General features: G+C 30.7%; 4 protein-coding genes, 1 long non-coding RNA gene and 1 pseudogene across 6 annotated transcripts; 1 reads left to right on the top strand and 5 right to left on the bottom strand.

Moving 5' to 3' along the window:
- Window positions 1-9,524: 9,524 nt before the first annotated feature.
- LOC114389090 lies at window positions 9,525-12,165 on the bottom strand (annotated as a pseudogene).
- A 3,121-nt stretch (window positions 12,166-15,286) lies between these two features.
- Window positions 15,287-17,371, top strand: LOC114390870 (protein YLS3-like). Its single transcript, XM_028351781.1, has 3 exons — window positions 15,287-15,539; window positions 16,690-16,791; window positions 16,914-17,371. The coding sequence occupies exons 1-3, from the start codon at window positions 15,401-15,403 to the stop codon at window positions 17,051-17,053; spliced, it is 381 nt and encodes a 126-aa protein (XP_028207582.1). The 5' UTR covers window positions 15,287-15,400; the 3' UTR covers window positions 17,054-17,371.
- LOC114390871 lies at window positions 17,050-18,121 on the bottom strand. The gene is made up of 3 exons (XM_028351782.1): window positions 17,918-18,121; window positions 17,455-17,519; window positions 17,050-17,328 (listed from the first exon to the last, which is right to left on the bottom strand). The coding sequence occupies exons 1-3, from the start codon at window positions 17,959-17,961 to the stop codon at window positions 17,072-17,074; spliced, it is 366 nt and encodes a 121-aa protein (XP_028207583.1). The 5' UTR covers window positions 17,962-18,121; the 3' UTR covers window positions 17,050-17,071.
- A 2,005-nt stretch (window positions 18,122-20,126) lies between these two features.
- LOC114390868 (receptor-like protein EIX2) lies at window positions 20,127-45,001 on the bottom strand. Of its 2 annotated transcripts, XM_028351780.1 has the most exons (3): window positions 44,573-45,001; window positions 40,797-43,503; window positions 20,127-20,242 (listed from the first exon to the last, which is right to left on the bottom strand). In XM_028351780.1, exons 1-3 carry the CDS (start codon window positions 44,946-44,948, stop codon window positions 20,200-20,202), a joined length of 3,126 nt encoding a protein of 1,041 aa, XP_028207581.1. In that variant the 5' UTR covers window positions 44,949-45,001; the 3' UTR covers window positions 20,127-20,199. The 2 variants fall into 2 exon arrangements, with proteins under 2 accessions (XP_028207581.1, XP_028207580.1); XM_028351779.1 differs by lacking the exon at window positions 20,127-20,242 and having other exon boundaries at window positions 40,561-43,503; window positions 44,573-45,000.
- On the bottom strand, window positions 32,941-36,425 carry LOC114390867 (receptor-like protein EIX2). Its single transcript, XM_028351778.1, has one exon. The coding sequence runs from the start codon at window positions 36,329-36,331 to the stop codon at window positions 33,050-33,052; it is 3,282 nt and encodes a 1,093-aa protein (XP_028207579.1). The 5' UTR covers window positions 36,332-36,425; the 3' UTR covers window positions 32,941-33,049.
- A 5,810-nt stretch (window positions 45,002-50,811) lies between the features above and the next one.
- Window positions 50,812-52,046, bottom strand: LOC114390308. The gene is made up of 2 exons (XR_003661870.1): window positions 51,534-52,046; window positions 50,812-51,194 (listed from the first exon to the last, which is right to left on the bottom strand). It is a non-coding gene; the product is annotated as an uncharacterized LOC114390308 (long non-coding RNA).
- Between the last annotated feature and the right edge of the window lie 1,530 nt (window positions 52,047-53,576).

Raw genomic sequence — 53,576 nt, forward strand, 5'->3', positions numbered from 1 at the left:
AAATCTATGCCAAAGTTTCTTATCATTGACAACAAATGTTGAGAGTTAAGTGAAGCATGAAAAAAAATAGGGTAAAATATATCATTTCTATCCCTATAAAATTTTAATGTGCTACTTTTTTTTTATCCTGAGTTAAGTTTGGATGATAGATAATTATCATGCATTCTTAGATTTTGGTGTCATTTTAGGATATTTATGTGATATATGTCTTTTATGCTTTTTTATTGTCATGAACTAATCTTCTCTTTTGTTGGAGTTGAATATAATTGGTTCATTTTTCATGTAATGACTATTTTTTTTTTATTGAACAAAATGGTTGCTTTGTAAATTTACATCCACCAGAAGTGTCCAATTCATCCAGCAATCAGGTATCTCTCCTGACAAATTATTTGATGCAAGATTCAGAAATTCTAATCGCATTGGCTTGTCCTGATCGTTACATAAAAAGTCATTCATGGATTCAGAGAATGAATTGCTTGAAAGATCTAACTGAAACACATCACTTGAAAGATAGGGTAATTTACCACACAAGTGATTTGAGCTTAGATCAATAGTTGGGATAGATATTGGATTCTTTAATGTAGTCCCAATCTCACCATGGATATGATTACGAGAGAGGTTTAAATACAAAACCTGAGAAAGTGCTTCCCACATCTGTGTGGGAATAGAATCGAAAATCCCCGTGTTAGATAGTCCAACATATTGAAGTTGGTTTTGTGACTGAATCCACAATGGAAAGCTGGGACCTAACTGCCATGATGTCACTTCCAAATAGTTAAGTTGAAAATTAGGAATCCAATTGGGACCCACTGTTAAAGTGAAATTGTTTCCTGATGCATGAATCTCCGTCAAGCTTGTAAGATTTGCAAGATCATCTTCCTTGACAACTCCGTGAAAAAGATTGCCGTCAATATGAAGAGATAACAATTTAGAGAGTGATCGAAGACTTTCAAATGGATTTCCACTGAATTTATTCATAGAGAGATCGAGATATCTTAATGATGAAAGTTTTCCAAATGATCTAGGAAGAGCACCACCAATTGAGTTGTTGGAAAAATCTAGCATCTCAATATTTTTAAATGCCCCAATATGATCTGTCAGATTGCCTGAAAGTCGTGAACTCTGAACTGCAAGTCTTGTGAGTCCATGGGAAATACAAGGAGCAAGAATTTCTAAAAGTTCATTAACCTGTTGGTTGAGTTTGAGATATGATAAATCTATCACCCTTAAGTTGCAGAGATTACCCAAAGAAGTTGGAATGTTTCCTTCAAGTTGACTATATGACAAATCAATTTCAACAAGAGAAGTCAAATTACCCAAAGAAGTTGGAATGTTTCCTTCAAGTTGATTACCTGATAAATCAAGTTCAACAAGAGAAGTCAAATTTCCCAAGGCATCAGGTATAGAAGATGAGAATGAATTGGAAGACAAGTCAAGATTTTGAAGATGTGTGAGGTTTCGAATACCACAAGGAATCGGACCTTGGATTTCATTACCCCTTAATTGAAGAGAAACAAGTTTCTTCAATTTGAATATCCACTTGGGGACAAAAGAAATGGCAGGGGAATAACTAGTGAAGGAAATATGGAGAGTTTGCAGAGATGAGAAGTTAAGCATCCTGACAAATATAGGTGGGTCAAAGAAGGAAGAGATTGGAGAGTGTGTAGCCAATGAAATGCTTGGGATAGGTCTGCATAACTCAAATCAAGATATTCAAGCTTCCACATACTTGATACCCATTCTACATTTTCGACAACAGAATGACCTCCAAGGCCAAGATAGAGCAAATTGGAGAGATTCCCAATCTGAGATGGAATCTTCCCCATGAATGGAGTATAAGAGAGGTCGAGGTGAGTCAAGGAGGTCATTGCACAAAGGAAAGAAGGAATTGCCATACCTTCAAAATCATTGTAGCTCAAGTCAAGATATCGAAGCTTACAGAGATTCCCGATCTGAGAGGGTACTGTTCCGTTGGCAAGAGCATCACTCAGGTCAAGATACACCAAATTTGAGAGATTCCCAATCTGAGGAGGAATCTTCCCATAGAATCCAGTATGAGAGAGGTTGAGGTGAGTCAAGGAGGTCATTGTCCCAAGGAAAGAAGGAATTGACATTGCTCCAAGGAAATAATTGCCGCTCAAGTCCAAGTAATTCAAATGCTTTAAATCAGCCAAACAAGGACTTATCTCTCCACCAAAGCTCCATCTCCGATAAGTTTCTAAGCTCCATCTCCGATATGGTCATGATAGAAAGCAGAATCTGAAGAGTTGAGGTGAAGCTGAAGAACGTGGGAAGTGACGCTGTGGCAGAGGACTCCATACCAGTGGCAACAGTTGGTATGATTATGATTCCAAGACCAAAGCCTATTGGAAGGATCTATGAGATTATTCTTAAACTTGAAAAGTGTCTCACGCTCACTTGGGATGCACACACTCTCTCTGCATGGTAAGCTCAACAACCAAAGCTGGACAAAGACAAGAATATAAATGGAGGAGGAATTCATGATCATGCAACGCAAATATAGAAAACGAGTGTTTTTTTTTTAGAGCTGATCGAAACAAGTGTTTTTTTTTTAGAGCTGAAACAAGTCTACTTCTTGCTTCTGCATATTAATAATCAAACTTCTATTATTTATACTGCTGCCCTGCCTGTTTTTTTCTTCACTTTCATTGTTTTTTTTACCTTTTTTTGTTATTGTGCCTAATTCTAAATTATCGACTTAATTATCCAATTCTCCCGAATTAATTCTTAGAATACGAAATTTTTTGTATTTACTGTATCAATCTCCCTTTTTAAAATTCCTATATACACTAAATTCATAAAAAAAATCAAAATTAATAACAAAGAAATATGATTTATTCTTGTGCTGAATACTAACATAAGAAACATTCTTTTAGGTACAGTTTTTTTTTACAAAAATAAATAAGAATTATTTTATTTTAATTTACTCTGTAATACTGCTTAAATGAAAATTTGGTGTCATTAAACTTCAAATTTTAACTATTATTTAATCAATCCTTCCTTTAAACTTTTGTTACGTACAAAAGTCCAACATTTTTTTAAGAAAAAAATCAAGTCTTTTATTTCATCAAATTTAATATTAAATTATCAAATTTTTAATATTCAAACTAAAAATAATGTAAAAGAAAATTGTCTTCTAAATCATAGCTTACACCATCAAGTCAATATCAAGGTTTTCCATTTTTTCATCTTGAACCTTTGGACACTCCACAAAGTCCAGCCATGATGTTAAGGTCTGACTTCTTCAACTTGAACCATAGGTCACTGCATTACCTTCATATCAAGTTCCCTGTCATTGACAACAAATATTGCGAGTTAAGTCAAGCAAGGAAAAAAAAATATTATTGATGAATAAATCAATTATAGGAAAAGAGTTTACTTTAAAGACTATTTTGGTTAAAAAAATCTATAAAAAAAAAATATTTCATTCCAAGCTAGCTATTTAATTTTGATTAATTTTTCAATTCACAAAATAATATTCTTCATATATGTGAAAAAGACTAATTAATCTTCATTGTCATTAATGATTGTTGTGTTGTCTATTTCTAATTGTTTTTTTAATCATAATATTATTTTTTTTTATTAAAAATTAATTAGTGAGATACAAAGAAGTTTAACTTGATCTATCATAATTATTGAGATCATAGTTTTTAAAGTAATTTTGAATTTACTTTATCTATCTCCCTTTTTAAAATTCCTATATACACTAAATTTTATATTGAATTTAACTATTATTTAATCTATCCTTTCGTTAAACTTTTGTTAATTAAACAATAAAAGTCCAACATTTTATTAAAAAAAATCAAGTCTTCTATTTCATGGACTCCATCAAGTCTTTTATTAAAAGTCCAACTTTTGTTAATTCAAGTCTTTTACAAAATTTTTGTTAATTCAACTTTTGTTAATTATTACAAAATTTGGTATTGAATTTAACTATTATTTAATTCAAGCCTTTTATTAAAAGTTCAACTTTTGTTAATTTAAATATTATTTTTTTAATTAAACCATAGCCAACTCCATCAAGTCCATCTCAAGGTCCTGTATTTTTTCATCTTGAACCTTTGGACACTCTACAATTACAAAAATAAGTAAGAATCATTTTATTTTAATTTACCCTATAATACTGCATAAATGAAAATTTAGTGTCATTAAACTTCAAATTTTAACTATTATTTAATCAATCCTTTCGTTAAACTTTTGTTACATACAAAAGTCCAATATTTTTTTAAGAAAAAAATCAAGTCTTCTATTTCATCAAATCCCAACCCATGATTAATATTAAATTATCAAATTTTCAATATTCAAACTAAAAATAATGTAAAAGAAAATTGTCTTCTAAATCATAGCTTACACCATCAAGTCAATCTCAAGGTTTTCCATTTTTTCATCTTGAACCTTTGGACACTCCACAAAGTCCAGCCATGATGTTAAGGTCTGACTTCTTCAACTTGAACCATAGGTCACTGCATTACCTTCATATCAAACAAATGTTGCGAGTTAAGTCAAGCAAGGAAAAAAATATATAATTGATGAATAAATCAATTATAGGAAAAGAGTTTATTTTAAAGACTATTTTGGATAAAAAAATCTATAAAAAAATTATTTCGTTCCAAGCTAGCTATTTAATTTTGATCAATTTTTCAATTCACAAAATAATATTCTTCTTATATGTGAAAAAGACTAATTAATCTTCATTGTCATTAATGATTGTTGTGTTGTCTATTTCTAATTATTTTTTTAATCATAATATTATTTTCTTTTTTATTAAAAATTAATTAGTGAGATACAAAGAAGTTTAAATCGCTTGTTTAGCTTGGTCTATCATAATTATTGAGATCATAGTTTTTCCTTTTATAAGTCTTGTTCCAAATTTTTCCATGTATTGTAGATCATATTTAACTTAAAAAGTAAATTAGAAGATCTACAAAGAAGTGTGGCATGTTTTTAAAATTATAAAATTATGGTCCTAGCTATTTATTGTTAGACCACAAGTCTTCATATATTAAAGTTTTTGTCTAAATTTCATTTATGGTGATAGTTTAAGAATAGTGATAGAAAACAAAAATAAATATACAATTTATTGAAATATCTAACTCAATTAATTGATGAATACATCAATTATAGGAAAAGGGTGTACTTTAAAGACTATTTCTATTAAAAAATCAATAAAAAATTATTTCGTTCCAATATAATTATTTGATTTTAATCAATTTTTCAGTTCACAATATAAAATTCTCTTATATAGGAAAAAAAGACTAAATTTAATTATCATCAATTGGAAAAGTTATTATGTCATGTATTTCTAATTGTATTCGAATTTGAATATTATTTTATTTATCATATAAAAACTAATTAGTTATATAAAAGAAGTAAAAAGAATATTAACTTTTTTTCACAAAAAAAAAATCAGTATCATATTTTATGCTTTTTACAAGTTATCAACTTAAATAAGAGGAGAAACATAATTTTAATTTCCATTTTACTTTTTAAATAATTGCAAATGCCAAATTTAAATACTCATGAGAATACTCATGTTTCATATAATATTCTAAAAAAAAATCCATACGATAACTTAAACAATCTACAAAGAAATATAATTTATTCTTGTGTCAAATACTAAAACAAGAAACATTTTTTTTATTTTAGTTTACCGTACAGAATTGTTTAAATCAATGAAATTTTTATTTTAAGAAAATATTAATGATTTTTTTAAAACTTTAAGTAGTTTACATCAAAGGTAATTAAATTTGGCTTAATTAGTCTTCACATTTTAACTATTATTCAAATCAATCCTTTCGTTAAATATGTATGTGTTAAGTAAACAACAAATAGTCTTGCCTTATAAAATTCAAATATTCTATTACATGCGGTTTGAACCCATAATTAATTTTAAACTATCAAATTTTAATTATTCAAAATAAAAGAAATGAAAAAGAAAATTGTCTCCTATACAAACCGCGGGCCACTCCACCAAATCTATATCAAGGTCCCCACTTTTCCAACTTGAACCATAGACTATTCCATCAAGTCCATGTCAAGCTCCTCCATTTTTTCATCTTGAACCTTAGGACACTCCACAAAGTCCAGCCATATTAAGGTCTTTGACTTCTTCAACTTCTGCAACGCATATATGGAAAACAACTTAATTGTATAAGTGCTTCTTGCTTCTGCATATAAATCATAAAACTTCTATTATTTATACTGCTGCAAGTGTCTTTCTTTTCTTTTTTCTTTTTTTTTTTATGACGTTTCCTTTTTTAATTATTGACTTTATTATCCAATTCCCCCAAGTTAATTCTTAGAATAGGAAATAATTTTGAATTTACTTTATCTATCTCCCTTTTTAAAATTCCTATATACACAAAATTTTGTATTGAATTTAACTATTATTTAATTTTGATTAATCAATCATTTCGTTAAAATTTTGCTAATTAAACAATAAAAGTCCAACATTTTATTAAAAAAATTCAAGTCTTCTATTTCTAATTGTATTTGAACTTGAATATTATTTTTTTATCATATAAAAATTAATTAGTTATGTAAAAAGAAGTGTGAAAAAGACTATTAACTTTTTTTCTCAAAAAAATCAGTATCATATTTTATATTTTTTTACAAGTTATCAACTTAAATAAGAGGAGAAATATTATTTTAATTTCCATTTTACTTTTTAAATAATTTGCAAGTGCCAAATTTAAACAATCATAAAAATACTCACGTTCAATATAATATTCTCAAAAAGAAAAATATTGATACGATAACTTAAAAAATCAACAAAGAAATATAATTTATTCTTGTGCCAAATACTAAAATAGGAAACTTTTTTATTTTAGTTTACCGTATAGAATTGCTTAAATCAATGAAAGTTTTATTTTAAGAAAATATTAACAATTTTTTAAAACTTTGAGTAGTTTACATCTAAGGTAATTTAATTTAGCTTAATTAGTCTTCAAATTTTAACTATTATTTAAATCAATCCTCTAAGTATATAACAAAAAGTCTTGCATTATAAAATTCAAATATTCTATTACTTGGAATTTGAACCCATAATTAATTTTAAACTATCAAAATTTTATTATTCAAAATTAAAAAAAATGAAAAACAAAATTTTCTCCTAGACAAATTGCTGGCTACTCCACCAAATCCATATCAAGGTCCCCACTTTTTCAACTTGAACCATAGGCTACTCCATCAAGTCCATGTCAAGCTCCTCCATTTTTTCATCTTGAACCTTAGGACACTCCACAAAGTCCAGCCATATTAAGGTCTCTGACTTCTTCAACTTGATCCATATCCCATAGGCCACTCCACCAATTTCATGACAATGTCCCCCCACTTCTTCAACTTGAACCATAGGTCACTACATTACCTTCATATCAAGTTCTTTATCATTGACAACAAATGTTTAGAATTAAGTAAGGAAGGAAAAAATTATAAATGATAAATACATCAATTATAGGAAAAGAATCTAATTTAGAGACTATTTAGATTAAAAAATCTATATAAAAAAAGATTATTTTGTTCCAATTTAGTTATTTAATTTTGATTTATTTTTTAATTCACAAAATAATATTCTTCTTATATGTAAAAAAAGACTAATTTTCATTGTTATTAATTGGAAAGATTGTTGTGTCGTTTATTTCTAATAGTATTTTAACCTGAATATTATTTTCTTTTCCATTAGAAGTTAATTAGTGAGATATAAAAAAGTGTAAATTGCTTGTTTAACTTGGTCTATCATAATTATTGAGATCATAGTTTTTTCTTTAACAAGTCTTGGTCCAAATTTCTCCATGTATTAAAAAGTAAATTAGAAGATCTACAAATTAAGAAGTGTGGCATGTTTTTTAAATTATAAAATTATGGTCCTAGCTATTTATTGTTAGACCACGAGTCTTCATATATTAAAGTTTTTGTCTAAATTTCATTTATTTATGTGGTGATAGTTTAAGAATAGTGATAGAAGAGAAAAATAAATATACAATTTATTGAAATATTTAACTCCCTTGTGCAAATTAGTCAAACTCCCTTGTCACTAGGTCCATCTAGTGATTAAAAATATAATCAAACAATTCAATAAAACACAAGTCTAATTGTCGCTATTGTAATTCAATAATTGTATTATATTTTTAATGTTAATAAATTTTTTAAAAAAGATTGGTGTTTTTAGTAGAATGAAAGCAATTAATACATTGATTTCAATGCATTAATTGAATTCTGATTTGACTTTTAATTAAAAAACTGCATATAAATGTTTTTAAAACTATTGTGTGGTTTCCCTGGAAAAAAAACTATTGTATGGTTCTATTATAATTGACTGAATTTGAGTTTGAAAAGATTTTTTTTATGAAATTAAAATTAAAGATAAAAAATATAAAAGCTTAATTGCATTCTTTATTCTTCAGGTACAGTAATTTTGTGATTTTGGTCTATTGTAAGTTCCAATTGGGAGAATTGGATTGGATCCACTAGGCATTGGAATTTCAATCCCTCCATCCATCTTTTTTGAATATTTAACAGATATTTGCTGGCATGACACTAGATGAAAGGTAGATAATATGACAACTACCATGTTGCCTAACACATACTGAACTAAACTTTTGATCCCTTAGAATATTGCAGTTATAAGGAAGCAGAAGTGAATAAGCCACATCTAAGGGACCAAATTAAACTTACAAAATTATAATACCTAATTTACGTAATGCATGGAGATCAAAAGTGAAATTAAACTAAATATAAATTATGAGAGCATTCTAAATCTGTCTTCATTGTCTGAGGAGCAAAAGGACTTGACAAGTGTTTTGTATTTTTTTTTTTTTTGTACATGCATATATAGTGTATATGCTATTCTTTTTTTCTATTTTTTTTCCCTACATTTATGATCTCGGAACTGAAACAGTGAGAGAAACCGATGTGAAAATAGATAGGGTGGATGAAGAACTAGACATCGGCCAGTGGAAGAAAATGAACAGATGGAAAACCATCTTTTTGGGTATTTCCCTATTTCTTTAATAAAGATACCAGCTCCTCTCTCTCTAATACACACACTGGTGATACAGGTGTGATGGAAACCCTATATCTGATAGCTTGAAACTTTATTTTGTATGAGGGAATTCAATACAACTAGTGACCCTTGTATAAAACGATAGGAACTATTATGAATAAAAAAGTAATATTTCATGATTTTTAAAATTTAATCAATCATGATTTGTCAAATGAACTTGTTAATGAGTATTATAGAATAAATGCATCAATACTCAGGAAATGGGAATGTGGAATGTATCAGAGTAAGGAAAAGCGAGAGAAGGAAGATGTGGAAGAGCTTAGAAACTGCAGAATCCTATGCAAGCTCCAACTTTCTACACTAACTAAATTCATTCAGGCAAATTCTTAGTTACATGTTGTGTAGAACAATCTTCTTAAGTCCAATCACCGAGTGTGTCATTTCAGTTATTTTAATGCTAATTATTGTTAGTGCACAGATAGTAGAAGACAATAATGCGTCATAAATACAAAACAGAATTTGATACTCAAGTCTCAAGCTCGTCTAGTTCTCTTAACATTAAGAACATTTAATACCAATGAAAGCTCTGATGTTCCAAAGAAATTACCATCACCGTGTCCAACAGAAGCACTCTCCCTCAACCATTCCTTGTTTGTGCAATTTTTTGTTACAGGAGGACCACAAAGCTCAGGATTTCCAGTGTAGCTAAGTTCTTCAAAGCTCTGAAGTTGGGTGCTCGTGGGAATTCTGCCTGATAAGTTGTGGTATGATAGATTCAGGAAACTGAGGAAGGACAAATCAGATAAGCTTTGAGGGATTTGACCTGAAATGTTGTTTAGTGAGAGATCAAGGGATTCTAACAATTTCATTTTTCCCATGTCATTTCGTATCTCTCCAGACAGATGATTTCTAGACAAGTTCAAAAACCGCAAAGCAGATAACTTGAAATTTCAGATGGAATTGCTTCAGACAGCTTATTACTTGAAAGATCAATCATTCTCACCAATATCAGATTGTCTCTGTACTCTAACTCATCTCCTTTGGGAACTAAGACAAGAGTTTCCTTGTAGTGGTTATAACTGAAGTCAGAGCCATATGAATAACTTGAAGGGTTTGCAAAGAAGTCATCTTCACCAGCCATTGTTTTCATGTCATCCAAACAATTTGGAATGGATCCTGACAGGCTGTTATTGCCATGATCCAGCACTATAAGGGAAGAAAGTTGACACATCTTTTGAGTAATGCTGCCATTGAAATTGTTGGATCTTAGACGAAGAACCATTAGATATTGCATTTCCCACATCCAATCTGGTATTGTGTCAGAAAGTTGGTTATTTACCATGTCTATGAATTTCATTGTAGAGCAATTTTGCAGTGTCGAAGGAATATATCCTGAGAAGCGGTTGTCGTCTAACAGCAAAGACTCAAGTTGAGACAGATACCCCAAGGAGTTTGGAATTTCACCAGACATATTGTTACTGCCCAAGTTCACATGCACCAAAGCTTACCAATGCACCCAACAGTGACCAAGATCACCAGACAAGACATTATTTGAAAAATCAAGCACACTTAACTTATTAGTAGCATTTGGCTTTCCACATAAAAAGGGAGAAATTGTTCCGGAAATTGAGTTATTGGCAACATTCAGCACTTCAACATTTGCAGACACACTTGGCAATCTACCCTTGAACAAATTAGAACTCAAATTTATGACACTGGAATTTAGAAAGATGCTAGATAGGTCTCCACTTAACAGATTGTTTGACAGATCCAGGAATTCAATTTGCAAAGTCCAATTCCAAAACCAACTTGGAACCAAGTCTGCAATACCTGCCTTAGACATTGTCAAAACCTTCACAGAACTTTGCCTTTTTAGCCATTCTGGAAACTTAGGACCTATTCCAAAGGAGCTCAGTAAAACATATTCAAGCTGAAAAGGAGGAGCCCATCCAGAGTTGACACTGAGGAACAAGTTTGTCCAAGACAAACGTAGTTCCTTTAATGTAAAAAGTTTTACAAAATTTGACTCTTTTATAGATCCTTCTAACAAATTAGATGAAAGGTCTAACGTCACTAAATTTGAGAGAGTTCCAAGAGTTACAGGCACATCACCAGTCAAAGAATTAGCTCCAAGATTTAATACCTGCAGGTTTTTGAGGAACTCAAAACTCTTAGGAATGGTTCCATTCAGTCGGTTGTGAGCCAGGTTTAAAGTTCTCAAGGATGACAAGTTTGCAAATGGTGAGGGAATTGGACAAGTAAAGGTATTATTACTGAGATCTAGAACTTCAAGATGCTTAAGCTGGCCTAATGAATCTGGAAGTGGCCCACTGAGTTGATTGTTCTGCAGGTCTAGATTTTTTATGTTCTGTAGGCTTGATATTATTTGTGGAATTTTTCCCTGTAAAAGGTTACTGTGTAAATCAAGTTGGACAAGAGTTTTGCTGATATTAAATAGCCATGAAGGGATTTGCTGATTGAGATTGTTATTTGAAAGATCAAGGACTTGGAGATGTGTGAAGTTGGTTTTTCCTTTTGGTGGTCGTAAGTTATCAATTTGACAGCTCTCCAAGTGTAGTTCTGAAAGAGATGGAAGTGCACTCAGTACTTGAAGCCAGTTACCTTGTTTATGAAGGTCTGAACCACTCAAATCAAGGTACTCCAAGGAAGATAGCCTTGATATCCAATTAAGGTTATCTATCTGAAGAGCATAATTGTATCCAAGATTAAGGTGCTGCAGGTTTGAGAGGTTTCCTAGTTGATGAGGGATTAATCCCATGAACCCACTTAAGCTAAGGTCCAAGTATCTCAGACTCTTCAATGAGCCTAGGAAGCTTGGTATTGGAGTAAGAACAAAATAATTTGAACTCAAGTCCAAATGATTCAAATATTTTAGTCCAAGCAAAGAAGGACTAATCTCTCCACTCAACTCCCTATAGGGAGAGCCCACAGGTGTGTCAAGATTGATTTCCATGACTTGACCAGTGTTGTTGCAGTGAACCCCTGGCCATGTACAGCAATCCGATTTGTCAGACCATGATGAAAGCCTGTTTGAAGGGTCTGCTAGTCCATGCTTGAAGCTGAGGAGTGCATTCCTTTCCTTCTCACTGCAAGTCATATTGAGCCTTGCTGCTTTGCTTGCACTGAAGTGGAGAGTTATTGCAGTGGACAATATCAAGAGAAGAACATGAGTTGCAAATAGCACTGCCGTGAAGAAGAAGGAAGATGAAAAAGGTTGAATCCACAATTTTCTGGTTCACGGTTGGTATTTACTACTAACAATGCCTATGTAGGATATATACCGTAGAAGGGTTAGCATTTAAAATTTTACTCCACTAATGGTGGTGGTTGCAAAATGCACACATATGTAGAGGTATATATGTCAACAACGAGACATTTAGGATTAAAAGTGTCTAACCACACCACCATTATTTTGCACTAGTTTATTTTATTTTGATTTAATTACTCTTTTAGTTCTTATAGTTGTGATAATTATTTTTTAGTCCCTATAATTTAAGACATTCATTTTGGTTCCTATATTTACATTTTTTTTACCTTTTTGTCCTCGCGGGGAAGATTCAACTCACACATAAACATGAACAAAATTAATAAAAATAGGGAAGCAAGCTGAGGTACAACTGAAGTGTAATGGAGGTATGAGACAAAGGCACTACACATTCCATTATTCTTGAGTCTGCCACCGACCTCTGAAAGCTTAGCATTTGCCAATTGCCATGATGTAATCTCCTTCTTTACTGTGTCTCATCTAGTTGGAGTGGTATCACAGCATTGAACTAAGTTGATCGTTCCAATGGGATGATGGTTTTGATTGCTGCAGATAAAGTGTGTGAATGTGAGTTTCTGGTTCCATGAGTAACAGAGGTGTGGTAGTTTGTGCCTTCATGGTTGGGATGATGTTGCAGGTGCCGGTTTGTTGTTGAGAGAAAAGATGATCAGCCATGTCTCGTGTGTGCATAGGAGAGTGTCTTTGCCCTCTCCATAACATTAGTTTCAACAATTGACTTTAGTCGAAACTTGATGGTGAGAATCAAAGAGTCAAAAAAAAAATTCAACCGGGACTAAAATAGAATGATTTAAACTATAAGAACTAAAAAGAAATATTGTGGTAACTTTAAGGGTCAAAAGGATAATTAAACCTTTTATTTTTTTGTAAAAACAGGTTTGGAATTTGCAACTTTGAATTCTATCTAATTAAGCTCTCAGTCTTCTGTTTTTGCAACTCTATTTGGGTAGAAAGAGGAGAAATCTAGGCTTAATTCAACCCTAAAACCTAACTCATAGGATTAGGGTTACCCTCACCTTATAAACTCTATCTTGAGACTATCTCTAACCAATGTGAGACTTGGATTTTTTTTTTAATCCATCCCTCACGTCTAGCACTCTTTGGGCATGGTGCATAATCCTTTTGAATGAATTTAGGATACGTTCTGATACCAAAAAGAAATCTGGGCCTAATGGAAAGAAATCAAATTTAAAGATACAACATTTGATACTATAACTGTTTGGTGTTTTGAAAATCTCACTCACATATTTCCAAATGTTACAGAAGACTTTGATTCAGTGGTTATTACGAATTCCTTCCTAGCCTTTTTTACCAAGTCAGGGAATTTGCATTGTTGTGCATGATGGCTGCCACAAGGACCCTTGTACCAACCCATTAGTGCAAGTGGTTTTTTTCTTAGGAGAATTGAGAAACAAATGATGTGTTTTATAAAAGGAATTCTTTTGCTTTGAATTTTGAACTTATAATGTTTTTTGTTTCCCTCACAGAACAAGTGATGAAACTCTTGACGCCATACGTACGCCTACTTTGATGCTCTTTTTTTCACACCACTTTTATCTTAATGGTATCTCAAGTTAATTAGAATGTACGTATAATAAAATAATGAGAATGGCAACTACTAGTAGTACTTAATTAGAAAAAAAACTATCAAAACTAAAACGAAAATAACTTTGATGATGTTAATACATGAGTATAATTTAGATAGACAGTGTAAAAATTTAAATTGTTAATTAATTAGATATCACCTAATGATTTGTAAAACAATTACTAAAAAAAGTTATAGGAGAATATATATAGTTAATTGCAATTCTAAGTGTATTTAAATTAAATTCTTAATTAACATATCCTTATTGTGATTTTTTGTATATTTTTTTATTTATTGAGACAGTGGAATGAGACCGCACTATAATTTTCATCACGGGTGTGGCTGTCAAATATAATACGGATGGTTAGTGAGGAATTTTGGAATGTTAGTTGGTTTTCGACTATAGCCTCTTGTTCAGTGTTAACATTTTCATTAGAGTTAAGTTGCTTTTAGGGAAGAACAAATGTCTTGAAATTCCCTCTTCTCCAGAAGCAGTTTTATTGTGTCTTTATCGAAGCCATCTTCTCCAGAGACTTAACTTTTAACTTTGAAGATAGGAAGTCAAACATTGTTTCACTTTATTTGGTTTTTTTGCTTCGACAAATATGAAAAATACACTCAGGATCAGGTCCTGTTCACAAGAAGGAAGTCTACTATCCCACACATGTACTGCTTAATTATTTAAGGGGCTTAAATATATTTTTTTATTTTTAATAAATATCTGATTTTATATATATATATATATATATATATATATTTTTTTTTAATAAATTTTTAATTTATGATAAATTTTTAATAAAATGATAATTTTATTTTTTATATTAAACACTTATTTTTAGTCCCTAATAAATTATTTTTTTTGCTTCATTATAAATATTTTTCATTTATTATTAATACATATTAAAATAAAATTTACTAGAAAGTAAACAATTTTTTTTAATTTATCATAGACTAAAATAAAAAATCAAAGATAAAAAATAAAAATATTAATTTATTAGAAATTCAATATAAAATAAAAATTTATCAAAAAACAAAAAAAAAATAATTATTTATTAAGGATAAGAACATATTTAATTTCATTTAGTGTTTGATAGTGTTTTGGTCTATTAGTGTTATGTTTTTTTATATATTTTTTATAGTTATTTCTTTTCAAATTTGATGACAACATTGTCATTGGGTCTTTCTACCCTTCACATCAGCAAATTGGACACTAAAGAGACTCGGTCAGAAACAAATAACTACTAGGGGTATAATAGCATGAGAGAATTTAACACTTTTGGAATAGGAAAATGTACTTTTTTTAAGAAAATAAAATTATGTTTTTAATCCATGATTTATATTCGACTTTTTATTTGATCTTTTGACAATTTTTTTCTTCAACGAAAATCTCTAATATTTGAAATCTTTTGCTTTAAATCTCTATCATTAGTTAAATAATAATGTATCGGTTAAATATTCGGTAGATTGTTGCAGTGGTCTCACACAAGCCATGAAGACCAACAAGAAGTGTGTCTGCCTTATTCTCAAAGACAGGGATGATCCTGATCTTGGCTTGAAGATTAACATGACAATTGCTGTTGGTCTCCCTTCTCTTTGCAAAACTCCTGATAATCTCTCACAGTGCTCTGGTATGTTCAATTTCAAATTAAGTCTTCCTTTTTTCTTGAAGAACACTACACTACAGTGTTATGTTTCCATTTCCTATGCAATGAGTCTTGTTAGTGGCCATATAACAACTAATGTTTTTATCTTTCATTGTCTGATGATAACATGTTTTTAATAGGAAAAAAAAGAGTCTTTATTTCTATTTTCAAAAACTATTTTTAGTTTTCAAGATACAACTAAACAAGGTTCTTGATAGCAACAACAACATTATGGAAGAACCAGAGGTAGCTGCTAATAGCAGACCAGCAAGGAACCACAACAGACCCACTCACCTCAGGGATTACGTTTAGCCGCGACAGCATTAGTGCACTGCAGTTAGTTAGGGGACAGAGATAGTGCTTTTCCCAAATTCTGTTATCCTCAAATTCTGTTATAACAGAGTTTGTTATTATCTGCTAGAAAACGATAAGCAGTGTAAGCCTATAAATATCAAGAGTAAAGGAATGAAAAAGCACAGAACAGAATTTGAATTTGCTTATCTTCTCTTTATTTCCTTCGTTTTGCTCTTAGCAGATAGCCTCTGCTATCAGTTCTTCAGACTGTTTGGCGGAGAATGATGTGAGACGCAGAATGTGAAATTGAGAGGGAACTTAAATAAGATTAAAACAGAAGAAGCTGAGAAAACATTTCCCCGTTGTTTTTGTTTTTTTGGATTTTAGAACACTTATTTTGGATAGGATTCTCCAAACTTATATATTTTGGATAAGAAATTGATTACTAAGTAGTCTAAAATTATTTTATAAAACAGTTTCTTAACTGAGAATACTCAGGCCCTAAATCATCCAATTTTAGTATATTTCTAAAAAAATCAGAATATTTGTGGTCTAAGTTTTATCATTATCAAGCCTTTCATTTTCCTTAAAGAACAAAAGAGTGTTACATTCCATTTACTATGTAATGAATGGTCAACAAGTCATGTACTTCAAACTTTTCTACTTCTCTCATTCATAACTAGACAATAACACATTTTAAAGGGGAAAAAAAGGGCATCTAAATCTCCCAATTTTACTTTGTTTGTGTATCTGTTATCTCTGAGTTTTCAACTGCGAAAGTTAAAAATATTTGAGGTTTGATTTTTTCTCAAGAAATTCTTGTTTGAAACGATTTGAACAGCACTTCTGCACTTGGATCCTAAATCACCTGAAGCTCAAGCTTTTAATCAAATTGGTCAGAAATCCAATGGTGGTTCTATCAGTCCTTCGCCCACTACTTCTGGTAGTGATCCTTTCAACAAAATATTTCATTTTTAGAATTTATTTTTGACATTGACATTTGAGTTTCAATGGTGTAGTACTAAATTTTGCATTTACTTTTAATGTGTTCTTTTGTGCATTCAGTTGAAGGAAGTTCCCAGAATGGTAGAAAGCAAGGGACAGATGAAACGGCCACAGCTAAGAAGAATAGTGCGTCTTATATCGGGAAGAGATTGTTAGAAAGTTTGGTTGCAGTTGCAGGGCTTCTAATTTGGCTTTCATGAGCTTAACTCAAATACTACCTATATATTACCATTTGCAGGAACCTTGACCAATGATTCCATCATAAATTTCTTTACTGATCCTTCTGCTCCACAAACCATTGACTCCACAGATAGTTCTGTAGCATTAGCACTTATGGAGGGTTTGTATCTGAAGAGTTTAGCATATGAATTCAGGAGATGAAACATGTAGTCGTACACGTAGAGTGGTAGAGTCACATGACAGAATGTATTTTTGACTGACTGACCAAGCAGAACCTTCAATGTACACCTTATATCTGCACGATCATGATTGAATTGAAACATTTATTTATTGATAAACTGAACATATATATCCAATAACAAAAATATATTATTACATATAATTACAACTGAAGCATGAATGGACAGTTTTAATGTTATACCTATAAGTGCATTGACTTGGCAAGTCTGATTTGTTGAACCCCTCTTGTGATTCTCGAAACCAATCCTGAAACAAAATTTTCATTTGTCAAGAAGGAAGCTATATATGTGGCTTTATTGTGAGTCAATTAACAGACAAAATATATTGTTCAGAAGGAAAAAATCAGTAATGTTCAATAACAGGTTATTTCCTTTGATTTTGAATGTACTTTTAAGTTGTGTATTAATAAAAGATTAAAAGTTAAAAAAGTGTATAATGTTATATACAATATTGCTGCTGGCCATTGTGTTGCTTGAATTTGCCTGCTATTTCTAGTTTCTGCACACCATGTGCTTAAGCCAATTTTATATAATGAAACTTTTGCTTATAAGAAATATTACATACAAAATTAATTTTTTCATATCCAAATAATAAAACTACTTTCAATAAGTGTAATCAAACAAAGCTAATAAGAAGTGTGATACCTGGGCAAATAAACGAGCATTCCAATCTTGATTTTCAGAAACATTGCATTTCATGAGATCTTGTCTGGTTTCAGCAACAGCTGGATTACCTTTCCAGTAAGCATAAGGCTCTCTGTTCAGCCATGGTATCCTCGTAGTGCCTTCTTTCAACCCTCCCAACAAAATATGCCATGGCTTTATATTAATCTCTGCCCTGTGCACCACACATACAATACTTTTTACTTATTTAAAAATTAAGTTCCCGTTAGGGGTGATTGTCAATTTTCAATTTTCCGTTTTAAAATATAATTTTGAAATACAAACATGTTCAAAAAAAATTGCACTAAGTTGATTTTTTACATCTTTCTGAAATGGTTTTTATCACATTTAACAAACAATTTATTGATTATTGTTTATGTTTTAACCTTTACTGTCTATTACAATTTTACTTTTTGGGGTTATTCGGTAAATGAATTCCTTTTCTTTTTTATTTTATTTTAAAAAAGACAATCTTGTTTTTGTTTGTTCTATTGGAATTATTGGACCCCGACATTCGATTTCTAGAAAAATAGTTTCTCCTTTGTATTTTTTGTTCACATTAATTAATTCGTGTGGGAAGTAACCAAAACCAAAAAAAAAAAAAAAAAGTCAACAACAACAACCACCCAATTATGAAGCAAGTGTAGAGTCTAAATCCATGGGCATTATAAGAATGATTAGGGACTTGTGTTAACTACCCCAATTAGGACAATATTCTAAGTATGGTGGTTGTGAATTTTTTTTATAGGACAAAGAAATTAATGGTGCTGATGGCGTCAACAAATTCCAATCAGGGGAAGAAGAGGAAGATAAGGAACAGTGCAGTCCAGTATCTGTTTTAGACCCACCCTTGGATGACGATGATGATGGGCATGATGATGACCATGAAGGGGATGGTTTTGATTTGGACTGTAGCTATGCCAATGTACAAAGTATGTCATAGTTTAAAAATATTTTATTTTATTTTGTAGCATTTTATGTTGTGTGGTCGTCTTCCATCAACATGCCATCGTACACGCTTCTTCAAAGTTGATTGTCTGTTACAAAATACCATAAGCTGAGATGTTTTGTGCTAATGCCACCTAACTTTGGTGGGTTCCATTGGAAGATTGCAATAGCTCATCATCCAACATGCATTTCGCATTCAATGTGAAATTGGACTACTCTTTGTTCAGAGCTATAAATTTCAACATGACCCACAAATTAGTGTGAAAACGGACAATTTCAGTTTCCTGTTATATATGGCACTGTATATAAAAAGGAAATAAAAAAAAAGTAGAATTTGATTATGGCTAATTTCACCCATTATATTTATTACAAGAAAACCTTTAGATACAAATTATTTTTTTTGTACTTTTAGCTTGGTCGTAAACATTAACGTTACATCACGCACACACACATAAAAGGCAAATCAAATTATTTTATATCCCTAAATTTTATGAGGAAGGATGCTATAAATATTAACAATACATCTCACACACACAAAGACATCTAAAATTATATCACTAAGTTTTATGATGTGTTACGGTTTGCTTTAAAATATGGTACAAGGTTTATCAGAGACCGGCTTATAAGTAAAAATTAAATTTGTCATAAAGGGAGTAAAATGGAAAATAATTAATTTCTAAATTAGAATTAAATTAGAATAAGCTGTGCAGATCTTATAATTTTTGTTCACTAATTCGCCCACCACATAATGTTTTAATTTTTCCAACTTTGTATAATCTAAAAAGTATAAAAATGAAGATTACGACTTTCAGCCTCCAGTTCCTTTTAATGGAAGAAGTGAGTAAATGTTGATGCGATATCGGTAGCTTTCATGGGCAGTGACCTTGTCAAAGAATGCTTGGGCAATGATCATTGGTTATCTATGGATATCTCATCAAAGTTCTTGGCCTGGCCGGCTTGGAGAGTCAAGTCTTGTATGCAGCCACGAGTCACGACTTTAATTAACACGAAAGAACTAATTATTCACTTCAATGGTTAGTGACTAAAATTAAATATAAGTTTTTTTCCTATTAAACCACGTTTTCTTGAACCACTAGTCCCCCATTTTTGGAAACAAGAATGTGATACACAGAATTGAACAACTAGTTGATCTTAATTACAAATATGCTCAATATGCAAATATGTACATCCCAAAACAGAATTTAAATAAGACTCTCAAATTTGAAAAAAGAAAAGAAAGAAAGAAGATAGCAATGACTACAATGCAAATTGAACAACCTGGCAATACAATGATACAACATCGGTTGTAAGCAACACTAAACAGTGATACTATACGAGGAAAAAGATTGAAGTTTGAACCACACATGATCAAGGAAATGAAAATAGACATGCCGCCATGATCTACAAATAAGCAAAGGAGCAATCACTATCCAATATATTAATGATAAATACATCAATTATAGGAAAAGGGTCTAATTTAAAGACTATTTCAATTAAAAAATATATAAAAAAAGATTATTTCGTTCATATCTTTCTATTTAATTTTGATCAATTTTTTAATTCACAAAATAATATTCTCTTATGTATGAAAAAAGACTAGATTTAATCGTCATTAATTGGAATGATTGTTGTGTGATCTATTTCTAATTGTATTTGAACATGAATATTATTTTCTTTATCATATAAAAATTATTTAGTGATATAAAAAGAAGTTTGAAAAAGAATATTAACTTTTTTTCTAAAAAAAAAAATTAGTAGAATATTTTGTATTTTTTACACGTCATCAACTTAAATAATAGGAGAAACATAATTTTAATTTTCATTGTAATTTTTAAATAATTTTAATTGCCAAATTTAAGCAATCATAAAATTACTCATGTTCAATATAATATTCTCAAAAAAAAATACATATGATAACTTAAATAATCTACTAAGAAATATTTTAGATCACAATATGGAATTGCTTAAATCAATGAAATTTTATTTTAAGAAAATATTAATAATTTTTTTAATACTTTAAATCAAAGGTAATTAAATTTGGTTTAATTAGTCTTCAAATTTTAAATATTATTTAAATCAATCCTTTCGTTACACCTTTGTTAAGTAAATGATAGCATAGCAAGCAAGGAGGTGCAAGCAGTAACACTCTCACAAAGATAAAGATCTGTAAGCCATCATTTTTTTTTCCTTTTCTTTTCTATGAACTGTCATTTCTTATCTCTATAATGGAATGTCTAGAAGTTGAAAATTACTTGAGCTTTCTTTACCTATACTGCTTTCCATTTTGGCGAACTGCTTTTCTTTCTCATAATGAACTTTCCACTTCCAATGATGGTTGAACATTAATAATTCTTCATCTATTTTGTCTAAAAATTTCCACTCACTTTTTGTTATTGGTGTTAATGTCATGCAGACAAATGATGTCCAAGCTCCACTTTTTCCATTCATTGCAAGTTGTAAGCAGAATGTAGAATGTACGTATAATAAAATAATGAGAATGGCAACTGCTAGTACTACTTAATTAGAACAAAAGTATCAAAATTAAAACGAAAATAACTTTGATGCTGTTAATATATGAGTTTAATTTTGATAGATAGTGTAAAAATTTAAATTATTAATTAATTAGAAATCACCAAATGATTTGTAAAACAATTAGTAAAAAAGTTATAGGAAATATGTATAATTAGTTAATTGCAAATGAAAGTGTATTTAAATTAAATTCTTAATTAACATATCCTTATTGTGATATTTTGTATATTTTTTATTTAATTGAGACAGTGGCATGAGATCGCACTATAATTTTCATCACGGGTGTGGTTGTCCAATATAATAGGGATGGTTGGTGAGGAATTTTGGAATGTTAGTTGGTTTTAGACTATATATCCTCTTGTTCAGTTTTCACATTCTTGTTGGTTAGTTTAAAAATCGAGATGATACTGGATAAATCTGAAGTCGTGTATAACACTTTCAGATTGAATCAAATTTCGGGGTTCAACCAAAATTGTTCAATCAGATAAAATTAGAAGATTATAATTCAAGAGTTTTGTTTTGGTCTTGTATGTTTTGTCACCCGTTATGCTTTCTGAACCAGAATGATTATTTATGATCAAAGAAAATGTGGTTTTTGGCGGTTGATGGAAGTTATTTCTTTTTAAAAATTGTCGTTGATGGAAGTTTTAGTAACTTCCATGTAACTTTCAACATTTGCCTAAACCGAACATCTCGTTATTACATTAAAACAAGCGTGCACTCTTATTTTAACATTAAAGAGATCAATTACACTAAAATGTCCAACAAACCTCCCCCATTTTAGTGTAATTACCGATCAAATCACCAAAGTCATAACATACAACAAACTACTGCATAGATGAAATATCGTGACGATTGAATTTCATCTTAGCAAATTACACGTTTCAAATATTCGAATATCAGGGTGTCACTAAGGATTGAACCCTTTCTATTCATAATGAATACATGAAGATAATCTGTACAATAGTTTATAACATTACTCTTGCTCGACACTAGTTTACTAGCCTGTGTCCCTATCCTTCATAAGCATATCAAAGCCAAGTCCCAGCTTCTTGAAGCGGCTAAACTTCGTGCTTATATAGGTAGTCATTTTCTTTCTTGCACCTGCAAATGCAATTTTTCAAAAGAACCATTGAGAAGTTATACTTCAACCTCCTTAACTTACAGAACCGAACACATATCTTTTGGGATACTTTCGATGATGTGTTCCAATCTCTACATGTTAAGCTTTCCACATTGAATTCAGCACCTAATGTCATATTAGATGGGAATTTGGTATCTTAACATAAGAGATTTCAAATGGACTTTAATCCTAATCCCACAGTCGACCTTTTCACGAGATCTCTACTTAACCCTTTGGTTAAATGATCGGCCAAATTATGCTGAGTTCTCACAAACTCCACTGATATCACACCATGCATGATTAACTCCCGAACCATGTTGTGTCTAACACCCAAGTGTCTAGACTTCCCATTATACACTTGACTATATGCCTTAGCCAAAGTAGCCTGACTATCACACCTGATAGACATGGGAGGTACAGGTTTGGGCCACAATGGAATCTCATAGATCAGATTTCTTAGCCACTCAGCTTCTTTACCAGCTGCTGCTAAAGCTACAAATTCAGATTCCATTGTTGAATTTGTAATGCAGGTCTATTTCTTGGATGCCCAAGAGATAGCACCTCCTCCAAGGAGGAATACCCAACCACTTGTGGATGAATAATCCTCCATATTGGTTATCCAACTTGCATCAGAGTAACCTTCAATAACCGAAGGAAATCCAGTATATGTCAAACCATAGTCAATGGTTCCCTTTAAGTACTTGAATACTCTATTCATAGCTTGCCAATGATGAGAACTAGGATTACTTGTAAACCTACTAAGTTTAGCAACAACATAAGCTATATCAGGCCTAGTATTAATCATTGCATACATGAGTGATCCTATCGCCCTTGAGTATTCAAGTTGAGACACTGCTACACCTTTATTAGGTAATAGCTTCAGGTTAGGATCAATGGGAGTACTTACCGAAGAACAATCTTTAAAATTAAATTTCTCCAATATCTTCTCAATATAATGTGATTGAGAGATGGAAATTCCATTGTTTCCACGTTTGATCTTTATTCCTAAGATCACATCCGCCTCCCCCATATCTTTCATATCAAATTTAGAAGACAAAAATGCCTTAGTTTCATCAACTTGATCTTGGTCGATACCAAAGATCAACATGTCGTCTACATACAGACAAATGATAACTCCTTTGCCATGAGTATCAAACTTGCTGTATAGACATTTATCTGCTTGGTTTATAACAAAACCACTAGACAACACAACCTCATCAAATTTTTGATGCCATTGCTTAGGCGCTTGTTTCAAGCCATAAAGAGATTTCATCAGTTTACACACCTTATTTTCATTTCCTGGCATAACAAACCCTTCAGGTTGTTTCATGTATATCTCTTCATCCAATTCACCATTTAAGAATGCAGTTTTCACATCCATTTGGTGAATCACCAGATTATGGATAGCAGCAAGTGCTAACAACAGTCTAATAGTGGATATCCTAGCAACAAGAGCATATGTATCGAAAAAATCAATACCCTCCTTTTGCCTAAAGCCTTGGATAACCAATCTGGCTTTGTACTTGTCAACAGTACCATCCGCTTTCATCTTTCTCCTAAAGATCATCTTACATCCTAATGGCTTACATCCAGGAGGTAAGTCAACCAATTTCCAGGTATTATTTTGCATGATGGAATCCATCTCACTTTGGATTGCTTCTTTCCAGAATACAGCATCCCTTGAAGCCATTGCTTCACTAAAAGTCTTTGGGTCTTCCTCAACATTAAGGCAATATTGATATTGAAATTCAATATCATTCCTTGACCCTTCAACCAAATAGAGTTGAAAGTCATCCCCAAATGACTTAGCCTTTCTTACTCTCGTACTCTTTCTAGTTTCAGTACTAGTTGAAGGTATATCCTCAATATTAACTGAGACTTTCGACATGGAATTCATGTCCTTTGGCCTAGGTATAGATGTAAACCTTTGTTCATCAAAGATAGCATCTCGTGACTCTATAACCGAGTTCACTGCAACAGAATCATTAGATTCCAGCACATAGAATCTATATGCTTTAGAATGTTCAGCATATCCAATAAATATGCAATCTATACCTCTTTCACCTATGGTTTTCCTTTTAGGTTCTGTAAGCCTGACTACAGCCCTACATCCCCAAATTTTGAGATAACTCAAATTTGGTGTATTTTTGTGCCAAAGTTCATATGGGGTAACCTTATTCCTTTTGTTAGGAATTCGGTTCAACAAGTAACAAGCTGTCAACATAGCCTCACCCCAAAATCCTTCACTTAAACCCGAATAGGATAACATGGAATTTACCATTTCTTTCAAGGTTCTATTCTTCCTTTCGGCTACACCATTCTGTTGTGGTGTATAGGGAGCTGTAGTTTGATGTATTATTCCAGTAGATTGAAAATAAACCGGATCATAATACTCACCTCCCCTATCTGTACGAAGAGTTTTGATTAGCCCATTTTGATGAAGTTCTACCTCTTTCTTATAAATTTTAAATTTATCAAGAGCTTCATCTTTTGTATTTAATAAATATACATAACAATACCTTGATGCATCATCAATAAAAGTAACAAGATATTTTTTATGACCTAATGATGGAGTAGCATGCAAATCACATAAATCACTATGAATAAGGTCTGAGACTTTAGTCTCACTTTTAACATCCTTAAAAGGTTTCCTAGTGGTCTTGGTCAACATGCAAGTTTTGCATTTTTCAATGTTCATATCAAAAGGAGGAATCACACTTGTTTTTGACATATCTTTTAATCTTTTGTAATGAACATGTCCTAATCTAGCATGCCAAATTTCTGATTTTGTCATATTAGTTATAGAACTACACGAGGCCATACAAACAGATTCATGAACAAAAGGAACATCAATGTTTAATTTAAACATTCCATTACAACGATAACCAAATCCAACAAACGAACCATATCTTGACAAGATGTACTTGTCACTTTCAAGTACTTGCTTGAAACCACAATTATTTAAAACCATACCAGACAATAAGTTCTTACGAATACCAAGTACAATTAAGACATTATCCAAATACAAACTTTTTCCGGAAGTAAAAACTAAATTCACACAACCTAATCCTAGGATTGGTTCAGTTGCAACATTGCCCATCTTCACAATAGAGCCATCATCGATTGGTCTAAATTCCTTGAACCAACGACGATCTTTGCACACATGGCTTGTTGCTCCCGAATCAAACCACCAAGCAACGCCATCATCCTGCACATAGAATGCATCAAATATTAGTGATACATAATTTGAATTCGTATTCGAATTAAAATTATTCACTACAATCTGACCTTGTTGCTTTTCAGGATCATTAGACCCACTTGGACCAGCCTTGTTCTTTCCTTTGAACACCCGACAATCCCTCTTTAAATGACCAGGTTTCCCACACTTCCAACATGACAATTTTGTCTGTTTGTTTGGACCTTTGTTCTTATTTCCTTGAAATTTTCGTTTGTTACCTTTAGCATTATAATTTTGCTTAATTGTTCCACTTTCCTCTACCATATTAATGGAAGAGGAACCTGCTATGTTTTTATCATTGACTTTGTCAATTTCCTGAGCCCTCAGCGACTCCTCAATCATGAAATGACTACCGAGTTGAACCAGAGTCAACTCTTCCTTCTTATGTTTCAAGGTATGCTTGAAGTCTTTTCAAGAAGAAGACAGTTTATCAATTATAGATGAAACTGCAATGGATTCATCCATTTTCAAATCATGTTGAGTAAACTGACCCAAAATCTACAACAATTCATTATATTGTTCCATAACAGGCCTCGAATCAATCATTTTGTAATTAAAGAAATTACTAACTAAGAATTTGTTACTTGAGGCATCTTCTGCCATATACTTGGATTCAAGAGATTCCCATAATTCCTTAGCAGACTCAACATTTTGATAAATATCAAAGAGAGAGTCAGACATACCGTTCAGAATGTGTCCACGATAAATGTAATCGTTGTTCTCCCATTTCGAACGCTTCCTTGTTTGATCCAGAGTTTCGTCTTCCATATACATCGGCATCGGTGTACTCAGCACATACACCACATTCAATGTTGTCAAGAGAAAGTGTATCTTCTTCTGCCATCTTCTGAAATCTTGCCCTTCAAACTTGTCCAACTTGGCAAACTTGCTTGTCATCTTCGAACTATCGTTCGTCATCTCGAAAAATTTGATTCAATCTTTTGTTGGTTAGTTTGAAAATCGAGATGATACTGGATAAATCTGAAGTCGTGTATAACACTTTCAGATTGAATCAAATTTCGGGGTTCAACCAAAATTGTTCAATCGGATAAGATCAGAAGATTATAATTCAAGAGTTTTGTTTTGGTCTTGTATGTTTTGTCACCCGTTATGCTTTCTGAACCAGAATGATTATTTATGATCAAAGAAAATGTGGTTTTTGACGGTTGATGGAAGTTATTTCTTTTTGCCGTTGATGGAAGTTTTAGTAACTTCCATGTAACTTCCAACCGTTGATGGAAGTTTTAGTAACTTCCAACCGTTGATGGAAGTTTTAGTAACTTCCATGTAACTTCCAACATTTGCCTAAACCGAACATCTCGTTATTACATTAAAACAAGCGTGCACTCTTATTTTAACATAATAAAGAGATCAATTACACTAAAATGTCCAACAATTCTCATTAGAGTTAAGTTGCTTTTGGGGAAGAACCAATGTCTTGAAATTCCCTCTTCACCAGAAGCAGTTTTATTGTGTCTCTATCGAAGTCATCTTCTCCAGGGACTTGCCTTTAACTTTGAAGATAGGAAATAGATCAGTCAAACATTGTTTCAGTTTATTTGGATTTTTTTTGAAGGACATGTGATTTACAAAGACTTCTTACAACTCACAACCTTTAGAATTTCTCTATGCCTGGTTAACCCACAATTTCGGCGCCTGTTGCGGTTAGGAACATAGGCTAGCAAAAACACTAATCATTTCAAGAGAAATGTTAACACACTTTTCTAATATATTATTTTTTTATTTTAAAATTTATTAAAATAAAAAAATTATATGTTTATCCATGAACACTAAGCTCTAGACAAAAAAAAAAAAAAAACCACGAGAAATAGTATATAACTCTTTAGTGGACAATTGGTGTTGTACAAAATTGAAATGATCCAGACTAAGTCAAGAAACTGGTCTTCTTCATTGAACTCACAGTGAAACCACAGAATTTATTTTCATCTACTAGTTTCCTTCCCAATTCCCATGTTTTCTAAAACATAACACACTACAGAACCTTCTAATAAATTAAAACAAAAAAACCAATATTTTACATGTAGCACCACAACCTAACAATTTCTACCTACAACTTTTTCTATAGACTATAATATAATCTATCTCCACTCATTCATTCATCAAGATTGAGAAATGGATTCAAATGCTTGTCTACCACACTTGCTAGTGTTAGCAATAACATTGGTATTGGTTAGTCATGCAATGGGAGATTCAGCTAAAGACAAACAGAGATGTGCAGAATCCCTGACAGGTGTTGCAACGTGTCTGCCATATTTGGGTGCTGACGCGAAAGCACCCACAGCAGATTGTTGCAGTGGTCTCACACAAGCTAAAAGTACCAAAAAATAACTCAAATACTACCTATATATTACCATTTTCATATCACGTTGAAATGTAAACCATTGATTAGTTGATAGTGTAAAAAATATTTACACTCTTGAGTGTACTAAATCTCTGACAGACTCACAATAGATATTATTGCAAAACCTTTCGGAGATTTATTTTTTGTTTTTAATACTAGCCTAGAGTCTACAGATCAAAGTTAATTAATTGCTGAAAATTATGTTCATTCTCATTCTTGGCGCTGTTAGTCCAGTGTGAAAACGGAAAAATTCAGTTTCATGTTATATATGGCTCTGTATATGAAAAGGAAATTAAAGAAAAAGTAGAATTTGATTATGGCTAATTTCACGCATTATATTTATTACAAGAAAACCTTTAGATAAAAATTATTTTTTGGTACTTTTAGCTTGGTCGTAAGCATTAACATTACATCACGCACACAAACATAAAAGGCAAACCAAATTATTTTACATCCCTAAATTTTATGAGGAAGGATGCTATAAATATTAACAATACATCTCACACACACAAAGACAACTAAAATTATATCACTAAATTGAGGTGGGGATAGTTTTGAAAAAAAAAATAGTAGGTGTGGTTGTGTAGGTGTGTTTTTATGTTTTTCAATTCAGGATATTAAATTTACAAATAATTTTATGCTTTTCAATTATATTTTAACAATAATTAAGAAATAAATCTAAATCATTCTACATTTGTTTATAGGTACTTGGCATATTGGAGATGCTATATGGGAATCTAAATTTTGCTTAACACAAATGTGGTATATGCAAGGAAAAATCAAATTGAAAATTTTTTAACCACCACTTCAAATTTTAAAAGATTCGTTTCCAAATAAGGATATGAAGAACAAATTGTTTTTACAGAACATTCCCTCCATGATGTTTTCCTTTCCTTAAAGTGTTCAATATTTCGTAATCTTCATAATTAATTCAAAATTCTCAAAAGATTAGTATATGACCTTTTTTCTTGTTTGTACTAGGAGAGGAATAAATGAAAAAAATTCAGAAATTTGTGGATTGCAATTTGCTCAAATGATGTGTCTATTAGTTCTTTGAAATTTGTATTGGTCATATTTATTTTTACCTTTTAATAGATATATTGTGCTGTCATCCCAAGAGAAGGATCAAACATTGATGATGCAGAGGTGCTAAGATATTGCAAGAAGAATCTTGCATCTTTCAAAGTCCCTGAAAAGGTCTTCATTACTGATTCTTTGCACAAGACTGCCACCGGAAAGATTTTGCGTCGTCTTGTGGCAGAACACATTGTCTCTCAAATTTGAGCAACTGATCAAGTCCTACTTTTGAAGCCTCCATACCTGGCCATACATAGTTGGAGTCCACACACCATAAATTTCAACAATAATTTTGCAACTTGGCATTTAAGAGGAGGGTAATTCTGCAAATGGTCTTTCATTCAGGATACAATGGATTGTAGTTTTCAATGGTTCACGTGAAATGTTCACAATGTAATGTTTTCAATGTTTTATAGGTCTTAAATACCAATAGCAGACAAGATCATGCTTATGCTTTTTTGCTATCGTGCTCCTGTTCCTTGCCACTGGTCTTGATGAAGCCAAGCATTGTCTCTTTGCCTTTTAAGTTGTACATAGTTGCAAAACGGGTACATGTGAAAGAATAATGCTTATTAAAGGTAAGGTTGATTTTAAAGTGGGCATGCAAGAATGCATTCATTATCTCAAGTAAATAAATTCAAGCGAATATGTGATTTGGATTAGAGAATAGTATTATCCAGTGCACACTAAATTGGAGAGATTCCCAACATGTGGTTTCAAAACTAAAAGTACTTACCAACTATTTGAATTTTAATCTATGTGTTCTAGCTAATGTTTTCTATCACAGAATTACAACTAGTTGATCTTAAGAACAAAACTATACTAAATATGCAAATCTTTACATCTAAAAACAGAATTTAAATAAGGCTCTCAAATTTGAAGAAAAAAAAGAAGATAGCAATGACTACAAATTGATCAATCTGCCAATACAATGATAAAACATTGGTTTATTCTAAGCAACACTAAAAAGTGATACTACATGAGCAAAAAGATTGAAATTATTGACCATGCAGTATGAGTGTACAGCATTATTTATTTAATTTTTCAAATACAATTTTATTTTATATTAATACAAAAACTCTCACAAAACAACTTCTTAACTACTAGTTAATTACTACTTTTATGCATAAAAAAACTAGTTAATTACTACTGCTACATAGCAGAAATTCCTTCATTCTTCGAGAATTATATTCCTTAGTTTCACGTGGTTTGCCTCAGTTGTTTGCCGCAGGTTTCAGTATATCCTTAATTAGGAATCGTCGATTGTCAAATCGTTGTTAAATAAAGGCGCTATATATAATTTTAGTATTTTGACGTTTTTAAATGAATTTCTTATTTATGATTATATATTTACAATTTTTAATTTCACTTAAAAAAATTGAGGTTTTTTTTTATTTACAGAGAAAAAAATAGAGTTTTTAGTTAACACACTGTTACTATATAGTGCGGAGACAATTACCCCACAAGCTTTTCATTAACTTGTCATAATATAATATATGTGAATACAAACTGTCCCTATAATTTAAAATGAAATAAATAAAAAGTCAATAACTTTATAAGTATTGTCTCCACACATATATATTATCCTATAATTTACAATTTTTATATTTATTATTGATATTCTTAATTAACTAAGTAAAAATATTTTTTTATAATTTTTAAGATAATTATTATAAATATTAATAAATTTATTATAAATAACATTTTTATATGTGTAAGTGCATGTATATTATTTATTGAAATATTTTATTTTAATTTTTCATTAAAAATACTAAATTTATTAACATGATACGTGCCTCGTTAGAGCAGTGGTTTAATTTAATCTGATAGTGAGAACTGAATTGACAGCAAATTCCCTTTACTGTGTGATGAAAGAGTTGTACGAAATCTTTATGACATCAGCCCCCAACATGAGTGGCCCAGTGGACAAGCCCATCAATCTAACATGTCGGTTGATAGCACTTGCATAAACTTTTGTTCCTTGCATCATCTCATGTGTCTCCATTCTCCATTCTCTGCTTCCACTAACGATATATTAAACCTTATTGATTAGGGTTCAATGATTTTTCAATGAATAAAATTAATTTTAAATTCTTGATTCTAACAGCTCACGTATAGTCTGTTGAATCAAATGGATTAGACTCTTGATATCATAAAGAAAATTAAAATTTGATTCTTTGTGTAAAATAAAGAAATCTAATTAATTATGCTTGTTATGTTACTATATATATCATTTTTCCGGTGTGGAGTAACATCAAAATCAAAGTAACAAAGTTACTTGCATGTTACTCTAACCATAATTCCAGCTAAGTCGAATATGGTTTCATGTTTTATAAAACAATTTAGATCCCCTTTATCAAATTGTATATGTCTTTTACACAAGTTTTTTCACTTTATTTTATTACCCCAGAATCAATTGTTGTGTTATTCATACTATTAAAAAGAGAGATTGAATATTAAATGATAAAAATATAAAATAATTGTTTTGTATTGGCAGAGTACACATATATATGCCCAAATGTAGATTCAAAGTTCAAACATTTTGGGCCTAGATCATCCCTCCTAGTCATAGCCATCTGAATTGGATCGACCCCACCCCAAGGTTTGTGTTGCATCACTTGCATGCATTCACCCACCACAGTTGTTGTTATAGTTTTCTCGTGATTTTTGTATTGGAAAATACTATGGACAAATATAATTGATACAGTCATAATTAATTATTGTCATGTTGCAATTACAAAGACTCCTCAAAGAATATGTTTAGTAAATCATGATCAAGTAGAAATTGCAATGGCAAACTGTTTTTTAAAATCTTATTAGTCAGTTGTATAAACCCAAATTTAGTTATATCCAGGTATGTAATATTTGCCATTTTAGTGCTCTGTTTGGAAATTTGCGTGTCGAATTGTTTTTTTTATACGTACCTACACAACACTCTTTAGCCAAATACCACTTTTCATGGAGGAATCTGTCCTAAAAGGAGTATAGAACCAGAAACAATATGCGCGGTGGTATCTATCATTCTGAAAAAGAGAAAAAGTGGGATACGTACAATAGTAGGACTGTGACACTACTAGAAAAATGTATGCACCTTTCATGTCCCTAAATTTATGAACAAAAGATTCAGGTGTCGTTTATTGAATTTGTTTTATATGGAGTGTAAAGTCATATCCAATACTAATAAGTGTATGTTTATATAATTCTTTCAAAAATAATTACTCTTCTTTATTTACATCTAATAAAAATGTTATTACATTAATTTTTAAAATAAGCTAAATGAAGCATGTTTCATAAGAAATTAACTTTTACTGTAATTGTTACATTTTTTAGTAACAAAGGGAGATGGGTGAAGGAAAAAAAATGAAGATAATGTCTATGTTGTTCAAATAACAGTATTAATTGTATTAAAATAGTTAATATTAAAAAATATATTAGTAAATATAACATTGTTGTGTTGGTGCTATTTATTGTGCATCAAAATATGTAAAAATAATAATTAACTTGTAATTTGTATAGTTGGTATGGGTTGTTTTATCTATCCTGGATTTTGTTGTATCACACATATAATCATTTATATATATATATGGGCTACTATTGTCACTACCAAAAATGCTATTGAGACTACCAAAGCATTTGAAATTACTTGGTTATCCTTAGTTCCATTCCCCCACACCTCCTATCCTTCCCCTCTTTACGTTCAGCTACTCTCCCTCTTTACATCCAAAAACAGAATTTAAATAAGGCTCTCAAATTTGAAAAAAAAAAGAAGATAGCAATGACTACAAATTTATCAAGCTGCCAATACAATGATAAAACTTCGGAGTATTCTAAGCAACACTAAACAGTGATACTACCTGAGCGAAAAGATTGAAGTTTGAACCACGCATGATCAAGGAAATCAAAATAGGCATACCGCCATGATCTACAAATCAGCAAAGGAGCAATCACTATCCAGAATCCCACAACAAATCCAATTGTCATACTGACAAAAAACCAATTCACTCCATGCCCATCACTTCCTTCATAACTATGGGTTTTCCCATTGGAGCTGCAGTTTATGGGCAGTGGTGGACCACATAGATTGTTGCCGATGAAGCTGGAGGCATCAAAGGTTTGCAATTGAGTTCCTGTTGGAATATTTCCCTTCAAATGATTGTAAGACAAGTCTAGCATGCTCAGAAAGCTCAAATTTGCAATGCTTGGAGGGATTTCACCAAAAAGTTGATTCCTCGAAAAATCAATGGACTGTAATGATCTCATATTACCTATACCTTGTGGAATATGACCAATCAATTGGTTGTGGGACATGTTTAAAAAATTCAATCCATTTAGATATGTGATTTCTCTTGGTATTTCCCCAAATAACTTGTTACTTGACAGATCAATGCTTGTTACCAAACCCAGAATGTTTCTGTACTCATCTCCTCTTCCTTTCAGCCATAGTAGCACACTAACTATACTTTCCGTGGCAGAGTAAGACACACTATATTTTCCTTGAGAATAGATACGAGGATCTGTACTTTGGTTCTTTAGTGTCATGGCACTCAAGTTACTGAAACAGCTGGGTATATTGCCAGACAGATTGTTTTGTGCAAGGTCTAAAACCTGAAGATGACTCATCTGACATATTTCATTTGGAATGTGGCCGCCAAATCTGTTTGATCGAAGGCGGAGGATTTTCACATTTAAGAGGTTTTCTCCAACCCATGTTGGAATAGTTCCTGAAAGATTATTTTCCCCAAGGTCCAAGGATATCAATTGGTTATTCTTCTTCAAACTGGTTGGAAATATTCCTGAGAGTGTGTTGTTATGAATTTGTAAAGACTGCAGGTCTGCCAAGGAACCCATGGATTGGGGTAAGTTCCCAACAAAATGGTTGCTTTGTAAATTTACATCCACAAGAGATGTCCAATTCATCCAGCAATCAGGTATCTCTCCTGACAAATTATTTGATGCAAGATTCAGAAATTCTAATTGCATTGGCTTGTCCTGATCGTTACATAAAAAGTCATTCATGGATTCAGAGAATGAATTGCTTGAAAGATCTAACTGAAGCACATCACTTGAAAGATAGGGTAATTTACCACACAAGTGATTTGAGCTTAGATCAATATTTGGGATAGATATTGGATTCTTTAATGTAGTCCCAATCTCACCATGGATATGATTACGAGAGAGGTTTAAATACGAAACCTGAGAAAGTGCTTCCCACATCTGTGTGGGAATAGAATCGAAAATCCCCGTGTTAGATAGTCCAACATATTGAAGTTGGTTTTGTGACTGAATCCACAATGGAAAGCTGGGACCTAACTGCCATGATGTCACTTCCAAATAGTTAAGTTGAAAATTAGGAATCCAATTGGGACCCACTGTTAAAGTGAAATTGTTTCCTGATGCATGAATCTCCGTCAAGCTTGTAAGATTTGCAAGATCATCTTCCTTGACAACTCCGTGAAAAAGATTGCCGTCAATATGAAGAGATAACAATTTAGAGAGTGATCGAAGACTTTCAAATGGATTTCCACTGAATTTATTCATAGAGAGATCGAGATATCTTAATGATGAAAGTTTTCCAAATGATCTAGGAAGAGCACCACCAATTGAGTTGTTGGAAAAAAGTAACGTGTCAATATTTTTAAATGCCCCAATATGATCTGTCAGATTGCCTGAAAGTCGTGAATTCTGAACTGCAAGTCTTGTGAGTCCATGGGAAATACAAGGAGCAAGAATTTCTAAAAGTTCATTAACCTGTTGGTTGAGTTTGAGATATGATAAATCTATCACCCTTAAGTTGCAGAGATTACCCAAAGAAGTTGGAATGTTTCCTTCAAGTTGATTATGTGATAAATCAAGTTCAACAAGAGAAGTCAAATTTCCCAAGGCATCAGAAATAGTCCCATGCAAGTCGCAGGAACTTAGGTCCAAAGACTTGAGACGATGAAGACCGTATAAGCAATTAGGTATAGAAGATGAAAATGAATTGAAAGGCAAGTCAAGATTTTGAAGATGTGTGAGGTTTCGAATACCACAAGGAATCGGACCTTGGATTTCATTTCCCCTTAATTGAAGAGAAACAAGTTTCTTCAATTTGAATATCCACTTGGGGACAAAAGAAATGGCAGGGGAATAACTAGTGAAGGAAAGATGGAGAGTTTGCAGAGATGAGAAGTTGAGCAAGGATGGTTCATTATAGTGAGGGAGTGTGCAGTGTGACAAATATAGGTGGGTCAAAGAAGGAAGAGATTGGAGAGTGTGTAGCCAATGAAATGCTTTGGATAGGTTTGCTTTACTCAAATCAAGATATTCAAGCTTCCACATACTTGATACCCATTCTACATTTTCAGCAAACAGAGGAGGTTTGAGATCAGTATAATAACCTCCGAGGTCAAGATAGACCAAATTGGAGAGATTCCCAATCTGAGATGGAATCTTCCCCATGAATCCAGTATAAGAGAGGTCGAGGTGAGTCAAGGAAGTCATTGCCCCAAGGAAAGAAGGAATTGCCATACCTTCTCCAAGGAAATAATTGTGGCTCAAGGCAAGATATCGAAGCTTAGAGAGATTCCCGATCTGAGAGGGTACTGTTCCGTTGGCAACATCTGAACTCAGGTCAAGATACACCAAATTTGAGAGATTCCCAATCTGAGGAGGAATCTTCCCATAGAATCCAGTAGCAGAGAGGTTAAGGTGAGTCAAGGAAGTCATTGTCCCAAGGAAAGAAGGAATTGACATACCTTCTCCAAGAAATGTATTGGCGCTCAAGTCCAAGTAATTCAAATGCTTTAAATCAGCCAAACAAGGACTTATCTCTCCACCAAAGCTCCATCTCCGATAAGATTCCCAATCGTGGTCGTCATTGAAAGGAGAATGTGAAGAGTTGAGGTGAAGCTGAAGAACGTGGGAAGTGACGCTGTGGCAGAGGACTCCATACCAGTGGCAACAGTTGGTATTATTATGATTCCAAGACCAAAGCCTATTTGAAGGATCTATGAGATTATTCTTAATCTTCAAAAGTGTCTCACGCTCACTTGGGATACACACACTCTCTCTGCATGGTAAGCTCAACAACCAAAGCTGGACAAAGACAAGAATATAAATGGAGGAGGAATTCATGATCATGCAACGCAAATATAGAAAACGAGTGTTTTTTTTTTAGAGCTGATCGAAACAAGTGTTTTTTTTTTAGAGCTGAAACAAGTCTACTTCTTGCTTCTGCATATTAATAATCAAACTTCTATTATTTATACTGCTGCCCTGCCTGTTTTTTTCTTCACTTCCATTGTTTTTTTTACCTTTTTTTGTTATTGTGCCTAATTCTAAATTATCGACTTAATTATCCAATTCTCCCGAATTAATTCTTAGAATACGAAATTTTTTGTATTTACTGTATCAATCTCCCTTTTTAAAATTCCTATATACACTAAATTCATAAAAAAAAATCAAAATTAATAACAAAGAAATATGATTTATTCTTGTGCTGAATACTAACATAAGAAACATTCTTTTTGGTACAGTTTTTTATTTTTTTTTACAAAAATAAGTAAGAATCATTTTATTTTAATTTACACTATAATCTGCTTAAATGAAAATTTGGTGTCATTAAAATTCAAATTTTAACTTTTATTTAATCAATCCTTTCGTTAAACTTTTGTTGCGTACAAAAGTCCAATATTTTTTTTAAGAAAAAAATCAAGTCTTCTATTTCATCAAATCCCAACCCATGATTAATATTAAATTATCAAATTTTCAATATTCAAACTAAAAATAATGTAAAAGAAAATTGTCTTCTAAATCATAGCTCACACCATCAAGTGTTTTCCATTTTTTCATCTTGAACCTTTGGACACTCCACAAAGTCCAGCCATGATGTTAAGGTCTGACTTCTTCAACTTGAACCATAGATCACTGCATTACTTTCATATCAAACAAATGTTGCGAGTTAAGTAAAGCAAGGAAAAAAAATATAATTGATGAATAAATCAATTATAGGAAAAGTGTTTACTTTAAAGATAATTTTGGTTAAAAAAATCTATAAAAAAAATTATTTTGTTCTAAGCTAGCTATTTAATTTTGATCAATTTTTCAATTCACAAAATAATATTCTTCTTATATGTGAAAAGACTAATTAATCTTCATTGTCATTAATGATTGTTGTGTTGTCTATTTCTAATTGTTTTTTTAATCATAATATTATTTTCTTTTTTATTAAAAATTTATTAGTGAGATACAAAGAAGTTTAAATTGCTTGTTTAGCTTGGTCTATCATAATTATTGAGATCATAGTTTTTCCTTTTATAAGTCTTGTTCCAAATTTCTCCATGTATTGTAGATCATATTTAACTTAAAAAGTAAATTAGAAGATCTACAAAGAAGTGTGGCATGTTTTTTAAATTATAAAATTATGGTCCTAGCTATTTATTGTTAGACCACAAGTCTTCATATATTAAAGTTTTTGTCTAAATTTCATTTATGGTGATAGTTTAAGAATACTGATAGAAGAGAAAAATAAATATACAACTTATTGAAATATCTAACTCAATTAATTGAGGAATACATCAATTATAGGAAAAGGGTGTGCTTTAAAGACTATTTCTATTAAAAAATCTATAAAAAAATTATTTCGTTCCAATCTAATTATTTAATTTTAATCAATTTTTCAGTTCACAAAATAATATTCTCTTATATAGGAAAAAAAGACTAAATTTAATTATCATCAATTGGAAAAGTTATTGTGTCATGTATTTCTAATTGTATTCGAACTTGAATATTATTTTATTTATCATATAAAAATTAATTATTTATATAAAAGACATAAAAAGAATATTAACTTTTTTTCTCAAAAAAAATCAGTATCATATTTTATGTTTTTTACAAGTTATCAACTTAAATAAGAGGAGAAACATAATTTTAATTTTCATTTTACTTTTTAAATAATTGCAAGTGTCAAATTTAAATAATCATGAGAATACTCATGTTTAATATAATATTCTAAAAAAAATCCATACGATAACTTAAACAATCTACAAAGAAATATAATTTATTCTTGTGCCAAATGCTAAAACAAGAAACATTTTTTTATTTTAGTTTACCGTATAGAATTGCTTAAATCAATGAAATTTTTATTTTAAGAAAATATTAATGATTTTTATATCAAAGGTAATTAAATTTGGCTTAATTCATCTTCAAATTTTAACTATTATTCAAATCAATCCTTTCGTTAAACCTGTACATGTTAAGTAAACAACAAAAAGTCTTGCCTTATAAAATTCAAACATTTTATTACATGTGGTTTGAACCCATAATTAATTTTAAACTATCAAATTTTAATTATTCAAAATAAAAGAAATGAAAACAAAATTGACTCCTAGACAAACCGCTGGCCACCTGATTGTTGCCATTTATTTCTTTTACTCTTTTTTTTGGTTCTTTTATTTTGTCCAACTTTAACTTTAACTTTAATTAGTGAGGCTCACGCGGATTTGTGCTTTTTAAACTTTCTTTTCATTTTACCTTACTTTCTGTGTAACAACCAAGAGGAAACATTCAACACGCAAAGATGAATTCAAAATTCAACACGGATTCAAATTATTTAAAGACCACTGTGTAGCAGCAATTGTTTATGAAGTTTCAAATTATTTAAAGACCACTGTGCAAGAAGAAACATTCAACAGGCAAAGATGAATACAAAATTTCATTTTTAAAGATCACTCTGTAAAAGAGACGACGTCTAAGGTGGATCATTGTTGGAAACAAATTTGGCAGCTGTTTTTTTATTATCTTGTACAATCCCCAGCGTTTTCTCTGAAAACTAAACCTTGGCCAATTCTGAACAAATGAATTATGATCGGTTTGGTTTTGTATATTTTTTTTCATCTCAAACTATTTTTTTTTATGAGAACTAAATAAGAATTAAATAAATAATTAAACAAATTCAAAATGTCACATTTTCTAGACTCTTCCCACTACTCAAATCTCACATTAATTAAATCATTCATTTCTAAACTCACTACTATCCTAAAGTAGTAAAGTCCCTCTCATCCTTCATAATTCCCTTTAAATCTATTGAGTAAAGATAGAGACAGAATAAAGAATAATTCGAATAAAGACAGTAATGGCCGATGGCGTGCCGTTTTGTGCATTATATGATGTGGTCCACAATTTGAAACATATATAAATTATATTATATATGTCTAATTTATATTATGGAAAATCATAATAAAGGTCTAATTATGTTATTGAAAATACTATTTTTACATTTCACAAGATAAATGTCTTATTTATTATGTCTAATATAAATTATACTAGATAAATGTCTAATTTATATTATTGAAGTTCATGAATAAATATTTTTGCATATATAAAATTATATCTTGGATCTTATAACAAAGAATTTAAATTGTGAAAATAAATTACCCTTCACCAGCAGCAAGGTCGAAGTAGAGATCAAGAATGTTGGGGCAGCTTTTGTAGCACTGAGGGAAGCAAAGGTTTTGTGTGAAACCACTTTCCATAAGAGAATTGATGAGATTCCAAAGGATTTTCTGTCCAACCAACAAGCCTTGATGCATTTCTCACTTTCAGTATGCCCCTTAATTTGTTTTTCAGCCGAAGTCCTGCACGTGTAAGCTTCTTCCCCTGTTCTCACTTTCAGTAAAATTTATTATATATAATACATTTTTATTAATTATTTTAAAATAATTCAGATGATAATTTATGATTAAATGATTATATAAAATTATTTTATATGGTTAGTATATTGACATTAAACTTTTATTTTTAAATGATAAAACTTAAATATAATATTTAAGATATTTTGACAGTGTTCTTTAGTCAAAATTAGAATTTAATCTTGGTAATCTTTATAATAAGTATTTTCATTAAATATCAAGATATTTTATTGAGGTATAACTCCAATCTACTACTGATGAGAAAACAAAACTATATATAATTCCAATCCCATTTAATTTTAATTAAGAAGTTGATTGGCTTTAAAAACTTACAAGAGTTCCTTATTATATAAAACTTGAAAAAGCAAAACGAATAATACTTAAAAAGTTACACCTATTATTTGCCCTTTTTATAGTTATGGTAATTTAGAATATTACTCCAACAATTTTGTTGGTTCTCAAGCATCATTGGTTATCTATGGATATCTCATCAAAGTTCTTGGCCTGGCCGGCTTGGAGAGTCAAGTCTTGTATGCAGCCACGAGTCACGACTTTAATTAACACGAAAGAACTAATTATTCACTTCAATGGTTAGTGACTAAAATTAAATATAAGTTTTTTTCCTATTAAACCACGTTTTCTTGAACCACTAGTCCCCCATTTTTGGAAACAAGAATGTGATACACAGAATTGAACAACTAGTTGATCTTAACTACAAATATGCTCAATATGCAAATATGTACATCCCAAAACAGAATTTAAATAAGACTCTCAAATTTATAAAAAAAAAAAAAGAAGAAAGAAGATAGCAATAACTACAATGCAAATTGAACAACCTGGCAATACAATGATACAACATCGGTTGTAAGCAACACTAAACAGTGATACTATATGAGGAAAAAGATTGAAGTTTGAACCACACATGATCAAGGAAATGAAAATAGACATGCCGCCATGATCTACAAATCAGCAAAGGAGCAATCACTATCCAAAGTCCCACAACAAATCCAATTGTCGCACTAACAAAAAACCAATTCACTCCATGCCCATGACTTCCTTCATAACTATGAGTTTTCCCATTGGAGCTGCAGTTTATGGGCAGTGGTGGACCACATAGATTGTTGCCAATAAAGCTGGAGGCATCAAAGGTTTGCAATTGAGTTCCTGTTGGAATTTTTCCCTTCAAATGATTATAAGACACGTCTAGCATGCTCAAAAAGCTCAAATTAGAAATGGTTGGAGGGATTTCACCAGAAATTTGATTCCTTGAAAGATCAATGGTTTGTAACGATCCCATATTACCAATACCTTCTGGAATAGGACCAATCAATTGGTTGTGGGACAAGTTCAAAAAGTTCAATCCATTTAGATCTGTGATTTCTCTAGGAATATCTCCTAATAATTTGTTACTTGACAGATCAATACTTGTTACCAAACCCAGAATGTTTCGATACTCATCTCCTCTTCCTTTTAGCCATAGTAGCACACTAACTATACCTGATACCGAAGAGTAATATGTATCATTTGGTGCATGAGAATAGATACGGGGATATGTACTCCGGTTCACTAGTGTCATGGCACTCAAGTTACGGAAACAGCTGGGTATATTGCCAGAAAAATTATTTTTTGCAAGGTCTAAAACCTGAAGAAGACTCATCTGAAATATTTCATTTGGAATGTGACCGGAAAAACTGTTTGATCGAAGGCGGAGGATTTTCATATTTGAGAGCTTTTCTCCAACCCATGTTGGAATACATCCTGAAAGATTATTTTCTCCAAGATCCAAGGATATCAATTGGCTAGTCTTCTTCAAACTGGTAGGAAATATTCCCGAGAGCAAGTTGTTACGAATTTCTAATGACTGCAGCTCAGCCAAGGAACCCATGGATGGGGGGAAGTTCCCAACAAAATGGTTGCTTTGTAAATTCACTTCCACTAGAAATGGCCAATTAATCCAACAATCAGGTATTTCTCCTGACAGATTATTGGATGCAAGATTGAGAAATTCTAATTGCATTGGCTTGTCCTGATTGTTACATAAAAAATCTTGCATGGATTCAGAGAATGAATTGGTTGAAAGGTCTAAGTCATACACATCATTTGAAAGATAGGGTAATTTACCACATAAGTGATTTGTGCTTAGATCAACAGTTTGGATAGATATTGGATTTTTTATTGTAGTCACAAGCTCACCACGGATATGATTATGAGAGAGGTTTAAATACAAAACCTGAGAATGTGCTTCCCAGAACCAAGTGGGAATAGAATCGAAAATCCCCGTGTTAGATAGTCCAACATATTTAAGTTTGTTTTGTGACTGAATCCACAATGGAAAGCTGGGACCTAACTGCCATGATGTCACTTCCAAATAGGTAAGTTGAAAATTAGGAATCCAATTGGGACCCACTTTTAAAGTGAAATTGTTTCCCGATGCACCAAAATCCGTCAAGCTTGTAAGATTTGCAAGATCATCTTCCTTGACAACTCCTTGAAAATTATTGCCATCAATCCAAAGAGATGACAATTTAGAGAGTGATCCAAGACTTTCAAATGGATTTCCACTGAATTTATTAATAGAGAGATCGAGATATGTTAAATCTATCTCCCTTGAGTTGCGGAGATTTCCCAAAAAAGTCGGAATTGTTCCTTCAAGTTGATTATATGACAAATAAAGTGCAACAAGAGAAGTCAAATTTCCCAAAGAAGTTGGAATGGTTCCTTCAAGTTGATTGTATGACAAATCAAGTTCAACAAGAGAAGTCAAATTTCCCAGGGCATCAGAAATAGTCCCATGCAAGTTGCTGGATCTTAGGTCCAAAGACTTGAGACGATGAAGACCGTATAAGCAATCAGGTATAGAAGATGAGAATGAATTTCCAGACAAGTCAAGATTTTGAAGAAGTGTGAGGTTTCGGATACCACAAGGAATCGGACCTTGGAATTTATTACCCCGTAATTGAAGAGAAACAAGTTTCTTCAATTTGAATATCCACTTGGGGACAAAAGAAATGGCAGGGGAATAACTAGTATCGGAAAGATGGAGAGTTTGCAGAGATGAGAAGTTGAGCAAGGATGGTTCATTATAGTGAGGGAGTGTGCAGTGTGACAAATATAGGTGGGTCAAAGAAGGAAGAGATTGGAGAGTGTGTAGCCAATGAAATGCTTTGGATAGGTTTGCATTACTCAAATAAAGATATTCAAGCTTCCACATACTTGATAGCCATTCTACATTTTCAGCAAACAGAGGAGGTTCGAAATCAGAATAACCTCCAAGGCCAAGATAGACCAAATTGGAGAGATTCCCAATCTGAGATGGAATCTTCCCCATGAGTCCAGTAAGAGAGAGGTCGAGGTGAGTCAAGGAGGTTATTGCACAAAGGAAAGAAGGAATTGCCATACCTTCTCCAAGGAAATAATTGCCGCTCAAGTCAAGATATTGAAGCTTAGAGAGATTCCCGATCTGAGAGGGTACTGTTCCGTTGGCAAAAACAGAACTCAGGTCAAGATACACCAAATTTGAGAGATTCCCAATCTGAGGAGGAATCTTCCCACGGAATCCAGTAAGAGAGAGGTTGAGGTGAGTCAAGGAAGTCATTGTCCCAAGGAAAGAAGGAATTGACATACATCTCAGATTTCAATATCAAAGACAATTAATATTTTTTTATAAGTTGCGCAATATTCATTAAGAAAATAATTAAATATCTTTGAAGAATTCAATATCTCAAACTTGATTTTGGTTCAATTTTTATAATTTCTCTAATGACTCTATTTTTTGTTTCTCTTTTTCCACTCACAAGGTAATAATGAATAAGTAATTTCTCTAATGACTCTATTTTTTTTTCTCTTGTTTCTCTTTAAATAAGATAGAATTTTATTATTTATATCCTTTTATTATACAAGATATTAATTAATAATGATAGATAATAATTATTTTTATTATTATTATTATCTGTGCAATATTTTGGTATTACACCATTTATTGACCATTAAATAATTATTTAGATTATTTTTTATGTTGTATTTAACATTATAGTTCAAAATATTTTAACTATTGCACTAGTTAATACAGTGAAAGCATGTTGTATACTATTTTTACTTTATTTTAATTTTGATTGAAAATATTTTAAGATTAATAGTATAATATATTTACCAAAAAAAAAAGACGAATAGTATAATACATAATATGAAAAAAAATAAAATAATTGAAACTAAAAAGTAATTAAAATCATTCATCTATAAATGAAAAAATACAAGAGTTTAAAATTAATTAAAAAAATAAAACTATAAAAACATAAAATGTATAAAAATAAAATTGTAAGTGATTATAAAATTAATAATTGAAATAGATATTCTATTATATTACCTTGAGCGGCCGTCCACCCTAAACATGTTGAGAATGATACCTTAAAAAATTTCATTTGAAAATTCTAACCAGTAAAAAAAATGTATAAATAGACAAGAATGAAACTAAATCAAGTGTGGATGGAAATAATTTTATATTTGCATAAACTTAATGAATTAATAATAAGTAACGGGCTTTACATTACATAATTAATGTATTTATTTGAAATGGAAATATTATTTACGTTGATGCATGTGGAGAGGAAGTCGAACAGGCTGTTAAACTGAGGCAGTGACCCCATGAAGGCGACTTGATACGGAAACAGACAATCCCATGAAGGCGACTTGATACCTTCTCCAAGGAATACATTGGCGCTCAAGTCCAAGTAATTCAAATGCTTTAAATCAGCCAAACAAGGACTTATCTCTCCACCAAAGCTCCATCTCCTAAAAGCTTCCCAATCATCGAAAGAAGCAGGAGGTGTAGTGTGGAGGTGAAGCTGAAGAACATGGGAAGTAAGGTTGTGGCAGAGGACTCCATACCAGTGGCAACAGTTGGTATTATTATGATTCCAAGACCAAAGCCTATTTGAAGAATCATTCAGATTATTCTTAATCTTCAAAAGTGTCTCACGCTCACTTGGGATGCACACACTCTCTCTGCATGGTAAGCTCAACAACCAAAGCTGGACAAAGACAAGAATATAAATAATGGACGAGGAATTCATGATCACAAAACGCAAATATAGAAAACGAGTGTAGTTGTTGGTTCTGCATATTAATCATCAAACTTCTATTATTTATACTGCTGCCCTGCCTGTTTTTTTCTTCACTTTCATTATTTTTTACCTTTTCTATTATTGTGCCAAATACTAAAATATTTTTTTAATATTTTGATTCACTTCTTAGAACGGTTTCCTTTTATACTGATGCAAGTGTCTTTCTTTTCTTTTTCTTTTTTTGACGTTTCCTTTTTTAATCTGATTTATTATCCAATTCTCCCGACTTAATTCTTAGAATAGGAAATACTTATTTTATTAAAATCAATCAATTTTATTGTATTTCTTGGTTTCTTCAAAATAACTTTTAAAGGACAAAATATCGTAATTAAAAAACAAGAATTTGATCAAATGGACTAAAATAACATATTTTTTTAAAATATCTCAATTAAAAAATAAAAAGACTAAAATTACAAGATTTTTTAAAAATAAAAGATAAAATATTTAAATTAAAAAATAAAAAACTAAAATAACATATTAAAAAAAAGACGACAATTATATTTTAAGCCTGTTTTTTTCTTCACTTTCATTATTTTTTTACCTCTTTTTTTTATTATTGTGCCAAATACTAAAATATTTTTTTAACATTTTAATTCACTTCTTCTTTTAAGCTGGCTTTTTAAATTTATCGACTTAATTATCCAATTCTCCCGAATTAATTCTTAGAATACAAAAAATTATGCATTTATCGTATCTATCTCCTTTTTTAAAATTCCTATGTACACTAAATTCATAAAAAAAATCAAAATTAATAGCAAAGAAATATGATTTATTCTTGTGCTGAATACTAAAATAAGAAACATTCCTTTTGGTACAGTTTTTCTTACAAAAAAATAAATAAGAATCATTTTATTTTAATTTACCCTATAGAACTTAAATGAAAATTTGGTGTCATTAAACTTCAAATTTTAACTATTATTTAATCAATCTTTTCGTTAAACTTTTGTTACATAAACAATAAAAGTCCAAATTTTTTTAAAAAACAAAAAATCAAGTCTTCTATTTCATGATATGCCAAGCCATAGTTAATATGAAATTATTAAATTTTCAATATTCAAACTAAAAATAATGTAAAAGAAAATTGTCTTCTAAATTAACCATATATAGCCCACACCATCAAGTCCATCTCGAGATTTTTCATTTGTTCATCTTGAACCCTTTGGACACTCCACAAAGTCCATCCATGTTATGGTTTGACTTCTTCAACTTTAACCGTAGGTCACTGCATTACCTTCCTATCAAGTTCCCTGTCATTCACAACAAATGTTGCAAGTTATGTCAAGCAAGAAAAAATATATATAATTGATGAATAAATCAATTATAGGAAAAGGGTGTCCTTTAAAGACTATTTCAGTTAAAAAATCTATAAAAAAAAAAAGAAGATTCTCTTGTTCCAATCTAGCTATTTAATTTTGATCAATTTTTTCACTTCACAAAATAATATTCTCTTATATATGAAAAAAGATTAAATTTAATTGTCATCAATTGGAAAGGTTGTTGTGTCATGTATTTCTAATTGTATTCAAACCTGAATATTATTTTCTTTATCATAGAAAAATTAATTAGTTATATAAAAAGAAGTGTGAAAAAAGAATATTAACTTTTTTTTTCTCAAAAAAATCAGTATCGTATTTTGTATTTTTTACAAGATATCAACATAAATAAGAGGAGAAACATAATTTTAATTTCCATTTTACTTTTTAAATAATTGCAAGTGCCAAATTTAAACAATCATAAAAATACTCAAGTTCAATTTAATATTCTAAAAAAAACAAATTCATACAATAACTTAAACAATCTACAAAGAAATATAATTTATTCCTATGCCAAATACTAAAATAAGAAACATTTTTTTATTTTAGTTTACCGTATATAATTTCTTAAATCAATGAAAAATTTATCTTACGAAAATATTAATAATTCTTTTAATCTTTGAGTAGTTTACATCAAATCCTTTTGTTACACCTGTGTTAAGTAAATAAGAAAAAGTCTTGCATTATAAAATTCAAATATTCTATTACTTGCAATTTGAACCCATAATTAATTTTAAACCATCAATTTTGTATTATTCAAAATAAAAGAAATGAAAAACAAAATTTTCTCCTAGACAAACTGCTGGCCACTCCACCAAATTCATATCAAGGTCCCCACTTTTCCAACTTGAACCATAGACTACTCCATGAAGTCCATGTCAAGGTCCTCCATTTTTTCATCTTGAACCTTAGGACACTCCACATAGTCCAGCCATATTAAGGTCCCTGACTTCTTCAACTTGATACATATCCCATAGGTCACTCCACCAATTTCATGTGAATGTCCCCCCACTTGTTCTTCAACTTGAACCATAGGGCACTATATTACCTTCATATCAAGTTCCTTATAATTGACAACAAATGTTTAGAATTAAGTAAGCAAGGAAAAAAATTATAAATGATGAATACATCAATTATAGGAAAGGATCTAATTTAAAGACTATTTCGATTAAAAAATCTATATAAAAAAAGACTATTTCGTTTCAATCTAGCTATTAATTTTGATTCATTTTTTAATTTACAAGATAATATTCTTCTTATACGTGAAAAAAGACTAATTTTCATTGTCATCAATTGAAAAGATTGTTGTGTCATCTATTTCTAATTGTATTTTAACCTGAATATTATTATTTTTATATTAAAAATTAATTAGTGAGATACAAAGAAGTCTAAAATGCTTGTTTAACTTGGTCTATCGTAATTATTGAGATCATAGTTTTTCCTTTTATAAGTCTTGGTCCAAATTTCTCCATGTAGATCATATTTAACTTAAAATGTAAATTAGAGGATATGATCTACTAAGAAGTGTGGCATGTTTTATAAATTATTTTTCTATGGTCCTAGCTATTCTATTGTTAGACCACAGGTCTTCATATATTAAAGTCGTTGCCTGAATTTCTTTTACTTGTGTGGTGATATTTAAAGAATAGTGATAGAAGAGAAAAATAAATTTACAATTTATTGAAATATCCAACTTATGAAGATTTGCATTCTTCATGCATACGTATTTCAGTTTTCATTATCATTATTTGGAAAGGTTGTTTGTGTTAATTGTCTATTTCTAATTAATTTGAAAATGAATATTAATTTTTTTTATCATAAAAATTAGTATCATATTTTTTATTTTCTTTACAAGTTATCAGCTTAAATAATAGGAGCAACATAATTTAATTTCTATTTTACTTTTTAAATAATTTTAAGTGCTAAATTTAAGCAATCATAAAAATACTCACCTTCGATCAATATAATATTCTAAAAAAATAATTCATACAATAACTTCAATAATCTACAAAGAAATATAATTTGTTCTTGTGCCAAATACTAAAAAAAACATTTTATTTTCTTAGTTTAACGTGTAGAATTGCTTAAATTAATGAAAATTTTATTTTAAGTAAATATTTTTATAAAAAAAACATTAATAGTTTACAATAAAGGTAATAAAATTTGGTTTAATAATGAGTTTTCAAATTTTAACAATTATTTAAATCAATCCTTTCGTTACACCTGTGTTAAGGAAACAACAAAAAGTCTTACATTATTAAATTCAAGTCTTCTATTGCATGCAATTTGAAACTACAATTAATTTTAAATTATCAAATTTTTATTATTAAAAATAAAAGAAAAAAAATTGTCTTCTAGACAAACCGTAGACAACTCCACCAAATCCATATCAAGGCCCCCACTTTTTCAACTTGAACCATAGGCCACTCCATCAAATCCACGTCAAAGTTTTTTATGACTGATAACAAATGTTGGGAGTTATGTCAAACATAAAAAAATAGACTAAAATATATCATTTTCATTCCTATAAAATTTTAATATGTTATTTTGTATCGTAAGTTAAGTTTGGATACTGATAATTATCATGTATTCTTAAATGTTGGTGTTATTTTAAGACATTTATGTGATGTGTATCTCTTATATTTTTTTATTGCCATGAACTAATCTTCTCTTAGAGTTTAATATATTTGGTTCTTCTTTCATGTAATGACTACTTTTTTATTCAATAAAATATTGCAATTGTTTCTCTTTTATGCCTAACATGTGTTTTTGACTTGATCACCTGTTTGCATAATTTTTTTATTCAATTATAATAGAAAAATTCCTTTGAGCTGCGAATTGGAGTGTCTAAGGATAGTTGAGCATCAATAAATACTTTATCTTAATGCAAAACTTTTGGTTATGCTAATCCAAGGGATAGATAGTTTAATGGATTTAGTGTTCTTCACTTAAGGATAATATAACATCTATTAAATATAATTGTGTAGTGATTACTTGATAGGAACTCCAATAAAATTAAACCTGGACAATTTTTTGATTGATTTAATCTCAATTTACTTTGCATACACGAGTGTTTGTTAAAATTCCCTAACAAAAGTTTCTCCTTAATTTTTTCTTTTATTTCCTTTCTTAATTTTCTTATTTTTATTTCTTTCCTTAATTCATTTAGCTTTATGCATATTGTTATTTATATTGAATTAGCTAATCTTAATTAATTCCAAATATTCAGTGTAGAAATTTCTTTATCTTTATTCATAGGGTAGAAATATTGGTAGTAGAACCCAACTGTGATTTCAACCGCAACCTCGTCATAAAATCCAACAAATGTGATCTCCTCTGCCACCGTCGCGGCAAAATCCAATGAGCCCCAACTCCTGGCAAACCTCATCATGAAATCCCACATGAAATCCAACTGCGAATCCAGTCGTGTGAAACCTACTGAAGTCCACCAAACAATTTTTCTTTTCTCCATGTTGTGGTTTGATGTTTTGTTGTTAAGATTTTGATGGTTCATATCTATTCTTTTATCCAGCTTGTTTTCATTTAGTCCACCCACCAGGGGAAAAAATGAGTGGTGAGATATAATGAAGATGAAGAGTGATGGAACAGATAGGAGAAAGAAGAAAGAGGCAATATGACATCATTTTTATTTTTTTTAAAAACTTTTTTTTATGTATAATTTCCAATCAGACAAAGAGTACACTTAATATCACACGTGGCATGTATCATGACCAATTAACGATCATGTAGGTAGATAATAATTTTGGACTAACAGAAAATATCCGAGAAAAAAAATTTACGACTTCAAAGTTGTAAGGTATTTTTATTACGATTTCAAAGTCATTTGTTTTTATTTTCTATTTTTCTTTTTACGATTTTGTAGTCATTTTGGTTTTCTTTTTACTTTTAAATTTTTTATTTTCTTGTATTATATTTTTTATTTTTATTTTTTTTAATAATTTTATATATTTAATTATTAAATAAATATTTTATTTATTCACTTTAAAAAATTAAAATTCAATAAAATTATTAAAATATTATCTAAATTTTAAATATACAAAATATATTAAATAAAAAATATTCAAATGGAAAACTTTGATAGTATTAGTTTTATTTAATTTATTGTATATTTTTTATGGGTTTATTTAATATGTTATATATTTTTTAATGTTTTTTATTTAAAATATATTATGTTTTCTAATATTGTTTTATTTAATTATTTCTTATATTTAAAATTGATATAATTTTTAAATAATGATATAGAATTTTATTTTTTAAATGAATAAATAAATATTTATTTAATAATTAAATAAATAATTTTTAAAACTTAATGTTTTGATTTAAAAATAGGCGGAAAAAAATCAGAAAGTTAAAATTATAAGAAAACAAAAATGATAATTTAAGCTTATTACTACTAATTAATTAACGATGCACTAAGACCAAGCTCCAACATCCGAATGCATGTATGAATCTAAGAATCAGTATACGAAAGCCAGGACTACAAATTGTTAACACTTGTCATATATATTCATTTTCTGTTGTGTTTCTTAAAAAGAGAGAGAGAGAGAGAGGCTAAAGATCTGCCTCTTGTCTTCCATGATAAAAAAGAAAATGTAGCAGAAGGTAACGACTGTTCCTCTTGTCATTTGTGTTTTTTCAAATACAAAAAAAGAAGATACCCTGAGAAAACTTGATCCTCCTCAGTCACCTTTTTTCTACAACATTAATTAATTGGAGCAACAAGCTGATTTCTTCTCCACACTACAGACCCACTCACCTCAGGGATTAGGTTTAGCCGCGACAGCATTAGTGCACTGCAGTTAGTTAGGGGACAGAGATAGTGCTTTTCCCAAATTCTGTTATCCTCAAATTCTGTTATTATCTGCTAGAAAACAATAAGCAGTGTAAGCCTATAAATATCAAGAGAAAAGGAATGAAAAATCACAGAACAGAATTTGAATGTACTTTTAAGTTGTGTATTAATAAAAGATTAAAAGTTAAAAAAGTGTATAATGTTATATACAATATTGCTACTGGCCATTGTGTTGCTTGAATTTGCCTGTTATTTCTAGTTTCTGCACACCATGTGCTTAAGCCAATTTTATATAATGAAACTTTTGCTTATAAGAAATATTACATACAAAATTAATTTTTTCATATCCAAATAATAAAACTACTTTCAATAAGTGTAATCAAACAAAGCTAATAAGAAGTGTGATACCTGGGCAAATAAACGAGCATTCCAATCTTGATTTTCATAAACATTGCATTTCATGAGATCTTGTCTGGTTTCAGCAACAGCTGGATTACCTTTCCAGTAAGCATAAGGCTCTCTGTTCAGCCATGGTATCCTCGTAGTGTCTTCTTTCAACCCTCCCAACAAAATATGCCATGGCTTTATATTAATCTCTGCCCTGTGCACCACACATACAATACTTTTCAACAACAACAACCACCCAATTATGAAGCAAGTGTAGAGTCTAAATCCATGGGCATTATAAGAATGATTAGGGACTTGTGTTAACTACCCCAATTAGGACAATATTCTAACTATGGTGGTTGTGAATTTTTTTTATAGGACAAAGAAATTAATGGTGCTGATGGCGTCAACAAATTCCAATCAGGGGAAGAAGAGGAAGATAAGGAACAGTGCAGTCCAGTATCTGTTTTAGACCCACCCTTCGATGACGATGATGATGGGCATGATGATGACCATGAAGGGGATGGTTTTGATTTGGACTATAGCTATGCCAATGTACAAAGTATGTCATTGTTTAAAAATATTTTATTTTATTTTGTAGCATTTTATGTTGTGTGGTCGTCTTCCATCAACATGCCATCGTACACGCTTCTTCAAAGTTGATTGTCTGTTACAAAATACCATAAGCTGAGATGTTTTGTGCTAATGCCACCTATCTTTGGTGGGTTCCATTGGAAGATTGCAATAGCTCATCATCCAACATGCATTTCGCATTCAATGTGAAATTGGACTACTCTTTGTTCAGAGCTATAAATTTCAACATGACCCACAAATTAGTGTGAAAACGGACAATTTCAGTTTCCTGTTATATATGGCACTGTATATAAAAAGGAAATAAAAAAAAGTAGAATTTGATTATGGCTAATTTCACCCATTATATTTATTACAAGAAAACCTTTAGATACAAATTATTTTTTTTGTACTTTTAGCTTGGTCGTAAACCTTAACAATACATCACGCACACACACATAAAAGGCAAATCAAATTATTTTATATCCCTAAATTTTATGAGGAAGGATGCTATAAATATTAACAATGCATCTCACACACACAAAGACATCTAAAATTATATCACTTAATTGAGGTGGGGATAGTTTTGAAAAATAAAAATAAAAATAGTAGGTGTGGTTGTGTAGGTGTGTTTTTTTGTTGAGAAAATCTTTATATAATTATGAGCTATGATAAAATCAAAAATCCATGATGAGTTCCGTATTTAAAAATCGTTGTAGAATTATAGGGTTGATTAAAATGAAACGTATTTGTCATTGAGTGTATATTAAAATGAAACGTACATTACAATAAATAAAACATTTAAACTTTCATTTTAATATAGAATTTTTCTAAATTGTTATGGTGCATGATTAAACTTTAATCATGGAGTACACGTTTTTGCCTTATATAAGTAACATGGTTTAACGTGATTTGTTTATTATTTATCTTTTCTTCTAGTTGTGTTCATTGTTGTTTGAAAATTTTCTTTAATATTTTGTTGTTTGGACAATCACTTACTTACACCTTATGAAATTCACGAATTGGTTTGGAGGCCTGACTATCAAATTTCATCTCGCATCAGATTAAACATCGCGTTACTATACCATATAGTTATATGTGATTTTTTTCCCATGCAATGTTATATTATGTGATTTTTTTTCCCATTCAATGTTATATTTAGCTACACATTAAAATTAATTTTATACAAAAAAATTTGCATATAGGTTGTTTTTAGTGAATCAAATTCTTTTTTAATTCAAATAGGGACAATAGTTTTCGTATCCGTTAAGAATAATTGATACCTAATTTAAATAATTGTATTAAATTCTAATTATAAAAAAATTCCGTATTTATTATCATAAAAATATTTAACAATTTAATCATTAATTTCGTATTATAATTGATACTTGACAACTAATATTTATTGCACTTAATTTCATGTGATAATAACTGATATTTCTTCAATCGCGTATCATTTGTGGCAAAACGAACATCCAATATCATTGGAGAACA

The sequence above is a fragment of the Glycine soja genome, chromosome 16 (genome assembly GCF_004193775.1).
Source record: "Glycine soja cultivar W05 chromosome 16, ASM419377v2, whole genome shotgun sequence".
NCBI classification, from domain to species: Eukaryota; Viridiplantae; Streptophyta; class Magnoliopsida; order Fabales; family Fabaceae; genus Glycine; species Glycine soja.

Excerpts from the sequence above, each read along its gene's own strand:
- LOC114390870 (XM_028351781.1), top strand. The coding sequence starts at position 15,401 with ATGAAGACCAACAAGAAGTGTGTCTGCCTTATTCTCAAAGACAGGGAT. Across the intron at positions 15,540-16,689 it reads TAATCTCTCACAGTGCTCTG|CACTTCTGCACTTGGATCCT; the intron begins GTATGTTCAATT and ends CGATTTGAACAG. Across the intron at positions 16,792-16,913 it reads TCCTTCGCCCACTACTTCTG|TTGAAGGAAGTTCCCAGAAT; the intron begins GTAGTGATCCTT and ends TTGTGCATTCAG.
- LOC114390871 (XM_028351782.1), bottom strand. The coding sequence starts at position 17,961 with ATGTTTCTGAAAATCAAGATTGGAATGCTCGTTTATTTGCCCAG. Across the intron at positions 17,520-17,917 it reads ATGCTCGTTTATTTGCCCAG|GATTGGTTTCGAGAATCACA; the intron begins GTATCACACTTC and ends ATTTTGTTTCAG. Across the intron at positions 17,329-17,454 it reads CCAAGTCAATGCACTTATAG|ATATAAGGTGTACATTGAAG; the intron begins GTATAACATTAA and ends ATGATCGTGCAG.
- LOC114390867 (XM_028351778.1), bottom strand. The coding sequence starts at position 36,331 with ATGATCATGAATTCCTCCTCCATTTATATTCTTGTCTTTGTCCAGCTT.
- LOC114390868 (XM_028351780.1), bottom strand. The coding sequence starts at position 44,948 with ATGAATTCCTCGTCCATTATTTATATTCTTGTCTTTGTCCAGCTTTGG. Across the intron at positions 43,504-44,572 it reads CAATGTATTCCTTGGAGAAG|GTATGTCAATTCCTTCTTTC; the intron begins GTATCAAGTCGC and ends GAAATCTGAGAT. Across the intron at positions 20,243-40,796 it reads CATTTCCTTGATCATGTGTG|GTTCAAACTTCAATCTTTTT; the intron begins GTTCAAACTTCA and ends TGATCATGTGTG.